Genomic DNA, 72,089 nt, shown 5'->3' with positions numbered 1-72,089 from the left:
GACTGAATATCACAATTGTCTCCGGCACAAAAGGTCTTTTATATTGTTTGCAAAATGTGCACGCGAGTTATGCGGGTATGTTAGACGTCATGCGTGAAAACATTCTTGTGTTTCTAATGAGTTTTAGGTTACTCGACATTTTAGCTGATTTAATTTTTCTATTTTGGAGTTTAAATTAAAAGCGAGAGACGCAACTACTTGCATTTTCCAGTCAGAATGTATATGCGGAATAATAATGCATGGAGTTGAATGTTTTTTTTAGGCAAGAGAGCTAAATATCTTGCGAAAGGCGTGCAGAAGGCGCAGTCTTTTGTGTTATTATTTGTACCTATGCTTTGCGTTGCAAATGTATGATTCTGCAAAAATTTATTTAATTGTGTTTCCTTGATAAAATTAGAAACGTGTAATGTAGTGGATGCTATGGAATTTTGAAATAGAGTAGCAACCAAAAATTCATTTTATTATGCCGATATTTTTTTGTTGTTTCATTTGGATGTCGTGAAATTAGTCGACAAAACCCATATCTGCTTCTGGGAAATGTTCAATATTAAATTGAAGTAGTTAAAAAACATGTACTCGTTGGTATAATTCAAAAAACCGGTTGTGAAAAAAATTTTTACGTCCTATCACTACAAGTAATCATGCAAAACGGGGTTTGCAGTATGGGGGCGGAGGTTGAGTTCGTTCTAAGCAAATTTAGGATTCAAGGTTGAAACTTCAGCCCAATTTTGTGTTCCAATTTTGTTGATGATACAATACTTGTTTGGGATATTGAGTCGACTAATATGAATTTTTTTGCATTTAAAATTTATTTTTGCTTATGGCTTCTCTGAGGACTTCAGAGTCCAATGCATGTTTTATTATTCGAACACAGTTCTTTACCATTTTTCGTTATTCTTTATCATACCATTCATTATTTGATGATTTTTTCTGATGACATAGGTGCTATCAAATAGTGAACAGATTATTAAATAATTTTTTGCGTCTGGCCTTCTTTAAGAAATTTAATAATGTCAATGGTTACTTTATTTTGTATAAGTAGTATAGTAATTTGCCTAGTGACTGTAGGAGGGGGGGTGGGGTCCGACCCCCCCCCCCCCCCCCCACAAGACTTTCAATTCGACCAAAATCCTGATTTCTTTCGAAATGAAAGTTTTTTCAAGTTTTAGCAGTCTCGTTTAGACTCTTGGTGCTATACTGACTGCTGAAACTTGAACAAACTTTCATTTCGAAAGAAATCAGGATTTTGGTCGACTTGAAGTCTTGTAGGGAGGGGGTCGGTACCCCCCACCTACAGTCACTAGGCAACTTACACTTGTTGAAATTGTTACTTTAGAGAGAAAAATCACTTCTGAGCTGGTTAGACGCACTGACTATATCCCTTTAGTGGTAATAGGAAAAATTTCGCATTACATATACTAAAGGTCCCAAACTTGGAAAAAATTTCAAAAATTTTCAAAAATTTTTCAAAGTTTTTCAAAGTCCTAAAATGGCCTGAAATGGATTTTGCGCTACGAAAGAGCACTCAAAAGTGATTTTTTGTTGATTTCACTTTTTTCACCTATGAAGTATGAAACATACAAAAATTTCAAAATTTTTTTTGAAAATTTTTCAAAATTTTTTAGAGTCCTAAAATGGTATGAAATGGATTTTGCGCTAAGAAAAAGCACTCAGAAATGATTTTTTGTTGACTTCACTATTTTTCACCTAAGCATTATAGGGGTTGAAACAAAAATTCCAAAAATTTTTTTGAAAATTTTTCAAAGTTTTTCAAGGTCCTAAAATGGTCTGAAATGGATTTTGCGCTATGAAAGAGCACTCAAAGTGATTTTTGTGGACTTCATTTTGTTCAACCAAGTGGGACCAAAAAACTCAGTTTCTGAAATAGTCTGAAATAAGTCAAAGAGCAGTCAGAAGCAGTTTTTAGTGACAATACTTTTGCAAATGTAGAGACAGTATGATGTGGAAAGCTTGTCTCTATTTTTTTATATACATGTGTAACTATGAATTTTTCAATCAAAACAAGTCCGTATATTTGCTTGCATGTGTTCAAAATTGTACTCTTTATGTATGAATGAACAATTGAATGAAAGGAAAGAATGAAAATTTTATGAATAAAATCATGCGTATTCATGTATATAATAATGAAAGTATTTATGAAAGTGTACATTTGTTTTAAAAATAAATTTAACTGTGCTTATGTATAGTAATATGTTTGTATGAGTATAAGCTGAATTGTATGTTTGTTTGTAGAAATTGTAAATGTGTGTATATGTCAAGACGTTCTTGGTTTTATGTGTGTATGTTTTTTCTATATGTATACAATGGAATGTATGTATATATGTCTGAATGTGTTTATGTATTTATGTATTTATATGCTTGCAAGTCAAACGAGAGAGAGAGAGGGAGATAAGTCCCTGTAGGGCAATTTAATTGCTTAGAAGAATGTTGTTACTTGTCTCCACGATCCAATAATATTATATCTTGCAAACAAATTTTGAACTTCAGCGTTGATAAACTCTGTCCTTTAAACATTGGCAAGCAAAATGTCACAACCGAAGACGGCAACAATTTTTTGATGTTCGGAGCATGCTTGTTTGGAAATTGAATTTTGGACACCTATCGAGCTACAATATTAAAAACTATCAAGGTTTTTTACAGAAATAAAATTAAGTTCATGCTCTTTGTCTTTTAATCCTTGGCAAGAAAATGATAAATTGTTGCAACACAGAAGACAAAAACACTTTTTTGATGTTCTGAGCATGCTTGTTTGAAAACAAATTTCTCTACACTTATTCAGTTACCCTTCTAGGAATGAGCAATGTTATTTACAGGAAAATATATATATGAGATGAATTGTTGAGAGATAAAATATAAATTGAGCTAAGTAAAAAGAATAAACTCTGTAAAAAACCGAAAAAGTTGGTGAGAAAACTATGATATGCAGGAGCAGCTGAACTTTTTAGTGAAATAAAGTAGAATGATAGGAATTCATCAAGAGCTTGAATTAGAAAAAAAAATGTAATGATGTACAACAAGAGTAGTTTGCACTGGAACTGTAAAAAGCGCTTAAATTTTTAAAATTTAATTAGTCACTTTGTCAATCGAGCAAAAACAAACAAAAACTATGGATCCGGGGGTGGTTGATAGAAACAGCTTCAGAAATGTATAGGTTTTTTTTCGTATTGGTAATAGCAATAATGGATACTGCGTGCTGGGACCGAAATATTAAACAATAGCGAAACGCATCTTCAGTAAATGCTTCCGATAAATTCAACTAATTGAACACTGCAAGTAAAGTACCAGAGCAAATCAAGCATCCAGAAATCAAAAACGTTCCTAATAGTGTCTTCTTGGATCAAAGTTACTGCGTTCAGTAACCCTGTGTTAAAACTACGGATTACTTATTGTTCTGTCCACGTTTTAAAATGAGATTACCGTAACGATATTTCATAGAGCATCGGAAAGAAGTAAATTCAAAGGAATCTAAAATTAAAAGGAGCAGAGTCTTTATAACATATAATTGGGCTAACCAGTCTGGCAAACATATTGGAATTTAACACAACACTACTGCTACCTACTACTGCTACTGCCTACTACTACCTACAACTACTATCTACAATTAGTACCTACTACTACTGCTACATACTGGTACTACATACAACTTCTACTAGATACGATTACTGACTACTATAACTACTTATTGGTTCTAAATTACACTAGTACCTACTGCAACTTCCTTTTAATACCTACAAATATGACCTATTGTTTACTAACTATCTACAACAAAGTGTTTCTGTTTTTCTAAAAAATGAAAATAATTCCTATCTCTAGAGACTCGTTGAGAATAAATAATAGAAGCTTTTATCTATCTCAAAGTATTATGCTCTGACTGACACAGACCGATAGAATTTACGCGCCAATATTTACAACAAATCATTAAGTGTTTGAAGTTTTTTCAAAGATATAAAAAACGCTGAAGCTTTGTCGTATACATTAACCCAGTAATCTTCAACTCAATGTTAATTTGTTAAATAACAATTACAAAATCCATGGTATGATATATCAGGTTGATATTTATTTAATTAAATCGATGTAAGGTTTTACTGCTTAGCGAACCAGTCTAATTTTTAGAACTTCAAATATGTTTTATTGCTATGTTCTTTTTTATGAAAAGCAAATTTTGTACACTTGTTTTCACTTATGAGGGATCAGTCATAAGCTTAAGTCTTTTTGTTCAAATGCTGATTTTTGTTAATTCAATGTTTGACGTCTGATTCCATTGGCAATTAATTGATAGATATGAAACGCAAACTTTTTAAAATTTCTAATATGAAGGATTGCATAGCGTAAACATTGACTGGTTCACAATTGCGTTGCACTATGTCTATTTAAAATATCATCTTTATAGAAACATGCTTGCTTCAAAAACTCCATAGTGTGTAACTTAATGGAAACAAACAATTTACAGGGTACCTACAGAATCCAAAAAACTGAGGTTTTACGCTATATAGTTGTTTTCGTATTTTTATTCAGAGTCACCTGTTGTTTCAGTTGTCAAGTAATACACAACTTTTACGTTTCAAAATTTGTATAGACAGAAAACTGCTGGGATGGCTTGCCAGAAGGACATGTGTTAGTTGATTATCATATTAACCTTAGCTTCGGCTCAGGATGTGTTCACAGCTAAGACTGTAATTGTGAACTTCTTATTCATTAAAAGTTTAGCGCTACATGATTTTGCAATTTTTTGTATATATATATATATATATATGAACTTCTTCCTATTTTTATTGAATTTCATTTGGTCATTGTTTATCTGATGAAAATTAAAATTAAATCAACCTCATGAAACGTTTCTCAACAAAATTAAGTGAAACAGTCTTGTTGGATTTGAGAGCCGAAACAAAAACCTTAAGTTTAGGTGTTTAGCTGAAAAATTTTGTTTGTTTTCAACGTCTGCTTACACTCAATGGGCACCAAATGGTTCCAGAGAAGTACCTTTCGTGGAATATGAAACAATATTCTTCTTTAGTAGTGTTCAAAACTCGACAACCGGAAACGGTATGGCTTTAGATAAGCAAGTATAATAAAATTGTGAAACATGGCCAATCACTTTACCTAAAAGTTGAATCATTGAGTTTGAGTTCGAGTTTGTGATCTAAAAATAGTATTCAAGGGATAATTACGTCATATTAGTTGAGTTGTGTTATAAACTTGCGAACGCAAAACAATTGAAACACGTTCTCACATTCTATTTAAACTACAGCTGTATGTGTGTCAAAAAAAGCGAAGGAGACCTTCTGATTTTACTAAGCTTTTTGATATAGTTTACTATATTATATAGACTATATTCACACGTTCTATTATGTAATCTTTACTGCACGAGTTCTACAAGCATTCCTGAAGACTATAATTAAGCATTTTTCTATAGAAGAAGAAGACAAAAAAAACGCATGATTTTCCGAAATCAGCTGTGTTGACATAATTTACCAGTAATTCTAGAAAAGAGCGGTCAGTGCAACTTCTTAAATTATTATTTTTCTCTGAAGAATGTTCCGCTAATGAACTTTAAATTTTGAAAATAACTAATATGGAGATACTCTTATGTCATGACCACATCAGGTAACAGTTAACACAAATAACTGTGATTTTTGCTACCATAAAAACCGTCAACAAAGACAGTAGAAATCAGATTAGGCCCTTTGATGCCATCGTCGAACTGACAAGAACATTCTTTTTGTCAATTTGGAAAGGGTTCCAGTGTTAAAACCCTGCTATCCATAGTATATTAAGTTCAACGTTTAAATTACTCAAAATTTCCGAAAATTAGTGTTTTATCCTCTATAACAATAAATGCTAGAATCATTATTCAAAATTTTTTTCACAAGTAATCATATAGCAAAACGTTAATCTTAAATAAAGCTTTTTGATCTGCAGTTTACGCTATGGATCGGCGGCCTCACAGGTAGTATGAAAGCATTTTTTTCGTGGCGCTCAAAAATAGAAACCCCTAACGTAACTGCAAAATTAACAAAGCTAAGAAAAGAAACGCTTTTCACGTTAACTTTGTTTTTTATTTGAAAGACTTAAAATAAAACAATGCCTAGCTGACATAAAAAAGATTTAGATTATGCAAAACAAAGTTTTATAAGACTTCCTTGTCAAACAAATGTTTATGAACAAGCTGATTTTTCATTACTACTTTAACAAATTTGTACTTTAAGAACCTCAATGGTTTGCCTGGAGGAAACTCATAAGAGTACGGACAACTTTTCACTTCTTGCATTTATTGAAAATTTCGTTCTGATACGTTAAATGCTTACTATTCTTGATACCATAGCTTTATGGCTTAGCGAAATTTTGCGTCCGCTTTAATGAATACTTAGGTTTTAAAATTTTATGAAATACTTAATTAACATACTGAAATACTTCATATTGACACATAGCTTTAAAAGCTAATGAGTGAATTCTGTGAAAACCAAATGTTCCATGACAAACACAAGTTGTTGCGCATGTATACAGAAAACACTAGTGCATACATACGTCTATGGTTCAGATTGAGCCTTTGACCAAAACATGTTTGTTATCTACTAACAGAAAACATGAGCAGAGGGTTTCTTATCGTTCCTCAAATAAAACCACGTCATAACTAAGCAAAACCAATACTATTGTACAAATAACTTGATATTAAACGTACAACTTAGAACCAGTTATTATATAACCTAGAGGCAATTATAACCATGAAAGTCAAACAATAAGACCAATAGGTGAATTTAATTGAATTTGATTTGTCCTGTTTATTCAATTGCTTTGTTTAAGTTAACGTTATTTTGCTTAAATGGAGCACACTGTGGGTCGATATGTATTCCGTAATGAACATTTGGAAGCCTATGTACTGACTCTCTTTTTTATCTCAACGTTATCTCACAGTAGAGTACATTCATAAACGCCTTCCTGATCACAGACAAGAGAATACTTAAGCAAACTAATAAAAGTACTTTTAGCCGAAAATATTATGCAAGAATTTTGCAGAGCAGACTGAACTTCTCACAATATAGGTATTTTTATTCATAAAAAATCAAGTGGTCAGGTTGAATTTTTGTTTCAACCGGTGACTTGTAAGAGAGCCGAAGTGAAAAAAACCGATTTAAAAGAGAGCCGACATTTTATTTAAATTATTAGTTGTTAATTTAAGATAAATTTTGTGGCCAATTAAATTGGCTTCTCAAATGGGACTAGTAAATTTTTTCACCAATCATAACCGATTATTTGAGAAAAGAAAATTTAGTATCTCCTATTACAGACACAGAAAGCGAATTAAAAAAATAATTATCTTGAAACCATCGCGGAACATGGCCATGCCTCAGCGGCTCTTGGGACTTGATATGAAACTATCATAACCGAATGTGAGACCAATTAACCAACTCAGGTACTTTTCTTTTTAATCAAGTAACAATTTAGCGTAATTAAAAGCAACTTTTTGATTTCGGCTCTACTTAAATCAAAACAAGTTGCCGCGTTTTCTAACTTTATAGCTCTTTATAACGTCGACTCACTTGCGCGTATCCGTTTCAACTTTTCAGAAAAATAATTTACGGTTTGGGGATCCTACTCTACGACAAATTTCTGACTTTCTGCTCCTTTGAACAGGCTGAACACTGTTTCCTGTTTCTCTGATATGAATAATGTTTAATCAACAAACTGTAGTTTAAAGGAATGGTTTTGCAAATATTAAATTTTGGATAATAAGCATACACAATGAAGTTTAATAATGTACAGCATTTCAAAATAATAGTTATAAATGGAAACAATTCAATACTGAAAACCAATGTCTAGTTCATAAGCTTTAATCAACAAGAATTTTTCAGTTCTAGTTATTATTGTCACATGAACACCTCACATTTTCATCGAATCTCATTCTTTTTGGAAAATTTCCACTGTGAAGTACACATCATCGAACTACACGAAAATGGCTCCTCTTTTGTAGAGCATTGTTAGACGGTGGCTCAATGCTAAATTTCTGGAAGTTTTCTTCAATTTTTGAGTTTTCTTCAAGAAGACTAGGGAATCGTTCTAAGATGGAAGATATCACAGTCTTTCTGTTATCATCGGATGTGGATGATGTAGTATGATCAATTTTATCGTGAATAATTGTTAGTTTGGTTTCATTTCTGCATGATTCGAGCTTTTTCCACAGATTTCCCAAATCTTCTAAAGCAGCGAAGTATTCTTCATGGCTCCATAAGAGGGGCAAACTTTCGAAATTGTAACTGCGCAAAATCCTCTTGATGTCCATGGGAAGTGATCCTATGTCAGAAGTCAAAGGATTGGGTATATGTTGAGAAGTTACTTCAGTTTCCGAGGGGGTTGAATTGTTGATAAAGTCTTCTTCTTCGGTTATATTAGGTAATGTAGTAACAAAGTCAATGAATTTTTTGGGTATGAGGCAATAATCGAAGGTAGTCCAGCTTGAAATTGAACTGTCCTTCCTTTGTTGTATAAAGGCAATATTGTTTTCATATCGAGTTCGATAGACAGTTGTGCGCTGAAATCAGCCTTCAAATTTCGTTAGGATATGATACATTATAAGTTGAAAACCGGTAGTTGAGTTTGGGTTTTGGCATACACTACCTGAATGGAATACAAGTCAAGAATGAAAACGTTAAAATGTTGTTTTGAGAAGCAAGTCATTCAGTTAAAAGTAAATTCAATTTTTTGGCTGGGATGTTAGTATTAGTTCTATTAGCCTAATTAGCCAAACAGTTTCCAATGAATACCTATAACATTTCGAGGAGGCCTCAGTTGTTAAACCTGTTAGACTAATTTTTATTCGTTTTCATTTGTAAAACTGATCGAATTTTCTCCTAAGTACCTCGGACATTGACATTTCAAGGTTTTGATCTGATTGCTAGGCATAAAGCAGAAGATTTGCACTGTGCGTGTGAGAATTTCAGTCTGCCCTGCAAAATTCTTGCATAATATTTTCGGCTAAAAGCACTTTTATTAGTTTGCTTAAGTATTCTCTTGTCTGTGATCAAGAAGGCGTATATGAATGTACTCTACTGTGAGATAACGTTGAGATAAAAGAGAGTGAGTACATAGGCTTGCAAATGTTCATTACGGAATACAATTAGACCCACAGTGTGCTCCATTTAAGCAAAATAACGCTAACTTAAACAAAGCAATTGAATAAACCGGACAAATCAAATTCAATTAAATTCACCTATTGGTCTTATTGTTTGACTTTCATGGTTACAATTGCTTCTAGGTTATATTATAACTGGTTCTAAGTTGTACGTTTAATATCAAGTTATTTGAACAATAGTATTGATTTTGCTTAGTTATGACGTGGTTTTATTTGAGGAACGATAAGAAACCCTCTGCTCATGTTTTCTGTTAGTAGATAACAAACATGTTTTGGTCAAAGGCTCAATCTGAACCATAGACGTATGTATGCACTAGTGTTTTCTGTATACATGTGCAACAACTTGTGTTTGTCATGGAACATTTGGTTTTCACAGAATTCAATCATTAGCTTTTAAAGCTATGTGTCAATATGAAATATTTCAGTATGTTATTTAAGTATTTCATAAAATTTTAAAACCTAAGTATTCCTTAACGCGGACGCAAAATTTCGCTAAGCCATAAAGCTATGGTATCAAGAATAGTAAGCATTTAACGTATCAGAACAAAATTTTCAATAAATGCAAGAAGTGAATAGTTGTCCGTACTCTTATGAGTTTCCTCCAGGCAAACCATTGAGGTTCTAAAAGTACAAATTTGTTAAAGTAGTTATGAAAAATCAGCTCGTTCATAAACATTTGTTTGACAAGGAAGTCTTATAAAACTTTGTTTGCATGATCTAAATTTTTTTTATGTCAGCTAGGCATTGTTTTATTTTAAGTCTTTCAAACAAAAAACAAAGTTAACGTGGAAAGCGTTTCTTTTCTTAGCATTGTTAATTTTGCAGTTACGTTAGGGGTTTCTTTTTTTTGAGCGCCACGAAAAAAAATGTTTTCATACTACCTGTAAGGCCGCCTATCCATAGCGTAAACTGCAGATCAAAAAGCTTTATTGAAGATTAAGGTTTTGCTATATGATTACTCGTGAAAAAAATTTTGAATAATGATTCTACCATTTATTGTTATAGAGGATACAAACTTTCATGAATATAGAAGTCATGTTAAATTACAATGTTTTTTTTTGACAATAGTGGCATTTAGCAAAACACATAGTAGTGAAATTGCACCTGGAACTTTTTTCTAAGAGAGAGTTTTACATATTTCTTACATTGCTCAGGCTCAGAGAAAATTAAAATACTGCACTAAAAAACCTGAAAATCAAATTAGCCTAATTGCTTCTATAATCAGGATTTGTTTTTTGACAGTTGTTTTTTGTCTTTGACTCAGTTGAAAGAACTCAAATCGACTCTTCATAGGATTCATAACAAACAAACGTTTGAAAACCTACAAACCCTGTCATAAACATACCATCAAAACGAGGTACACAAAGTCAAGAATACTTATTAACACATTAAAAACATTAATTTCCAAAAATTTTTGAATACTTTAAACTTTGAACTGAATGTACTATGGATGGATAGCAGGGTTTTAACACTGGAAAACTTTCCAAATTGACCAAAAGAATGTAGAAATGTACTTGTCAGTTTGATGATGCCATCATAGCGCCTAAGTTGGTTTCTACTGCCTGTGTTGACGGTTTTTATGGTTGGAAAAAATCACAGTTATTTGTGTTAACTGTTACCTAATGTGGTCATGACTTAAAATATCTCCATATTAGTTATTTTGCAATATTTAAAGTTCAATAGCCGAACATTCTTCGAAGAAGATTAATAATTAAAGAAGTTGCTCTGACCGCTCTTTTCAAGAATTACTGGTAAAATATGTCAACACTGCTGATTTCGGAAAATCATGCGTTTTTTCTGTTCTTTTCTACAGAAAAATGCAAAACTATAGTCTTCAGGAATGCTTGTAGAACTCGTGCAGTAAAGATTACATAACAGACCATGTGGATATAGTCTATATAATATAGTAAACTATATCAAAAAGCTTAGTAAAAGCAGAAGGTCTCCTTCGCTTTTTTGATACATACATAGCTGTAGTTTATATAGATTGTGAGAACGTGTTTCAATTGTTTTGCGTTCGCAACCTTATAACACAACTCAACTATTATGACGTAATTATCCCTTGAATACTAATTTTAGATCACAAACTCAAACTCAAACTCAAACTTTGACTTTTAAATGGAGCGATAGGCCAAGTTATCACATTTCATTATATTTCGTAATTCCAAGTTACACGGTCACCGATTATTGTGTTTTTTAGTACTAAAAGTACTCTTGTTTCCCAGTCAAATATCATTGAATAGTGTTTTTAGATCACAAATTCAGACACAAACTCAAAACTTCCATTTTTATGTAGAACGATTGACCAAGCATCACCATTTTATTTTACTTGCTTATCGAAATCCATACCGCCTCCGTTTGTTCGGTTTTGAATACCAAAAAAGAAGTCTTTTTTTATTTAGAAAAAGTCAGTTATCCTTGAATGCTATTTTTAGATCACAAACTCGAACTCGAACTCAATGTTTCAACTTTTAGGTAAAGTGATCGGTCATGTTTCACAATTTTATTAAACTTGCTTATCCAAAGCCGGTTGTTGAGTTTTGAACACTAATAAAGAAGAATTTTGTTTCAAACTCCGCGAACAGTACTTCTCTGGAACCATTTGGTGCCCATTGAGTGTGAGCAGACGATGAAAATAAACAAAATTTGTTCATCTAAACATCTAAATTTAAGGTTTTTGTTTGAGCTCTTAAATCCAACAAGACTGTTTCACTTAATTTTGCAGAGAAACGTTTCATGAGGTTGATTTATTTTAATTTTTCTCGAGACAAATGATGACCAAATGAAATTCAATAAAAGTAGGAAGAAGTTAATATAACAAAAATTGCAAAAACATGTAGCGCTAAACATTTAATGAATAAAAAGTTCACAATTACAGTCGTAGCTGTGAACATATCCTGAGCCGAAGCTAAGGTTAATATGAAACTCAACTAACACATGTCCTTCTGGCAAGCCATCCCAGCAGTTTTCAGTCTATAAAAATTTTGAAACGTAAAGATTCAGAAAAAGTTGTGCATGAGTTGACAACTGAAACAACAGGTGACTCTGAATAAACATACAAAAACAACTATTTAGCGTAAAACCTCAGTTTTTTGGATTATGTAGGTACCCTGTAAATTGTTTGTTTCCATTAAGGTACACACTATGGAGTTTTTGAAGCAAACATGTTTCTATAAAGATGATAATATAAATAGACATAGTGCAACGCAATTGTGAACCAGTCAATGTTTACGCTATACAATCCTTCATATTAGAAATTTTAAAAAGTTTGCGTTTCATATCTATCAATTAATTGCCGATGGAATCAGAAGTCAAACATTGATATAACAAAAATCAGAATTTTAACAAAAAAAATTCAAGCTTATGACTGATCTGTCATAAGTGAAAACAAGTGTACAAAATTTGCTTTCCATAAAAAAAGAACATAGGAATAAAACTTATTTGAAGTTCTAAAAATTAGACTGGCTCGCTAAGCAGTAAAACCCTACATTAATTTAATTAATTAAATATCAACCTGATATATCTTACCATGAATTTTTAAATTGTTAATTAACAAATTAACATTGAGTTGAAAATTACTGGGTTAATGTATACGACAAAGCTTCAGCGTTTTTTCTATCTTTGAAAAAACTTCTAACACTTAATGATTTGTTTTAAATATTGGCGTGTAAATTCTATCGGTCTGTGTCAGTCAGGGCATATTACTTTGAGATAGATAAAAGCTTCTGTTATTTATGCTCAACGAGTCTCTAGAGATAGGAATTGTTTTCATTTTTTAAAAAAACAGAAACCCTTTGTTGTAGATAATTAGTAAACGATAGGTAAAATTTGAAGGTATTAAAAGGAAGTAGTAGTAGGTACTAGTGTAACTTAGAACCAATAAGTAGTTGTAGTAGTTAGTAATAGTATCTAGTAGAAGTTGTATTTAGTACTAGTATGTAGCAGTAGTAGTAGGTACTAATTGTAGATAGTAGTTGTTGGTAGTAGTAGGCAGTAGCAGTAGTAGGTAGCAGTAGTGTTGTGTTAAATACTTAGCTCAATTTATAATTTATCTCTCAACAATTCATCTCATATATATATATATATATATATATATATATATATTTTCCCGTAAATAATCTTGCTCATTCCTAGAAGGGTAACTGAATAAGTGTAGAGAAATCTGTTTTCAAAAAACCATGATCAGAACATCAAAAAAGTGTTTTTGTTTTCTGTGCTGCAACACTTTATCATTTTCTTGTCAAGGATTAAAAGCAAAGAGCAAGAGTTTAATTTTTTTTCTGTAAAAAATCTTGATAGTTTTTAATATGGTAGCTAGATAGGTGTCCAAAATTCAATTTCCAAACAAGCATGCTCCGAACATCAAAAAATTGTTGCCGTCTTCGGTTGTGACATTTTGCTTGCCAATGTTTAAAGGACAGAGTTTATCAACGCTGAAGGTCAAAATCTGTTTGAAAGATATAATATTTTTGGATCGTGGAGACAAGTAACAACATTCTTCTAAGCAATTAAATTGCCCTCCAGGGACTTATCTCCCTCTCTCTCTCTCTCTCTCTCTCTCTCTCTCTCGTTTGACTTGCAAGCATTTAAATACATAAATACATAAACACATTCAGACATATATACATACATTCCATTGTATACATATAGAAAAAACATACACACATAAAACCAAGAACGTCTTGACATATACACACATTTACAATTTCTACAAACAAACATACAATTCAGCTTATACTCATACAAACATATTACTATACATAAGCACAGTTAAATTTATTTTTAAAACAAATGTACACTTTCATAAATACTTTCATTATTATATACATGAATACGCATGATTTTATTCATAAAATTTTCATTCTTTCCTTTCATTCAATTGTTCATTCATACATAAAGAGTACAATTTTGAACACATGCAAGCAAATATACGGACTTGTTTTGATTGAAAAATTCATAGTTACACATGTATATAAAAAAATAGAGACAAGCTTTCCACATCATACTGTCACTACATTTGCAAAAGTATTGTCACTAAAAACTGCTTCTGACTGCTCTTTGACTTATTTCAGACTATTTCAGAAACTGAGTTTTTTGGTCCCTTTTGGTTGAACAAAATGAAGTCCACAAAAATCACTTTGAGTGCTCTTTCATAGCGCAAAATCCATTTCAGACCATTTTAGGACCTTGAAAAACTTTGAAAAAATTTCGAAAAAATTTTTGGAATTTTTGTTTCAACCCCTATACTGCTTAGGTGAAAAAAGTGAAGTCAACAAAAAATCACTTTCGAGTGCTCTTTCATAGCGCAAAATCCATTTCAGACCATTTTAGGACCTTGAAAAACTTTGAAAAAATTTCGAAAAAATTTTTGAAATTTTTGTATGTTTCGACCCCATACTTCATAGGTAAAAAAAGTGAAATCAACAAAAAATCACTTTTGAGTGCTCTTTCATAGCGCAAAATCCATTTCAGACCATTTTAGGACTTTGAAAAACTTCGAAAAATTTTCGGAAAAATTTTTGAAAATTTTTGAAATTTTTTCCAAGTTTGGGACCTTTAGTATATTTAATGCGAAATTTTTCCTATTACCACTAAAGTGATATAGTCAGGGCGTCTAACCAGCTCAGAAGTGGTTTTTCTCTCTACAGTAACAATTTGATCAAGTGTCCCAGTGACTGTAGTTGGGGGGGGGGTGGGGGGTCCGGACCCCCTCCCTACAAGATTTCAAGTCGACCAAAATCCTGATTTCTTTCGAAATGAAAGTTTGTTCAAGTTTCAGCATTTCAGCAGTCAGTATAGCACCAAGAGCCTACACGAGACTGCTGTAACTTGAACAAACTTTCATTTCGAAAGAAATCAGGATTTTGATCGACTTGAAAGTCTTGTAGGGGGGGGGGGGGGTGGGTTCGGACCCTCCCCCCTACAGTCACTAGGCAAATTACTATACTACTTGTATATACCTGTAAATCTTTCAAATTTTATGGTTTTTAGGTCGGAATTTGCGATGAAACATTGAACGGACAATGTGAACTACTGAGCGACAAATTGTAAATAATAGTTCCGCAAATGTTGTTGCTACGAAATTTTTTTTTTGTTATTGCATTGACAGTGTTACTTTCCATGTGAAGAGATGTTTGAGAAACAACAACACCCCGTGTATTAAATAGGTTGCGACCTTTGACTACCCACAGTTCAGCCAGAAAAACGACAAATTCTGGGTTCCCGATAAACAAGTCATTGCTTTCAAGGGTTTTTTGTATCATTCCACATGTTTCTACTGGTCTAATTGAAAATGTTTTTTTCTTGATAGTTGAAGATATCCAATGTCCTATTGTCAAGTACTTGCATTGCGAAAGGTGCTTTGATTTTTTTTACAATAACTTCAAGTGGAGGATGGGCGCTTGTAAATAGCAACTAATGGTGCGCTTCAAGTTCCATAGTAAATGTTCTATTAAGAGATTGTCTTGAAATGTTTGTTTCTTCAAGATTTTTCAAATTAATTTCAGTATCTTGCTTGTCTGCAATGAACATGTGCGTTCTTGTCTCCAAATCATTGTGCCTTCTTGATTACCAATATCGCAATCTTCTGAGAGCTCTTTCTTTTTTCTCATTGTGATTTTGCGAGGTCGACTGTAAGTTTCCTCAACGAGACGCCAAGGGTAAGCTGTTGTCAAATGATCCACCATGAGACGCGGGTTAAGAAATCTACTGAAGCTGAGATATAATATTGAAACGGTTCGTCAATTAGCTTCATTCCAAGATTTCTCGTCGCACATTATTCCAACTTCTATTTGATTTTGATATGACTTCTTCCAATTTATCTCGAGTTGAGCATTTCTTGCTTTTCTGTCACGTTATTGGCCACAAACAGCATGGATTACAGTGTTCTTTTTTGGCAAGGGGGTCAGTTTCAGTTTTTTCTGCCATTTTAACTAATTAAAAAGAGTGTAAAATATTGGTTTTCCACTTAAAAAACCTGGATCAAAAGATGAGTTCTTTTCTGGATTACTGCTGGCTGCACCGTGTTGTACACTACTGCTATGGTGTAGTGATTTTGATCTAAAGACACGGATTTTTCCATGCTGGTTGGCTTTGCAATTTTTAGACTGATAATCTGATGAAAGAAAACGTGAACAAAGACTTACTAAAAACTTGCGATTTACGAGCAAGTCTTAACACTACTGGCGCTGGACAATTATGTCAAAATGCTAAGCCAAAAAAAACGGAAAATGTGTTGAGGTTTAGAAAAGAGTGGCAGACGGTTCAGATTAAACTAAGCATTGGTAATGTCGTATAGACATACCATTTAAAGCAATTCAAATTCATTCAACTCCTTATCTTAGATTGGGATTAGGCACTATAATGACTAACGCATATCTCCTGGGGACAAAACATGACGCAGTCAGCTAAAGACTCCAAAAAATAACGTTCTGAGGAAACCAACAATCAATCCACGACTAAACGAGGAGAAATGGAAAATGCAATAGAAATTGGCTGTTCTGTTGAAAAACGACAGCTTCACGGACCCCGAAAACACTTAAATACCCAAAACAACCGATCTATGAAGAAAAGATTGAGGGAAACAGTCAGAAAGGGAGAGCAGATCACGCAACGCTCGAATTAAAACAAACTGAAAAAACCGATGCAAAAAAATTATGAAATTCCACTCTTATGCCAAGATAAACCACCCTAAAGTGTACAAATGAACTGCTTCCTTACTATACCTTAACGTTAGCACAAAGAGCAAAACATTGTCCACAGCAAACATCTTCATGTTTAAAGTGAAAATTTTTCAACCCAACGGCTGTGGAGAGCTTTGGGAGAAACTTTTTTTAGAAGCAGTAAAAATTGTACGGTCGATATGTCTTGTACAAAACGAAAAGTTTGTCGGGAGAGTCTCTACGGCATTTTGAAAAAACAATAGTAAACCTGCAACAAACACTTCTTGGCAAAGAAGAAGACACATTCAGCTGAGGTTTTTTTCAACAAAAACGATACAATTTGACACGCCAAAAGAACTTCTGAGTGAAACAGAGAGTTCGATTTAAGCGCTGGAAAGTGCCATAAACTTGAAAGTGCGCGCAAATAATTACCAGCGAATCAATCAAAACCTAACCAATCAGCAAACCGCTAATATTTGAGAAATTGATACAATTTGCAGAAAAACTGAAAACAGCACAACTAAGTAAAAATAAACAAACCAACGCTAACTCAATTGATGAGACCTAAGATGACGCACACGTCAGTGTCAATGCTTTTAGGAGCTACAATAAGTTTTTGGTTTTAACTGCAAAAACTCGGAAAAACTATTCTACTATAGCAAGCAAAAAGGCAACAGGTGTTGAACCAGTTAATGTCAAAATTGGAAGTGGTACTACAGAATGCAAAAACAGAGTCGCATATTGCAAAATCAATTTCAAATAAAACAACACCACTCAGTGACAGAAAAAGAGACGAATCCCAACAAAGCTTCAACCAAACATTATTGAGGAAAATGATGATCTACAAAAAGATGGCCTCCTAGAAGTTATCAAAGTGTTGGTACTAAATTCTTTCGCCCAATATTATACAAATATAACCGTCAAAAAAGATCATTCAATAAAACTAGCTTTAGATTTCATGGTAATCTTTAAAACTATTCATAAGAATGAGTACCAAATGCTAAATTATGAAACACTAGAAGATTTGACAGAAACATAGAATAAAGAAGCTGCTCATTTTTCGACAACTGACATTTAAAATATGCCTAAAGTCAACTCAAACAACAACCTGAAACATCTAAACATTGTGTTTTTAACATCATTTTTGAAGAATCACTCGTAACTTATCGTTCAATGGGTTGAATGGTCTAACTAATACGTCACTTGAATTCCAAAGCCATTGATTGATCTCTGATCGGTTTAGAAAGCATCTGTTCTATGAATGATATAAAAATAGTGATAACTCGAACAAAAAAAAGACCATTCGATTTATATAAAACTCTGTCTAAAACGCTTTGGTGAAAACATTCTAGGAATCAATTTTCCCCAGTGCAGTTTCTGAGAGACAAAAATTGAATTGTCTTGTCACAAATTTCCTCATACTGGGATTTCGCCAACAAAACAAAACCAGCCGCAACGTTATTCAAACCACCACTAAAGAAGATAAGATTGTTTTTAGACTCTGTCGGGCAAGTTTTTTCTAAACCTAGCCCAAGTTTCTCATCTGTTGCGACCTTTTTAAAAAATCAACCAAGTTCATGTGGACTAACATTCATGGAAAAACTTTTCAATGAATTACAAAACAAAATCGCAAACAGTACTAAAATGATCGTTATTGCAAACGCAGTACATCTTATAAAGAACACCCACTGCGAAATCCCATCTACAACTTCATGTGCATGCGAGGATTTCGCGTCGCAAAACCTAGAGGCTCAAAAACTTATTTGATGCATGTAGAGAAGTTAAACAATTAAACACTTTTAACGCGAATACCAACATGAAATCTAGTAATGATTCAATAATAAATCAATTTGGTACAAAAATGGAGCTTACCACAATTTGGCACATTAAATACGTCGAAATGAGCTGATATTTGCCCAAAATTAGGATGATAATCAGTCGACTCATGAACTACAAAGCCTCAATATTTGTTCCGACCCACTTTATTGGGGGAGGAACTATATACTCAAATGGGTTTTTTTTGTTCAGTCAAATTTGGCCGATCGATATAATCATCGAAGAGAGTTGTGAGTGGTATCATTGAAAAGCCCCTCCAGAGTAGAATATAGAATTAAAAAGATTTTTTCAATTTTTGCTTTTTATAGGGAGTTATCGAGGTTTAAAGTTTTGTGAATATGTGACGTAATTCAGCTGTTTTTATTTTTCGGTAATTTTGACCTAATTTTCGTCAATTTTGCTGAATGTTGTTCAAATTTTTTACTGTAGTGTTATTGATTTTATCCCTAAAGAGAGAGAAGGGTTGCTGAATTTTTCGATCCGAATTTTTTGGCTAGAATTTTTGCTAAATTTGTCAAAATTCGACTTTTTTTCGTGAACAAATTTGCTTTTTTAACCCATTCATTTTGAATTTGCTGGGAGTAGATACCTTAAAACTGCTTCCGTATTCTTTTTAATCTAACAAACGAGCTAGTTCTATACCCGCTGGCTTTTGGCTTTGAGAGTCTTCTGGAATTATTATTTCGCCAGTTTTTTGCAAATTAAAACTCGATAATTACACAAAATGCAATTATATTTTTGACAACCTGAAAAATTTTGTTGAAAAATTGATCTGCTTCGCAACCATTTGAACAAAAGAGTCTTTTGTTAGATTGCGCAATAACATCTGGGCTAATCTTTATCTCGTCCTGGATCCTAACGAGAAAAGTTTTTCTAGATTTTAATGAGGCGCGACTTTTTCTAAAAATATTTCCGCAATGAAGAGGTTTTTATGTAAAGTTTTTTTAACTTACAAGAAATTCAGATCAGGGCGTAATGAATGACAGATATCATTTTAAAAAAACAAGGGGCAACGGGATTATATTACGGCTTCAGTATAAGCTCATGGTTTTAGTGGTTCTGACCAATTGTTTTCGTAAAAAAATTTTTAATTTTTTTCTTTAATTTTGCTTTCATTTGTTATATTTTTGTAGTCCAACAGCTTATTGGCCCCTTCAAAGATCCAATTATTTTTAGGTGTTATAAATGAATCTAGACAAATCATTCAGTTGTTATCTAATGTCTTTTTTAACTTTGAATATAATTGTTTTAAGAAAATATCGGTTAATTTTTGAAATTTGCCACTATTTTTTATCTTAATTCTCTTATCTTCGGTTGCAGTCTCAGTAAAAAAAGCAGAAAACGATCTCTTGTTGGTCTTAAATTGATGTTTGTAATGGTTTTATGTTCAATTATTGGTCTCTTTTTTTATACAACGCTTTTTCAAGTTTTTTTTTTTAGCATAAATGCATATTTTTTGAGTTCATTTTGTTGCCTTGTCAAATTATCCTAAGATTGGCAAGTCCAACTGAGGAAAATTGGAGAAAACGCACATCGTTGGGAACAGAGCGTATATGGATAGGGTAATTGTTTTAGTTATAAAGTTTGTGTTTTTTGGGCTGAGACACAGTTATCACTCAAAATTTCAATTGATTTTTTTTTGTTTTTGCCTATGTTTGTCTTTTTTTGTTGTCTTACGCCATATACCTGATAACAATAGGTCTCAATTACTTTCCAAGGACGTATAATTTAAACTATTTAAACATTTCAGTTTATAGCTGTTTGTTTTAATGACATTAAAAATGAATTAAGAAAAACATTTTTTTGAGCTGTACACTTTTTACTTTCATTTTCGTAACCATGTAACTCAATCTCACTTATTAAAACCCGCAATTACTTTTGTTGATGCATACAATTTTTTGCGCTTGGTTATACGTTGTGACCTATGGCTTCGACCATTGATTTCACAAAATTTTTTCGAGATTTCTAAACTATTAAATTTTTGGCTTTCTTTTTGTTCTCATCTTCTCGTAGTCCTTTTATAAGGAAACTCATTGATGTTAAAATGAAACAAAAGTGACAGCTTACTGTTCTTGCAGCTATGATCTTATAATTACAGTGCTTCAAATAGTGTGATCTCGTAAAATTGTTTGAAGTTTTGGCTTCTTTATATATTTGATATTTTGTAGGGTCGTGACTTAGTCTCATTATTTACAGGCCAATTTGCATCCGGAGTATCACAATCTAATTCAACGCTGTCTGTTGAAATTTTATGTCTGTTATGATTTTTGAAAATAATTGTTTTCAAAATTATTTTTGGGTTTTTGAGCTTCATCATTTTTTTAAAACGTTTTTCGGTTGATTTGTAGCTCAGTCTCTGTAAACACAGGTCACAAACACGTTTCCAGTGAACAGTATTTTGATATCTATGTTGGTTTTAGCTTCAAACGTTTCTTTTTCGTCTTTATTACTACTGTTACTACGAGCTTTTTTAAAATATTTGAGATTTTTTTTACATTTGTATATTTTATAGGATTTTGGTTTTCTTTCTAATTTATAACATTAATCGTAGATTCCATTGGCTTTGTAATTTCGCGCAATTAAACATTGGATAATTACATGTTTTAATTCCTTCCTATGGAGATATAAACGAATATTTTAGTAAATTCAGTTGATATCTAATAACCCTAATAATGTTAAAATAATTGTTTTCAAAATGGAAACGTATTTTTGAACATCGCACCTCGTTGCTCTTTTTTGTCGACCTGTTAACCAGTCGCATTGGGGACAGGTCCCATATTTTTGTAATGAAGCGTAGATTAATTTTCTTCGTTTAGGTTTCATCTGATGCGAGTTTGATTTTGTTATGATTTTATTTGTTATAGCCACCGATTTTTTGTCCTAAATAATGTTTGTTGTTTGAATTTTGTTATTGTCATTTCTAGTTGTCCTATTAACAACAACATTCATCGGCCCTCTAGGGTGGCATTATTATATTCCATTGGTTGTTTATTTAATGATATGTATGTTGTTGAAGGTTTTCTAACTCTTCATCATTTGGTAGCCAATTAACTCAAGAATGTGGATGAGCGGGGTCGGAACCTTAGGTGCGTACGCACATTACCGAGCCGCCTTGTTTTGATCAGATTTCAAACTCAGTGAACAGCATATATAAGTCTCGAAAAATACCGTTAAGTACATCCATACCCTCTGAATACAGAGTGACATTTGAGGCAGATAGCGGTTCCAATAATCTTCACGTTCAGACATCTCCCACAGAAAGAAACCGGAACTGCTCATTCTCATCAGGGACCAATTCCTAAGCGAACACCTCCCTCAATGAATCAGAAGAAAGGTGATTGACAGAAATTATGGGAAAGGTCGTCAGTAAGTCACTATTGGCAATACTTGTTGCAAAAAAAATTCAAGGAGGTCCTCGACTGTATAAAATGGAAGGACAAACAAAGGCTGAAAAAGAAAAGCCAATACAAAAACTCATTCCTTTGGTACTTGTGTGTAAAGACCAGATGCATTTGCATCGATGAGCGAATTGCAATTTCTAATCGGGAAAGGATGTCGTACTAGAAGACATCCATTCTAGTAATTTGGAAATATGGACTATGCTTTTTCTTCGGTGCAGAACTGTCGGTGGCGATATATCTACTGCGATATCTTGACAAAAAGCCAAAGAGTGCAGAGCATATACTGAAATTGGTAAGATGTGCAGCGCAGCTAGTAGGGCAAAGCAGCAAGAACGCAACGCAAAATATAATGAAGCCCAACCGATTAGGTCCACGAAAGCCCCCCGCACAATCTCCAGATCAGAAGGAAGTGTGAGTAATTAAAAAAACTTGGTCAAAACAGAAGACAAAAGAAGAATTGGGACGGGCTATACAATGTACTCAAACCAGGATCGTCGCCTTTAGAAACAAGCTCCACAACAAGCCTAATCAAGAACCAAAACAACTATTTTTGTGAAATGCGGATCTAATAAAGAGCGCAACAAAGACTTGGAAGATTTTATCAGTAGACGCACCCCACAATTAACAGAAAAGTTCTGAAACAGAACAATGCCATGCACAAAAGAGAATTGTTTGAAAAACCTCAGGGAGAGAAAAAAAAGAACGGGAAAAAATGGATCACTATCTCCAAGTCTCTCTCAGATCGTGTCTTCAGGCAAACAGTGACGTGGCAAGGGCAATAAAAATAAGGAGAACTTATCCTTTGTTCTTTTGGAATTTCTCTTGCCTCCAGTACTCCCTACGCAGGTAACGAACGCACGGCAAACTCTAGCTGATATGCAAAGTAGTTCTTCCGCGCCTCAAACGAAAGAACCAGCTACGCAAAGCAAACGAAAGAACCAGCTAGCCATACGCAAAGCAAACTTATCTGAGGAGGAAACTAACAATTCTGACTCCTGAACAAACTCTTCTGCAAACAGATAAAGTACAAAAAAGCTGAAGAAAGCAAAATTTATGAATTTTGTGAAAACGCTGATCGAGGACATCTAGTCAACTTCTAGTTTTAATGACCCTGTTTCTGACACGATTTCTACATCCAACAAACAATTCTTCCCTTTGTGATTCAAAGAACAGCAAAAGTGCACTGCAAACTTCACTTGTAATCTTAGATTACCCAGGTTAAGACCTCGACTCATGAAAGGACCATGCTCGACCGAAAGGTGGTATGAAAAGACCATGCTCGACTCAAGTAGCCCAAAAAAAATATAGCTGGACCTAATCGTTCAACTAGACAACAGCCTCATGCAACGCTAGTTTGGTGTTGCTGGTAGATGTTGCACATCTATAAAAAGAAGTATAGAAAAGTTAACTATTATTCATCCCGCAAAAATGCAATCTTGAAATCATGCTCGACCTCTTAAAAGACAATGTTCGACCTTATTTTGTTATGAAACGACTTTATCTGGATCCATTGAAAGACTTCACGTCAACTTTAACTAGGAGCTGGACCCTGTGTTTATAGTCAATATTGGACCCCCTACTAAAATTATAAAGTCTGTCGTACAGATTTCGTTTCTGTATTCGATGTGAAATAGCGGTGCCAAAACACAAGATGTATGGTTCTTATTTATATGCTATTTTGCGGTGAGAATTCGCTATTAAATTTGCAATATGAGAATTCGTTTTTCTGAGTGCTAAATACGCTTACAATTGGCGGCACGAGTGTAGCTATAATTTATAGGTTTGTATTTCGCTTAGCAAACTACAACTATAAATTGCTTGAATAAAATGGAGTGTTTGGCGGATCGATTTTGAGAGTAAAGAGAGGCAACTAAACTTGAATTACGAATTGAGCAGAATGAGGAAATCAAAATTAACTAAATTTGATCAACAATTTAATCACAACAAAATATCTCCAACGCGGCAATTCAAATCACAAGACTACATGAACAGTCAGGATTTTCAGACAAATTTTGTAAGCAAATTAAATAAACGTGAAATATGAAGATTTGATCTTCAAACAAGAAATTGACAATGAAAATTTGAACTAAATTAAACCAAATGAACTAATTTAAAATAACTTAAAATTAAACAGATTTTGTGTACCCAAATCAATAGCCCCTTTTTTAATGCAATGTCATACAATATCAAATTTCCCCCTCGGCGAAAACAAACAACGAAGTGGTTTATCAGAAAAGTAATAACATAATTACTGATTACTATAAATAATACTTCAAAGTTTTTGCAAGTTTAATCTGAATCACTTTCATGTAATCTTTCAGCTTCGCCGATTGTCATGGACGTTTCTGGTCCCTCGTAGTTCGGTGAAATATAATACTGGGTTGGAAACGTCTGTACAGCGGAAAATTGTCCTACTGTATAATCGGTTTCCCATCTTGGCTCTGAGCTGCTACTTTCTGGATTGATGATACAATTGACTTATTTTTTTATTTGAGTTTGTTTAGTTAGCTGCCTTCTTTTGTTTCGTGAAGGTGCTGTAGATGAAGAAATAGTTGGAGGGCATGTTTGGATAGACGCTAATGATTCTTCTGATTCCGTGATTGACGGAGAAGATCTTTTTCGTTTTTGATGGCTGTATTGATGCAGATGCTTTGGTAGCTGCTTTCCTTTTTGGTCTTGAGGGTGGCTCCGCAATTACTATTGATGTCTCTGGGAGCTCCATTGGCGGCGCGAAATCACTTAGAATTTCTGAGGGTGGCTGTGGCGGTGCTGGTTCTACTGATCTTTTGGGTTTGGTCGCGTAACGTTAGAATGAATTGATGATACAGCACTGGTATCATCGGCGATCTTTCGATGTTTCATCCTCTTATTTCCCTCTAACTTCTTCTTTGCCTCTTTCGCATGTTGGTTTATCAACTCTTCCGTTATTTTTCCGGAGGGTAATTTTGGTCTCCTATTTGCGTAAATTTGGAGATCCGTTTGGCGCTCTGCTTTAGTCCCAAATTTCGCCAAGTCAGAGTTGCGGATTGTGACTTCTCTTTTACCTGGCTCTTTGATAATAGAATTATTTGAATCCGTCTTGACTACAGAAGGACCAGGTGCCAAGACCTCGTAAAGTCCATCAAGACTCTTCTTAGACCCTTTTGTTCTTGGTTTTTTCTTAGCTAATTTGACTGATAAGGATGTTTCTGTCCGTGGCACTGGTAGACCAACATCAGGATGCGTTATCAGTCTAGATTCCTTCTCTGGGTCGGCATTCTTTCTCCGGGTTGCATCTTTGCTTAGTTTGTCCCTGTTGTTTTCCATTTCAGTGTCGCTTCTGGCGTCTACATCCCAATTTTCTTCAGGAATTAGCTCCTCCCAACGGACTGTCTCCAATTCTAAATATTTATTCAAAATACGTTTATACGTGAGGCTATTAGGGTCAGGTTCCGTTGAAATATTACTTAACGGAGTATTAGCTTTTCTGCCAAAATGTGCTTCAAATGGTGATATATTTATTGTCTTTTGTCGACATATACGTAGCTGGTAAATTATTGAAATTATCGATGCTTTTAAATTAAAATGCTTTTGCGCCGTTGTTTTAATACAAGCTAAACGATTCTTGATTGTTTGAATTAGCAATTCAACGAGTCCAATTGCTCTGTGATCGTGTATTGGAGCTTCAATTAGTTGTATATTTTTTTGACTACAAAATGATTTAATTTGGTTACCAGTTTTGCATCGCGCTTGGTCTAATCTAATTGAACGTGGTATTCCGTATAGCAAAGCATTTTCTTGAAGAAATTGTAAAATCTTGTCTGCGTTAGCTGTATCAAATACCTCTGCTGTCGGAAATTTGGAAAATCGGTCTATACATGCAAGAAAGTAAATTTCTTGATTATTTTCATTATAAATGGGTCCGCCAAAGTCAACTTGAATTTCTTCATTTGGTACTTTGCATAATTTTAATGGTGCCCATTCTTTAGCAGGAATAATAGACTTTAAATTTTCACCGGTTCTGACACAGGGATTGCATTTTGCTGTTTTTGATATTATGTCCCGATGCATGTATGGCCACCATGTATGTGTCGCCATGTCTGTCATTCGCCAGCTGCCTGGGTGTGTAGCGTGAATTGCCTCCACGTAGGCTTCTTTAATCCAATGTGGTATGGCTATCCTGTCATCGATACACACGCATCCATTCTTGACGTGCATATCCTTCCATAAAGTACGAATGTACGTTGAAATCTGCTTACATCTATCCTCATTTTCCGTCAGAATGCAGCCTTTTAACTCTTTAAGAATTGCGTCCTCGGTCGTCAGGCTGGACATTAGAGTGCTGGAGAAAATTTTTGATAGCGCAAACTTGAAGGCATCTGTGTACAGATCATCTGTAGAAGGCGACGGGACCGTTGTGGTGTCAGTGTTGGGTGTTGAGGGTGTTGCTTGTACTGCGGGAGCCGTTGATGGACCTGCTTCGTCCCGAATCTGACCTTTGAGGGTGTAGACGGCTTTACTTGCACCAGGGTTTCGTCATCGGAGTTGGACAATTTGAGTACGTTTTGAAATTTGTTTGCGATTCTTTGAAAATTGTTCAAATTATTGGGCAACTGATTTGCAGAACGATTCATGGCAAAAAGCGACTGTGGAATGTTGGTTGTCTCGATTTGGGAATTAGAATTTGAGTTATTTGGTGCTAATTTGCTAATTCTGTCATTATGTTCCGTAATCGCAGAATATTCTAGATTTCGCGGTGCGAATTCACTGCCTAATTTGTTAATGGAATCTGAAGTGTTTGAGGCTTGTTTTAGAAGTGGATTTCGCGCTGCAAAATCGATATAATTCTCAGCATATAATAAGAAGTGTTTCGCGCTGCGCTTAATCACATCCAATTTAGCAACTATGAATTGTTCGTCATATGCAGATATATTAACAGTTTTTTGTTGTCGGTCGCGAGATATATAATCAACAAGTCCCATTTTTGAACCGGGTAGATGATCGATCGTGAAATCAAAAGGTAGTAGTCTATCTATCCAACGCGTTAGACGACTAATGAAAGATTTATTAGCTCTATTTTCTCTCATAATCGAAAGTAGAGCCCTGTGATCAGTTATTACGGTGAATGGTTTGCCGTATAAATAATATTTGAAATGTTCGATAGACCAAACAACATCCAACAACTCGAGTTCGCTGATGCTATATCTATCTTCTACAGAATTTCAAAATCGCAATGCAAATGCCACGGTGTGCCAACCGTTGGCGGTTCGTTGTTCTAATGCACAACCCAAACCTTTACGTGAAGCGTCGCATTTTTTACGTGTTTCTAAGGCCGGATTAAAAATGCTTTTTTTCAGTTGTTTCAGCAATCTTTGCTTTTATCAATTTGAATTGTTCTTCTTGTTCATCGGTCCAAATAAATTTCGTACTTTTCTTAAGTAGTGTTCTGAGTGGAAAACATAATTGTGACAGATTAGGAATAAATTTGCCCAGATGATGAACGGATCCCATAAAAGAACGGAATTTTTTGAGGTTTGTAGGTGAAGATAATTTTTTGATTACATCTGTTTTATTCGAAAACGGTGTTATGCCTGTTTGATTGATGCTACGTCCAAGTCATTCAATTTTTATCTTTTGCAAAATGACATTTTGCGAGATTGATGCGGAGATTTTCTTGATCTAATTTTATCAGACATTCTCGAACAAGGTCGAGATGTTGTTCAATTCCACCTCTACTCACTATCAGTATATCGTCCAAAAAACAAAGTATTAATAAGGCCGGCGGTTGTACAATCAATTGCTTTCTGAAATTCGGCTGGCATATTCGTTAGACCGTAAAATCCCGTTTTAAACCGATAAGTGCCGGTCATATCTCCGCTTACGAGATTGAAGTTGCAATGGCGGGCCGCATCGCTGTGTAAATTTAATTGACTATACGCGTATTGCAAATCGAGTGTCGTGAAATAAGCTGTCTCTTGCGGCGCTGTTGACAGAGTTTGTGAAATCGTTTGAATTAGCGAATCGATATTTGGCATCTGATACTTGTTTTTGTGGATAGCTTTATTCAAAATTTTGGAAACTTATGCTATTTTCATTGATTGATCCTTTTTGACTGTAATAACTATCGGAGATGTGAAAAACTGATCAGAGCAGTTTGTTAATTTTTCAATATGTCCTTCATTCAACATTTTTTCCAGTTCGATTTTTACTTTTGGTTGGAGATGAATTCGCACTTTCCTCCCTTTTTGATGCGTGACTCGATATTTTCTGTGAAATTTTGAACTGAACGTATGATTTTTTGATTTTCCTATTCGTGAGATTAGAGCAGGAAATTCCTTTGCAAGCGATTTTTTTATCGCACAAGGTGTTTCTATGTTGTTGATTTCTATATTTGGGCAGGGTTTTTGTGAGATTGTTACGCCCAATTGGTCAAAAAGATCTTGTCCTGGAATAGGTCTAAATCCGTCTGCTACTACCGTGATTTTTGCTTTTTGAATTTTCCAATCATTACATTGAACTGGCGTTTTTAGAGTTTCTAGAGTTTCCACTATGTTGTTCGAAAAAGACTTTAATTCGAGTGGTTTTTTCTCGGACCATTGTGATTGCGCACAATTAAGCATTATTTCTCTAGCGAGGGACATATTGATAATAGTACAACCACTACCAGAATCAAGTTGCAAATGACAATCTGTATTTCCAATTGTTGTTGTCCTATTTGGCAGTGCAATAGACGATGTGTCAACATTTTCAACTGTTGCTACATAATTGTCGTCCGAAGAATCGTTATCAGAATGGAATTGTTCATTATAGTTTATTAAACTAACAATTTGATTTTCAGAATGTGTGTTTTGTTCCGATGTTTCCGCATTTTCTACATTGTTGATACGATTACCTTGACGAGAGTTTCTTATATTATTTAACTTTTTCCGACATACTTTGGCGAAATGGTTGAGCAAACCACAATGATTGCATTGCTTACCCAGAGCAGGGCAAACCTGGCGATGAGTTGTTGTCCAAGCCTGACCACATCCTCGACACTGACCAACCGTTGCTCGATTGACTGCTACTTTCCCCGGCTGATTTCCGCGTGCATTCTCGCATCGAAATCTATTGAAAGGTTGTTTTGCATTTACCGTACTACCAGCTGCGCTGTTGTTGTTTGAGGAAATACTTTGTTGATTCTGATGTCTCATTTCCATGTTTACAGCTATACTAAGTGCTCTTTCCGGGTCAACTGTGTCGCGAAGGAGTTCGCGTTGGATGTAGTTGTCCAACATGTTTGTGAAGATATCTCTGATGATGACTTCTTCTCGATTTTCGAAGTCGCAATTTTCAGCCAATTCTTTCAAAATACTGTAGAACTGCTCAACTGTTTCGCCTTTCTTCTGCTTTCTTGAGAAGAACACATATCGATCAAATGTGATGTTTCTAGGGCGAATGAAAGCTATCTCCATCATTTCCCAGAGATTGAGGTTAGTGAGATCGTAGATGTTATCATGTGGGAATTTTTGTGTTAGGCGGCGTCTTCCCTCTGTTCCGATGCTAAGATTCAAAAGTGAAACACATTTTTGGTCACAGAGATGCCATGGCCGTTCTCCGCATAAGACACCCGCTTCCGTTTTTTTGAAACTTCAAGTCCCATTGGAGTTTCAATTGACTATTTCTTATTTGTCGATCTCTCTCTGTTTCTTCTGTCGCATCTTCAATTGCCATCTCGTACTTCGGTTCAGCTGAAAGTCGTACCATTGTTGGTTTCGGTTGGAGAATTGTATCGAGTGTGATGTTTTCATGGGCAAAAATGGCAATTTTTACTTGAGTACGCCACTTTTCACATCTTATAGGAGCGTCCGAAGTTGGTCGTTCCCAAATTGGCTCTATCGACAACGGTGTTTTTCGAGATTCACGAGTTGACTGCGCCATGTCGTACAGATTTCGTTTCTGTATTCGATGTGAAATAGCGGTGCCAAAACACAAGATGTATGGTTCTTATTTATATGCTATTTCGCGGAGCGAATTCGCTATTAAATTTGCAATATGAGAATTCGTTTTTCTGAGTGCTAAATACGCTTTACAATTGGCGGCAAGAGTGTAACTATAATTTATAGTTTTGTATTTCGCTTAGCGAATTACAACTATAAATTGTTTGAATAAAATGGAGTGTTTGGCGGAGCGATTTTGAGGGTAAAGAGAGGCAACTAAACTTGAATTACGAATTGAGCAGAATGAGGAAATCAAAATTAACTAAATTTGATCAACAATTTGATCACAACAAAATATCTGCAACGCGGCAACTCAAAATTTGTAAACAAATTAAATAAACAAATTAAAATACGAAGATTTGATCTTCAAACAAGAAATTGACAATGAAAATTTGAACTAAATTAAATCAAAGAACTAATTTAAAATAACTTAAAATTAAACAGATTTGGTGTACCCAAATCAATAGCCCCTTTTTTAATGGAATGTCATACTATATCACAAAGTCTTTGCATAAGTCGAGGTCTAAACCTGGGTAAGATTTTGTTCTACAAAATCTAACATATATCCTCTGTGGATACAACAGTTAACACTCAAGTCGTGAAAGCGCTTAATTAATAGTTATTTGATTTGCTGATGACAGGTGTTAAAAACTATTATCGCACGAAGCAGAAGCCAAAACCCTTTCTGATATTATGAAAACTATGTTTGTTTAAGTGTCGTGTTTTGGACATGCTAATGCTTTTCTCCTCAAAAATATCATCAACCTCAGACAAAATTTGAATTCTTTTCAAGTCGAAGTCACATCTTAAGTAGCTTTTCCTACATCGTTAATGACAATGAGTGCAGAAGAAAAACTATTACAAATAAGTTTATTGAACAAAGTAGCTCTAAATGATGTAAAGCAATCATTAATAAAACAATTGAATATTCATGTGACGATTTTTACTTTTTCTAATGGCCTTAAACAGATCAAACTTTCTTTCTGATACAATCTTGTCTTGGCCATATCTTTCATGTAACACTATTCTTTTTATATAAAGTTATGCGTATTTTACTAAACGTATGTTTTCATGTTTTGATTTTTGTAAACTGATTCTCATTCATACTTTTACAACGCATACAAATAGTTATTAACTTTTAAAAGGTGGCTTGAGTTACTTGACAAAATCTCCATTAGATAAGAAAGAATTCGAGATAAACTTTTCGGAGCTGTCATCACCCCCTTCTTTTATATCTAGTGGCATGTATACGTTTCCATGCATAGTTCCATCACCTCTTATCAGACTAAACAAACCATTAGAACAACTGCATTAGTCCCCCTCCCCACATTACAACAAAAACGAAAATTTTATTTACCTGATAAAGAAACAGTTCCAAAAATTTAACCCTGAACAAATTTTAGCCTATATATTAGCCTTTTTATTTTGTTTTTTTTTAATTTTAATTTTAATTTTTAATTTTTTTCCGTTTATATCTTACTACGCATTTTAAAACTTGCGTTTTACATAAAAAATATATTTTACTAGAATTTTACTCTCGAGTTTTTTTTCTATAGTCTTGACTATAGACAAAACGAGCTATTGTTGAATTTATCACCTTAAATTTTATTCTGATTCTATCCTCGATCAGTGCTTTTATCAATCACGAATGCGACTTTCAAATTATTTCTTCATATCACAGCTCACAAAAAAAACAATTCAGACGCCGAATTGGGTCTGAAGCAATGAATGATAATTTTTGAGTTAAAAAATTTTAGGCTACATGAATACTCAAAATCATGGACAAGGGTTACGTCAATCACCAATACGAAAACAAATCTCGTGTTTTTTCGTCATATTTGCTTAAGATTATCTTATAGTTTCTTTATCGTGAATAACAATGACACTATACGAGGATTTGTGACAAAGTATTGTCGCTGTTATCCACGAAAGGCCGCAACAGCCCCACATTTTGCAAATTACTCTCATTCTACGTAATTCAAGCCTCCTTTTTTAACTCATTGCTGTTAAACATATCTTCACGCAGATATGCAACGGAAAATATATAGATTATTGGGAACATTCCTCATAACTTTTTTTTCTATATATTTAATATTTCTCCCTAACCATGGAAAACCAGCTTTTACTTAGCGTTTAAAAAGGTAAACAAAAAAATTATTTAACTTTAAATTGGCACTCTCAACAAAAATGTTGATTCGTTTACATAATTAGGCGTTACGTGCAAATCAATGATTATTTGAATTAAAATTTTTTCTACGCCAGAAATGAAAACTTTACTTAAGGTTTTAAAAAGTACACATGTTTCCCGAACCAACTGTGGTATATATCCGCTTATATGTTGTAAGAATTGTACTCAAACTTGCAGCACAACTTAAAAAAAATTTAATACCCTTCCTGATTTTTTCCCAGAGTTAATTCAAGCAGATACTTCGCTTGCAAAATTTATTGTGCTATTCTTTTTCCATATGTCAAAACTCGATTTCCTAAGATTTTGGTAAAACGCATCATTCTTTTTTGCAAGTAAACTTGGTGTAAAAATCTGTAAGTTTAACAAATTCGTGAATTTGGTGAACTGTTATTCTTTCTGCTAAAAATGCGCATTTATAATTCCGGCAACAAAGTTAGTGTAAAAATTTGTAATAGAGCACAGGGAACCTTGGGGTTTTGAAACCAGAATGCAATAAATGTTAGTTGCATTCAAGTCAGATATTTATGAACAAAGTACAAATAGTTTGCTCAAATTTTTGATAGTTTATGTGCAAATTATTGGCTCCAATTTGAATCTGAAAAACTGGTTTAAAAAATCTTTTTTTCCCTCTACAAACCAATTCATTTTTGTTTATCAAAAGTATAGAACGAGGTAAATCCGCGTTCAAAGCTCAAAGGAATAAACAAATTTGTCTTCTTTTAGAAAATAGATCAACACAGTTGTCTTTTTGTAATCATTGCTGTGCAATTCATTAGAAAACTTTCATTCAAAATCTTTAAAGTAGATTACTTGAAAATTCTTAAACAAAAAATTCAGCAAAATCTAACTTTGTATATATCGAATTCTTTTCAAATGGTTGCAAATTCCAGTCCAATTATTATAAGTTACAAAAAATGGCAGAAATTTGATATTTTCAAAATCCGTACGATAGAGTTTGGACTAATATAGTTCCGTTTTCAACCGGAAAATTTTTATAACCACTTTTTCAACAGGAGAAAACTTGGTTTTATAGTAAATCAAGAACTATTTTTGAAAACCAGAAATATATATTATGAAAACACTTTAACTTCTATAGATTATTCTTTTATATTTATAGACGGTATCTATGGACAAATATCTCCAGATGAATTTAGCAGTGAGGAGCAAACCAGTGTTTTAAAAATTTGCATCAACTTTCCAAGAAAAACATAACTTGATCAACTTTTTACAAGCCTACATTCAAACTAAATACTGTTTTTTAATCATCAGTGCCTATAAAGTGGCGGTATGAAACATCCGCTTTAAACAGATTCAAAAACAACTAATGAGCTGAAAATTTCTGCTACAAATGGAAAGAAAAGATTTACAATGGAAAATAATGGAAGTTTTTTTAATATTCTTGAAGAGTAGTATGCAGAGTAAATATAAGTGTTGGCCATTTAGTTCTAACGCTACATTTTAGATAATGGCTGCATCGAGCGAGTACTTTTACAAATATTTCAAGTGAAATAAAATATAGCTTTAATTCTATTTTATTATTTAAAGACTTGTTTTCTGGAGTTGATACTGCGAAGGTTCATAAGTTATTGACAGGTCTTAATAGCTTCATTTGATGGTATAAGTGAAACCATTGCTTGATTTCAGTTGATGGCTAATGCTTTTTATGATTTTCAAAAAAATTCAAATTCCTTTGAAAAAGTGTAAACTTATTTTTAACTTAATAACTTGTCCCATGTCTTTTCAAGTGAAGTAGAAATCAATTCTTTTAGTTCATTTTTTTCTGATGATTTTTCTACTTAAGATATTTATCGGATAGCTAAGATATTTTGCATGATATTTTCTACTTTTGCTATTTTTCTCAGTTTGTTTTTTCAAAAAATAGACAGACATTGAGTTTTGGTCGTAAGTAAGGCTTGCTGTTATTTTTATGACTTGAGTTATCATGTCAATTTTTTTCCTTAATGTCAGGTATCATCGGCCGTCTAATGGTTTCTTTGTTTCATCGGTATGATTGTTAGAGCTAAAGTAATTTTTAAAATGAATAAATAAATATTTTCCTACAGTAAGTGATTTTTCTATCTGTGAAGATTTCTATCTCTTCCTCATTTGGCGGAAAACTAATTAAAAAACGTTGTTGATTGGGATCGCAACTTTATCTGCAAACGGACATTACCGAGCATCCTCGTTCCGTATTAAATTATGCAATATGAGGATTTTTGTAAATCACATTTGTCCGTTTTCAGGCGTTACGTAGAAAACAAGGATTATTTGAGTTATAGTTTTTTTTCTACGCCAAAAATGAAAACTTTGCTTAACATTGTAAAAAGTGCACAAGTTACCCGAAGCAACTAAGGTTTATATCAGCTTATATGTTGTAATAATTGTACTCAAAATTGCAGAACAACTTTAAAAAAATATAATAACCTTCCTGATTTGTTCCCAAAGTTAATTCAAGCAAATACTTCGATTGCAAAATTTTTTGTGCTATTTTTTTCCATGTCAAAACTCGATTTCCTAAGATTTTGGTAGAACGCATCATCCTTCTTTGCAAGTAAAATTGGTGTAAAAGACTGTAAGTTTAACAAATTCGTGAATTTGATGAACTGTTATTCTTTCTGCTAAAAATGCGCATTCATAATTCCGGCAACAAATTTAGTGTAAAAATTTGTAATAGAGCACAGGGAACCTTGGGGTTTTGAAACCAGAATGCAATAAATGTTAGTTGCATTCAAGTCAGATATTTATGAACAAAGTAAAAATAGTTTGCTCAAATTTTTGATACTTTATGTGCAAATTATTGGCTCCAATTTGAATCTGAAAAACTGGTTTAAAAAAATTTTTTTCCCTCTGCAAACCAATTAATTTTTGTTTATCAAAAGTATAGAACGAGGTAAATCCGCGTTCAAAGCTCAAAGGAATAAACAAATTTGTCTTCTTTTAGAAAAAAGATCAACTCAGTTTTCTTTTTGTAATCATTGCTGTGCAATTCATTAGAAAACTTTCATGCAAAATCTGTAAAGTGGATTACTTGAAAATTCTTAAACAAAAAATTCAGCAAAATCTAACTTCGTATATATCGAATTTTTTTCAAATGGTTGCAAGTTCTAGTCCAAATATTATAAGTTACAAAAAATGGCAGAAATTTGATATTTTCAAAATCCGTACCATAGAGTTTGGACTAATATAGTTCCGTTTTCAACAGGAGAAAATTTGGTTTTATAGTAAATCAAGAACTATTTTTGAAAACCAGAAATATATTTTATGAAAACACTTTAACTTCTATAGATTATTCTTTTATATCTATAGACGGTATTTAAGGACCAATATCTCCAGATGAATTTAGCAGTGAGGAGCAAACCAGTGTTTTAAAAATTTGCATCAACTTTCCAAGAAAAACATAACTTGATCAACTTTTTACATGCCTACATTCAAACTAAATACTGTTTTTTAATCATCAGTGCCTATAAAGTGGCGGTGTGAAACATCCACTTTAAACAGATTCAAAAACAACTAATGAGCTGAAAATTTCTGCTACAAATGGAAAGAAAAGATTTACAACGGAAAATAATGGAAGTTTTTTTTTTAATATTCTTGAAGAGTAGTATGCAGAGTAAATATAAGTATTGGCCATTTAGTTCTAACGCTACACTTTAGAAAATAGCTGCATCGAGCGAGTACTTTTACAAATATTTCAAGTGAAATAAAATATAGCTTTAATTCTATTTTATTATTTAAAGACTTGTTTTCTGGAGTTGATACTGCGAAGGTTCATAAGTTATTGACAGGTCTTAATAGCTTCATTTGATGGTATAAGTGAAACCATAGCTTGATTTCAGTTGATGGCTAATTCTTTTTATGATTTTCAAAAAAATTCAAATTCCTTTGAAAAAGTGTAAATTTATTTTTAACTTAATAATTTGTCCCATGTCTTTTCAAGTGAAGTTGAAATCAATTCTTTTAGTTAATTTTTTTCTGATAATTTTTCTACTTAAGATAATTATCGGATAGCTAAGATATTTTGCATGATACTTTCTACTTTTGCTATTTTTAACAGTTTGTTTTTTCAAAAAATAGATAGACATTGAGTTTTGGTCGTAAGTAAGGCTTACTGTTATTTTTATGGCTTGAGTTATCATGTCATTTTTTTCCTTAATGTCAGGTATCATCAGCCGTCTAATGGTTTCTTTGTTTCGTCGGTATGATTGTTAGAGCTAAAGTGTTTTTTAAAATGAATAAATAAATATTTTCCAACAGTAAGTGATTTTTCTATCTGCGAAGATTTCCATCTCTTCCTCATTTGGCGGAAAACTAACTAAAAAACGTTGTTAATTGGGATCGCAACTTTATCTGCAAACGGACATTACCGAGCCTCCTTGTTCCGTATTAAACTATGCAATATGAGGGTTTTTTGTAAACCACATTTGTCCGTTTTCAGGCGTTACGTAGAAAACAATGATTATTTGAGTTATAATTTTTTTCTACGCCAGAAATGAAAACTTTGCTTAACATTGTAAAAAGCAACTAAGGTTTATATCAGCTTATATGTTGTAATAATTGTACTCAAAATTGCAGAACAACTTTAAAAAAATATAATAACCTTCCTGATTTGTTCCCAAAGTTAATTCAAGCAAATACTTCGATTGCAAAATTTTTTGTGCTATTCTTTTTCCATGTCAAAACTCGATTTCCTAAGATTTTGGTAGAACGCATCATTCTTCTTTGCAAGTAAAATTGGTGTAAAAGACTGTAAGTTTAACAAATTCGTGAATTTGATGAACTGTTATTCTTTCTGCTAAAAATGCGCATTCATAATTCCGGCAACAAATTTAGTGTAAAAATTTGTAATAGAGCACAGGGAACCTTGGGGTTTTGAAACCAGAATGCAATAAATGTTTGTTGCATTTTTGATACTTTATGTGCAAATTATTGGCTCCAATTTGAATCTGAAAAACTGGTTTAAAAAATTTTTTTCCCCTCTGCAAACCAATTAATTTTTGTTTATCAAAAGTATAGAACGAGGTAAATCCGCGTTCAAAGCTCAAAGAAATAAACAAATTTGTCTTCTTTTAGAAAAAAGATCAACTCAGTTTTCTTTTTGTAATCACTGCTGTGCAATTCATTAGAAAACTTTCATGCAAAATCTGTAAAGTGGATTACTTGAAAATTCTTAAACAAAAAATTCAGCAAAATCTAACTTCGTATATATCGAATTTTTTTCAAATGATTGCAACTTCTAGTCCAAATATTATAAGTTACAAAAAATGGCAGAAATTTGATATTTTCAAAATCCGTACCATAGAGTTTGGTTTAATATAGTTCCGTTTTCAACCGGAAAATTTTTATAACCACTTTTTCAACAGGAGAAAACTTGGTTTTATAGTAAATCAAGAACTATTTTTGAAAACCAGAAATATATTTTATGAAAACACTTTAACTTCTATAGATTATTCTTTTATATCTATAGACGGTATTTATGGACAAATATCTCCAGATGAATTTAGCAGTGAGGAGCAAACCAGTGTTTTAAAAGTTTGCATCAACTTTCCAAAAAAACATAACTTGATCAACTTTTTACATGTCTACATTCAAACTAGATACTGTTTTTTAATCATCAGTGCCTATAAAGTGGCGGTATGAAACATCCACTTTAAACAGATTCAAAAACAAATAATGAGCTGAAAATTTCTGCTACAAATGGAAAGAAAAGATTTACAATGGAAAATAATGGAAGTTTTTTTTAATATTCTTGAAGAGTAGTATGCAGAGTAAATATAAGTGTTGGCCATTTAGTTCTAACGCTACACTTTAGAAAATAGCTGCATCGAGCGAGTACTTTTACAAATATTTCAAGTGAAACAAAATATAGCTTTAATTCTATTTTATTATTTAAAGACTTGTTTTCTGGAGTTGATACTGCGAAGGTTCATAAGTTATTGGCAGGTCTTAATAGCTTCATTTGATGGTATAAGTGAAACCATTGCTTGATTTCAGTTGATGGCTAATGCTTTTTATGATTTTCAAAAAAATTCAAATTCCTTTGAAAAAGTGTAAACTTATTTTTAACTTAATAACTTGTCCCATGTCTTTTCAAGTGAAGTAGAAATCAATTCTTTTAGTTCATTTTTTCTGATGATTTTTCTACTTAAGATATTTATCGGATAGCTAAGATATTTTGCATGATATTTTCTACTTTTGCTATTTTTCTCAGTTTGTTTTTTCAAAAAATAGATAGACATTGAGTTTTGGTCGTAAGTAAGGCTTGCTGTTATTTTTATGACTTGAGTTATCATGTCAATTTTTTTCCTTAATGTCAGGTATCATCGGCCGTCTAATGATTTCTTTGTTTCATCGGTATGATTGTTAGAGCTAAAGTAATTTTTAAAATGAATAAATAAATATTTTCCAACAGTAAGTGATTTTTCTATCTGTGAAGATTTCTATCTCTTCCTCATTTGGCGGAAAACTAATTAAAAAACGTTGTTGATTGGGATCGCAACTTTATCTGCAAACGGACATTACCGAGCATCCTCGTTCCGTATTAAATTATGCAATATGAGGATTTTTGTAAATCACATTTGTCCGTTTTCAGGCGTTACGTAGAAAACAAGGATTATTTGAGTTATAATTTTTTTCTACGCCAAAAATGAAAACTTTGCTTAACATTGTAAAAAGTGCACAAGTTACCCGAAGCAACTAAGGTTTATATCAGCTTATATGTTGTAATAATTGTACTCAAAATTGCAGAACAACTTTAAAAAAATATAATAACCTTCCTGATTTGTTCCCAAAGTTAATTCAAGCAAATACTTCGATTGCAAAATTTTTTGTGCTATTCTTTTTCCATGTCAAAACTCGATTTCCTAAGATTTTGGTAGAACGCATCATTCTTCTTTGCAAGTAAAATTGGTGTAAAAGACTGTAAGTTTAACAAATTCGTGAATTTGATGAACTGTTATTCTTTCTGCTAAAAATGCGCATTCATAATTCCGGCAACAAATTTAGTGTAAAAATTTGTAATAGAGCACAGGGAACCTTGGGGTTTTGAAACCAGAATGCAATAAATGTTAGTTGCATTCAAGTCAGATATTTATGAACAAAGTACAAATAGTTTGCTCAAATTTTTGATACTTTATGTGCAAATTATTGGCTCCAATTTGAATCTGAAAAACTGGTTTGAAAATCTTTTTTCCCTCTACAAACCAATTCATTTTTGTTTATCAAAAGTATAGAACGAGGTAAATCCGCGTTCAAAGCTCAAAGGAATAAACAAATTTGTCTTCTTTTAGAAAATAGATCAACTCATTTGTCTTTTTGTAATCATTGCTGTGCAATTCATTAGAAAACTTTCATGCAAAATCTGTAAAGTGGAATACTTGAAAATTCTTAAACAAAAACTTCAGCAAAATCGAACTTCGTATATATCGAATTCTTTTCAAATGGTTGCAAGTTCTAGTCCAATTATTATAAGTTACAAAAAATGGCAGAAATTTGATATTTTCAAAATCCGTACGATAGAGTTTGGACTAATATAGTTCCGTTTTCAACCGGAAAATTTTTATAACCACCTTTTCAACAGGAGAAAACTTGGTTTTATAGTAAATCAAGAACTATTTTTGAAAACCAGAAGTATATATTATGAAAACACTTTAACTTCTATAGATTATTCTTTTATATCTATAGACGGTATCTATGGACAAATATCTCCAGATGAAATTAGCAGTGAAGAGCAAACCGGTATTTTGACAACTTGCATTTTCCAAATAAAAACTTGATCAAATTTTTACAGGTCTACCTTCAAACTAGGTACTGCCTTTAATGAACAGTGCCATTAAAGTGGCGGTATGAAACATCTATTTTAAACAGATTCAAAGACAACTAATGAGCTGAAAATTTCTGCTACAAATGAAAGGAAAGATTTACAATGGAAAATAATGGAAATTTTTTTTAATATTCTTGAAGAGTAGTATGCAGAGTAAATATAAGTGTTCGCCATTTAGTTCTAACGCTACACTTTGGAAAATAGCTGCTTTGAGCGAGTACTTTTACAAACATTTCAAGTGAATTAAAATATAGCTTTAATTTCTATTTTATTATTTAAAGACTTGTTTTCTGGAGTTGATACTGCGAGTTTTCATAAGTTACTGACGGGTCTCAATTGCTTCAATTGAGTGCATAAGTGAAACCATTGCCTGATTTCAGTTGATGGCTAATGCTTTTTATGGCTTTGAAAAAATTCAAATTCCTTTGAAAAATTGTAAATTTATTTTTAACTTAATAACTTGTCCCATGTCGTTTCAAGTGAAGTACAAATCAATTCTTTTAATTTATTTTTTTTCTGATAATTTTTCTACCTTAAGATATCTATCGGATAGCTAAGCTACTTTGCATGATACTTTCTACTTTTGCTATTATTCTCAGTTTGTTTTTTGAAAAAATAGATAGACATTGAGTTTTGGTCGTAAGTAAGGCTTGCTGTTATTTTCAGATTCTGTTGTTTATCATGTCACTTAATTTTTTTAACGGCAGGTATCATCGGCCGTCTAATGATTTTTTTGTTTCATTGGTATAGTGGTTAGAGCTAAAGTGATTTTTAAAATGAATAAACTAAATATTTTCCAACAGTTAGTGATTTTTCTATCTGTGAAGTTTTCTATCTCTTCCTCATTTGGTGGAAAACTAAGTCAAAAACGTGGTTGATTGGGATCGCAACTCTATCTACAAACGCACATTACCGAGCCTCCTTGTTCCGTATTATATTATGCAATATGAGGGCTTTTTGTAAACCACATTTGTCAAAGAAACGAGTTTTGGACATTTCATGAGGAAAATCTTGTTAAATATTTTTAACGCAAACTTTTGTTACCGGCAGTTTGGCATCATGATTTGCAATAAAGTTTTTTCCATAGGTATAGTAAATCCGGTGTAAAGAATTAGTCTAAAAAAATGGTAACACTTTTGGCAAGATGCTGTGTCTGTGCTTTAAAAGAAATCTCCTGCAGTTTTCGTTTCCTATTAACCATATAACCACCATAAATGGTTTTCTTAAAAACCATAAACCGGCCATTAATGGCTTTCTTGAATACCATGAACCCTCCATAAATGGTTTTCTTAGATACCATACACATTCCATTTATGGCCGTCTTGGATACTATAGAGTTACCATTAATGGTGATCTTAGATACCATAGAGTTTTCATTAATGGCTCTCTTGGATACCATAGAGCTGCCATTAATGGCTATCTTAGATATCATACACCCGACCATTTATGGTATCTTGGATACCATGGTAAGATCATACACGAAAATTTGGCCCTCCGTGGATGGAACCATAAATGGTCTTAAGTATGGTATCTAAGATGGGCCGACCCGGGACTTAGCACTGTGTCAGCATGTCATATAACTCACAATTGCAGTAACCCCGCCCATCTTGGGTCTCGCTCCCCGTGTCGAAACTAAACCCAAAATTCCGGCACATTGATGCAAGAATGGGGGCAACTGTGATAATGAGAGGACTTTTTCTAAAATACCCTCCAATATCACCATCCCCAGGTTGAGGTCCCAGACGAAAAGTCGATATGTCCAGGCCCAAATGAACGCACGACGGGGGGTCTTGCGTTCAAATTTACATGGTCTGGAAACAAGGAAAAACGCATGAGTAGTGATGTGTCTTTCTGGGCAAACTACGGGGGGGGACATAAGTGTCTTCCCGTGAACACTCCGGGGGGGGGGGACACAAGTGTCTTCCTGGGCAAATTACAGGGTGGGACACTTTGAAATTCTTTCTCCTTATTTCCCCTGCCATGCATGAAACTAATCTTAGGAAACCATTTTCCCTCCACTTGCGTGACTGGTTTGCCGCTTTGGACTTGAAGCCATTTTAACTACCACCGCTTTTGCTTTGAAAGTTAATTCGTCATATGTCTGCGCCAGGGTACTTTAATCTTGTTTTGGTCTGGGCAAACTCCGGGGGGACATAAGTGTCTTCCCGTGAACACTACAGGGGGGGGGGACACAAGTGTCTTCCCGGTCAAACTACAGGGGGGACACAAGTGTCTTCCGGTCAAACTACAGGGGGGACACTTAGATTTCTTCTTTGTTTTTCTCTGAGTCTTATGGAGGGGAGGGGGGACACCTGCATTTTAAAAAAAATCAGTTTAAGGAAACCAACCAGGAAGAATTCTAAAAACCTTGAGGGAAAAGGAGCTGTCATGTAGACACAAACAAAAAAAAGTAATTGTCATACCCTGCAAAAGTCACCTAATTTTCATTTGTCTATAATGCTTGCTCAAAAACAGCATGACAACAACAATCGCGACGGTAGATTTAAAAACCATTCAAGAAATCTATAATTTAATAAAAACAGACTATCCAGAGCATAATGAAAGATTTCTTTACTTTTTGGCAACCTGCTTGCACTTGGACCCTGATGTTAACCTCGAAATTGCACTAAAACTGAGGCCTTATGGTGGGATCATTGGAATAGATAACTCTTCATTGGATACTTATTTGAAATCATTTAAAGTGCTTCGCTTACATGCAATTCTTCATGATGCCTCTGGATTTATTGCAGAGTATAGCCAAAAGGGTCCAGGATACTCTTACGTTTTGCCTTGTCCAATCACAAACGCTTACGTTGGTCACCTGACAGGTTTATTCTTCTGCATGTTCGTGAAAACTTTTAAACGTAACTTATTCAGTTTGCTGGAATGTTGAGTCCGGAGATTGTTGTTATAGATTTTGAAGGTTTTCGACACAAAAAGAGTGGATTCATTATAAAAGAATTATCTATTTGTTCAAACAACTACTCAGACACGGTTATTTTTCTTCCTCCAATTTCCTTCAACTCGCTGTCCTCGAGTGAGAGGAAATCGCATCAGTGGGTATCGAAGCATTTGCATGGTATTTCGTGGGACAGCGGCAGCTACCCTTACTGGTTTCTATCACAAATTTTTATAGCAATCGAGATCCGTTTTCCTACTGCTAAATTCTACGCAAAGGGGAAGGAGAAGACGGAGACACTGCAAAAACTCCTTCAAAAAGACGTCACAAATTTAGAAACATTGCTATGTCCAAAAATTGAAGAAATCTTCACTCCAGTAGAGCACTTGACTTGTTCATCTATACTACCATTCAAACAAGAGAAAAAGCATTGCGCAAAGAGAAAGGCACAGGTGTACTTTTATTGGATAACACTACCAACTAATGAGTCGTCGTGTGGAGAAAGCAACTCCTTCAGTTCTTCAAGTGAATTTATCTCCAAATTTGACAGTATGCAGTTGCATTGCGAGTGATAACCAGTTGACAGTGACTTTTCTGAAAGAAGAAAAAATTGATTCTCGTGGACAAACTATACTGAGGAAGCAGCAAATACTTTGTAATACTGCTGAAATTGAAACACTAAAGAAATATCTTTCACTGCTGGAGTACTTTCAAATGTATCATGTCTTTACAAGAGAAAATGAAAAAACTGAAACTAACCCCTTTACCTACGCACAAGTATCCAGTGCCAGTACCAGTACCCCTGGACGATGAGAGTCTCCCCGATGAAATCAAAGAGGTAGTCAGAGAAGGAAAGGTGTGGTCAATTGTCTACTATGGCAATGACTACGGATGCCAAGTGAACTATAAAGTAAAATATAAGAAGGAAGACAAAAACTCTGAATTTATTACATACGAATTTTTTATGGTTGATGAACTAACTAAATAATAAACTAACAGAATTTTTGAATTAAATTCTTTTTTGAAAATCATTTGCTTTCAAAATGAGTCAATCAGGAGATCAATTAGATTGCGCTGGCAGTGGAGCAGGAATCACTGACTTGGTTTTTGATGATCAAAACCAAGAGAGACGGTCTTGGAGGTCTTGCAATTTTAGATTACCGCGCTCTGAGGTAGTTTATTTTACACAAGTTTCGATAATAGTTTTTCTTATTGTAGTTTCGCTGACCGAATTAGTTTTCTTCCACCTCGATTGTGAAGAATCAACATTTTGGTTTTCATTGCTATCGTGCACAGTTAGATACGCACTTCCAAATCCTAAGTTATGAATAAAATAATCTCAACGAGTGATCGTCTCTTCATGGCAGTCTGTGGTCCTTCAGGTTGTGGAAAGACCAAAATTATTTTTCAAATGCTTCTTAAGAATACGTTTTTCCCTAATTTCAAGTCAATATACTATTTCTATCAACATGATCAACCAAAATTTCAAACGATGGAGCGTAACTTGAACATTTATTTTACCAAATTCTCGGGATTTGAATTCATTTCACAGTTGGAAAACTGTTTGCTCGTCTTTGACGATTCTTGCGAGAAAATTTTCAATGACAGGGAGTTTTCAAAACTTGCAACAGCTGGACGCAACAAAAAAATTAGTGTTATCTATGTTAAGCATTATTTGTTTCAACAGAGTAAATGGTCTCGAACAATTGATCTCAACACAACACACATCATTTTGTTCAAATCTCCCAGAGATATACAGCAGATAAGTTATATTGGAAAACAACTCAATAACAGAAACTTTTTAAAAGACAGCTATGATCTTGCAACAAAACAACCATTCGGACACTTATTGATTGAGTTAGACCCAAAAAGAACCGACTCACTACGTTATTGTTCAAATATTGTACCACCGGGGCCAACAATTTTCTATCTGCCATCTTCCAAAGCTGTAATTACCCACCTCACAAATGAGAGAGAAAGAGATATGTATGCTGAGGCGAATGCTCGAAATGCCGGAAAGCATGCCAAAAAAATTCATCAAAAAATCATCAAATAAATTTATAAAATTTCTCTGTGAATGCTTTCTCAATGTTATAAATGGAAACGTGCCCACAGATAAAAGTTTACTTGAAAACTACGAAACATCATTCCAACATTTTCTTTCCAAAGAGACAAGTTTGAGGAAAAAGCGTCAGCTATTGGTAAAAAATTTACATCTACTTCGAAGCATAAGTCTCTCTTGTTACCTTTACTTGAAGAAGTAGTAATGCATGCGGAAGAGTTTGTCTTGATACCGAAAAGAATGTTTTTGTCAAAACAACCGACTAGGACAGAAATTTTGGATAATCCCATTTATAAACAGAAAGCTGCTCAATTGTCACTCCTCCAAAGAAACAACCCAACCGATTTTGAAAGCAAAGAGGCGACTGAACAGGAAAATAATAAAACTAATATCGTGAAAAAGCGCAAAAGAAGAAGAACAAGTAGTGTTGATTTAAAAAGTGAATTGGATGATGGAAATGAAAGTGTACAGTCTTTCTTTAGTGATGATGGCGAAATTGAGCCCTCATTGAAAAAAAGACAATCAGACTTTGACTCTATAATGTCAGAAGTAGAATTAATGGAAGAAAACAAAATCCAAAGAGCGGAAATCATCCTAAACAAGATATTAAGTTCAGAAACAGTTTCCATTGAGGACCCGAGTGGTTTCCTTTATATTGAGGACAAACCTATGAGAGTTAAAGTGTCAACTTTTTTGTACAATTTGCAACAGCCGACAAAGAAAATTGACCTAGCCGTGTACACAAATATTTTGCACGAACTCAAGATACCCCCGCACTCAGTATCCAACACTCATGCTAAAAAATCCTCAAAGAAGTTTACAGCGATGAGGAGAAAGAAGAGGAAACCGAACAAATTCAAGGAGAATCAGAAAAACAACAAAGAAGCGAACAGAGCAGTGGAAGTCAAAGTAAAGCCTCCGGATCAAAAACTGCAGAACCAAAAAATCAAACAAACAAAAAGACAAAGCAGGAGACGATAGGAAAAAAATGGTCTAACTATTAAAGATGTGAAACTACTGGATAGACTCTATTCTAAAGGTCCAGCATCATTCGGAAGTTCAAAGCGATTAAAAGATTTCAGTAAACTGCCAATGACAAAAGTCAAAATGTATTTGGAAACAAAACCATCCTTCACAAAATATCGTGCACAGCGGTTGAATTTTCCGCGACTAAAGGTAATCGTCAACGATCTGAATGGAATCTGGTCTTTAGATTTAGCTCATGTTGATAAACTTGCAAAATACAATCGTGATGTTAAATATTTGCTCGTAGCAGTTGACTGCCTCTCGAGGTATCTACGTGTTGAACCGTTGAAAACAAAAAAATGCAACAGAAACCGCAAAGGTCTTCCGAAACATGATCAAACACAAGCAACCACAAAAAGTTTGGGGGGATGATGGTACTGAGTTTTTGGGAGCTTTCAAAACACTCTGCAACAAACGAGGAATTCATTTGTATAGTACTTTCAGCGAAAAGAAGTCTGCGTTTGCAGAAAGAAACATCAGGTCACTTAAAAATATTATTTACCGATATTTGGAGGAAAAATGGACGTATTCTTATATTAACAATTTGGATCAATTCGTAAAAACTATCAACTCCCGTGTTAATCGTGTCACCAAACTTGCTCCTAACAAAGTTACCAAAAACGATGTACCAAGACTTGTTTCATTAACTGTGGAGACACGTCGCAGTCAAAAACCAAAACTTTAAGTGGGTGATTTTGTTCGAATCGTTAAAAAGGAAAAAACTTTCCGAAAAGAATACAAGCAATCTTTCACTGACGAAGTTTTTGAAATTGCCGGTATTCCGACGCTTAATCCACCTACATATTCTCTTATTGATTCTAATAAAGAAATTATCCAGGGCAAGTTTTACCAGCCAGAATTACAACTAGTACGAGAATCTCCAAATCAAAATGAGTAGTAACCGTTTTGAGGATGAGTTCACAGTACACGCTATATCATCTGCTTCGATGGACATTTTCCAAGAAAACACTTTAGCAAATTTCAGAAATTTTTTCAATGATGAAATTAATCTCACAGGAGACTGGAGAGTGGCTCTGAGTGAAATCATTTTTCCAACAAAAATTGAACACATAGTTAATGGAGATTTGGTTCCGTTCAGTCTCAGGGGATATGAGGAATCACAAAATCGCGCAACTGGATCCAACGTCATTTCACGACCCTACAATGGAGAAAAATTAGCGTTTATGGCTGGCACTTATGATACAGTTGCTCAACTTTTAGCAACTATCAAGAGAACAGTTGGACTGCCTAACTTCTCTTTCCGAGAAATCAAAAGCAGTGGGAAATACGAAATGATTTTTGGTAAATACGAGGGAATTACCTTTCCAAGTGAAGAAATACCCAGTATAATTGGCTTTAAAGGTACTCCAGATGGTTACGGAATTCATATTGGATGCAAAATGATTCCCACAACAGCGAACCGATTAATGAAAAATGATGATACGAAAGCCTATTATGGTGATTTTCCAGCAGACCTTTGCGCTGAAAAGCATTTAATTTTTATTTACACAAACATTATTGAGTATCAGTATGTGGGTGATGCGAAAGCACCATTGTTAAGAATCATTGATTCAAAACAGCGTTTGAAAAACGGGTAGCGTTTGTGAGTTGGAGCCCACTCACCGGATAGTTTTCACAAATTTAGACTACAAAAAACTACTTTCGAACACCATTCAATCAATATCAATTGAGCTACAAACTGAAACGGGACAGTTAGTTCCCTTTTCGGGGACTCGTAAAGTTATTTTAACACTACAATTTAAGAAATTTGGTGATTAAATGGATTCCTACTACGCAAACCAAGCATCATCCTTGCCTCACTTTTCCGGTCACTATAGACAAAGAGGTAGTGGTTTTGGAGCATTAGCTAGCGGTATTGGACGTGTTGCACTGCCACTTGCTCGGAAGTTTGTTCTGCCAGCAGCTAAACGCATCGGAAAAAAAACTGTTAGTACAAGGCGTCCCTGAGTTGATGGATGTTATCGGTAAAAAGAAATCACCAAAGCAAGCTCTAAAGAACACCATATCAAACACAGTGAAAAAACAAACAGGTGGATCTTTAGCCCTCCGAATGCGACGAAAGAGAAGAATTAGAAGGAATTCAAAACGCTTACGCGCTGGACCAAGGAAAACAACCAAACGCAAAACCACCATTTCACGAAAAAGAGTACCCAAAAGAAGTCGGTCGGACTTCTTCGCCAAAGTAAAAGATGATCGGTAATATGTTACCAGCCGAAGCAACGCATAGTTCGTTGGATTTATTCGAGAAACCAGCTCTCCTCGTTACATTTGATGGAAGTTTTTGTCAGAAATTGGGACCGGTTTACAGCCCTAATGGACCAATGCTAGAGTTTGAAGTTGCAGGAGACCGCAACAATTTCATTGATCTCCAAAAAATTTTTCTTGAAATCAAGTGCAAGATTGTACAGTCTTCTGATGCTGATTTGAAATATGACAACACTGCTGCTGCAGATGTGACTAAAACAGACGCGCCATACTTTTGCAACAATGTCCTACATTCACTTTTTTCTGATTGTACAGTATCTGCTAACGGTTTGAAAATTTCAAGTGCCAATGGTAACTATGCCCACAAAAGTTTCATCGAAACCAAGTTTTCTCACAATAAAGATGCCAAAAGCACGTGGTTGGCATGTCAAGGCTATTCTTATGAAGCAAACCCCGGGGGAATTGCAGCATCCGAAATCACCAGACGAAAAACTTTAGTCAGAGCATCTGCTGAGTGTACATTTTACGGAAAGGTGGCGGTTGACTTCTTTGCCTGTGATCGACATCTTCTCAGTGGTGTAACACTCCGAATCTCTTTTCGGCGATCAATTGACTATTTTTCTTTAATTTCAGATGACGCTGCAAAATCCTACAAAATAAAAATTACAGAAGCTAACTTATATGTACGGAAAATGACGCTGAACGATGATGTTGTGTCAGCAATAGAAAAGACCCTGCTGTCCAGTCCAGCATCCTATCCTCACCTAGAAACGATTACTAAAACTTTTCTGGCTTCTGCCGGTTTGCAGAGCTGGAAGCAAGAAGATGTTTTTGGCAAAGAACCCATTAGAAGACTCGCCATTTGCTTAAACACGAACGAAGCTTTCCTCGGAAGCAAGCTGCTTAACCCATTTCACTATAGAAAATTCAATTTGCAACAGATTTGCATTTACCCTAATGGTCTTCCCGTTGCTGATAGTCCTATTTCAACTGATGATTCAAAACGTGTTTACTTTAAAACTATGTCAGATCTAGCCTATATCGACAATGGACATGGAATCAGTCTAGAAGACTACCCAAATCATTTTATTATGGTTTTCGATCTGACGAGTACTCAGCAGGAGTCTCACGATTTTATTCACCCTGATTTACAAATTGTTCTGTATCAATTGACCTAAAGTTTTCTGCTGCCTTAGCTCATAATGTAGAAATATTCATTATTGGGGAAAAAGCAAGTACCATTTATATTGATTCGGCGCGGAAAGTTTCAAAGAATCATATTTTAACAAATTAATGGACGAAGATAACTTGAACTCTCTAATTCAGAGATGTTCGGAACTCAAATACAAAATTTGTGGAGTTTATGCGGCTGATAATTTTCCAACCAACTTAACCGACAACAGCTTCATTATAATCAATATTTCAACGTCTGCATCAATTGGAACCCATTGGATACTTCTCTGCCAAAAAGATAAAAAAATTATTTTTGCAGATCCCTTAGGCCAAACTCTATCGTCATACAAACACTTGCAGAGCAGAATAGTCTCAAACTTTAATGTTAATACCGTATATGAATTACTGAGAAACCAACCTATACAGAAACAAAACTCAATTTTGTGTGGCTTATTTTGTATTTATATTGTTCATATTATTTTCAGTGGACAAAAACTTGTAAAAATGAGTGATATTGATTTGCTTCGTTTTGCGCTTCATATGGTTCTAACATTACTAACCTATATTGAAAATAAATTTTTTTTTCAAAATTTAATTTTTTCTTCATAAAGGAAACGAACACACAGCACATCAGAATCAATTTTCAACTTTCCAAATCCACTAATAAAAATATCCATTACTTGACAAAATGCACCAACATGCGGTCCAGAGAGAATCGATTGAAATCTTTTCAGAGTTTCAGTTGTTAGTTGATCAGTTTGAATTGGTTGATTTTTTTGCTTCGATGCATTAAATTCCAAACTTTTGTGTCCAGCTAAGTTTCGGTATAAGCAGTCAGGTTGTTGAAATTTGTTTGTGACGTTTTTCGTAAAAATTGGCAAACGCTTTTGAATGGAAGCATTAGTGTCTGCTTTTGAGAATCCGTTGAAATTGCTTTTGTTGTACTCCACTGCCAGCAAGAGTTTTTGAAAAACATCTCCCTTTGCCTCCAGTGTATCCGAAGACGAGAACAGATACTTGAAAGTTGTAAAAAGACACGGAACTGAACACGGTTTTGTTTGTTTGAGAAAGTCTGCTGAGAACTCCGACACGTCGATAAGAACATGGTAATGATTAGTAGGGTTGTAATCACAGTGGACACTCTCAAAATGCATGCAAAAGGCAAAGTTCTTGAGAGAAGAAAAATTAGGTTTTTCTTCCGATATGAAATATTTAAAGTTTTTCTGAAACTGCTTGAAGAAACCCGGAGAACGCTCATACATCGCTTCCACCATTTTCTAATATATTATAATTAGTCTGAATTGTCGTGCTCGTCGTCTTTTTTAGTTTTACGTCTTTTCGCTGCTGGAGCTTTGTTAGCTTGATCGTTTTCAGTAGCTGTACATACAGCAGCAGACTGTATTTTTGCTGACCTTTTTGACAAAAGCTCAAACTCATCTAAAGTTAGAGTAATTCGTTGTTGAAGTTCATATTCCTTGTCAACTTTTTTAAATAGCTTGAGAAATACATAGGCACCCGTATTTTCATAAGACTTCACTGTTGCGCGTATCAATCTTTTCTCTGTTCTAGAGATTTCAAAATACACGTCTCCAAACTCTGCGTCCTTATCAGCAGTAAATGGCATTTTCAAGAATTTTGTACTTAAACTGTGTCAAACTACCTGTTTTGAAAGAATTTTCGGAAATGGTTTTTATTTACAAGTACCTTTAACACACAAAACACAAACAACACTTTAAATGCTTACTACTGATAAGAGCGCTCTTGGTTAACATTTAAGCTTCTGATTTGAATTTGAATGTAAGTCTAGGTTATAAAACTTGGCAATTTTGTCAAAATGTAAGACAAAACTCGTGACCCTCACTTAAACTGTTTTATTGCGTTGGTAATAAAGTTTATATTTGGATAATATTACTCAACATAGAGCAGGAACTAGGACAATTTAATGGAAAACAAATGTGACCTCTGGGTGTGTCCATAGATAAGAAAGAACTCACAATTACACAGCAAGCGTTTGATAGAATGCTTTAGGCCTTTGATATAACACATTCTATACTAAACAAAACTGGTTGTAAACGTCTTGCTATTGCATACATTATAAACGTTAGTATACATATCAACATAATAAAACTGAAAACTATTGTGTTTAAGTCTGTGTAGATAAGACTTTCTTATACACTTTGCATTTAGTTACAAAAACATAAAACTATAACACAGACAAGTTAATGTAGAGTAAACATTCACAATTGCAGTTACAACCCTTGACCTGGGTATGTTAAGTATTCAACAAATTTCACACACAAGTGTTGCTAATGTTGGTATTTGCCGGATTTTATATATTCGTTTTGATATCAAGACTATAGTTGTTCAGTTCTGCTCCATTTTAAAGAGAACAAACTGTAAAAGTGCTTTAGAAATAATGTCTTACCACATTCTTTGCGAGTCTGAAGATTCTTGGGAGCGCAGTATTGTGTTTCACACTCAATACGAAAACTACATAGTTTTTATACAGCAGAAGAAAAATAGCGAAAAAGGCTGTTGGAGATCAATTGAACATTGCATCATACCAAAAATGTTCTTGAATTTTGTTGCAACACTACCAGATAAATACGTATCTACAGAGGAAAATGGCACGAAAATTGTGCTAACAGCTGGAGGATACAGTGTTCCTCGGAAAAGGCCCCTATTTTCCCCTATGACATTGAGACACTTTCTCCAGACACAAAGAGACTTTTGTACCGATACAATTGTGACTGTGTGCCTATTTTTGAGAATCAACTCGGCCAATTCAAGGCAATTGAAGAACTGGCTCAACTTTGGGGAATTCAACCTTCGCCAACTTCACCAGCTACTTCACCAATTGGATCACCGGCAACGAACGACCCAAGCCCCATTGTTACGCCGGAAACAACAGATACAAAACTAAAAACAGTCATCGCTTCAATCATGGACAAAATGTCTTGGAATATGGGGTCAACCGAGCAGTTCGAACCGAATTTCGATAGTTCTCTTCTTTCAGAGACAACTTTTGTGACACCAACGCAGAGTGCAGAGAATGCTACAGTATCCTTCGAAACGTACAGAACCTCAACCAACACGACACCCTTGAATTCAGAGACTCCCAAAGTATGCAATGCTCCACAGAAAAAACGTGCCAATCGAACACCACTTATAGATATATTTGAGGACTAACCTGAACTCGGAAAACTGAAACTTTTTGAAACTGTCACCATTTCTATGAACCTCTAAATAAATTGTGTGCTTTAATAATATTTTTTTTGGTGTGAAAATGTAAAAAAATATCAATTTGCATTTCTAATTTTAATTGAACATCATAATATCTCTTTTTTGTTTAGAGAATAAAACGGGAAAGAGAAGGCAGAATCAAAAGTATTCCGTCAAATTGTTAGTTAGTGAACGTTGGAAGAAAATCTCATATGTTAAAACATAAAAACACAGCAAGCAAGCAAAGTTCTGTTTAAAACACATATTGAAGAATGAAAGATTTTGAAACAGTAAAAAGTCAATTTTCATATAAAGGAATTCTGTAAAAGGGCAAAAAATCTCACTATTTAAGTAGTTATAATAAACTTTTTATTTTATCCACCGTATAGTAAAAAAAAAGGTTTCTAAATATTAAAAAAGTCAATATTCATATGTAGGAATTCTGTAAAAGTGCAAAATTCTCACTACATATGTAGTTACAAAAAAACTTTTATTTTACTAACCATAGGGTAAAAAAAAGGTTTTTAAATGGTAAAAAGTCAGTTTTCATATGTAGGAATTCTGTAAAAGTGCAAAAATCTCGCTACTTAAGTAGTTACAAAAAACTTTTATTTTACTAACCACAGGGTAAAAAAGGTTTTTAAATGGTAAAAAGTCAATTTTCATATGTAGGAATTCTGTAAAAGTGCAAAAATCTCACTACTTAAGTTGTTATAAAAAACTTTTATTTTACTAACCATAGGGTAACAAAAGGTTTTTAAATGGTAAAAAGTCAATTTTCATATGTAGAAATTCTGTAAAAGTGCAAAAATCTCACTACTTAAGTTGTTACAAAAAACTTTTATTTTACTAACCATAGGGTAAAAAAAGGTTTTTAGATGGTAAAAAGTCAATTTTCATATGTAGGAATTCTGTAAAAGTGCAAAAATCTCACTACTTAAGTTGTTACAGAGTACTTTTATTTTACTAACCATAGGGTAAAAAAAGGTTTTTAAATGGTAAAAAGTCAATTTTCATATGTAGGAATTCTGTAAAAGTGCAAAAATCTCACTACTTAAGTTGTTACAAAAAACTCTTATTTTACTAACCATAGGGTAAAAAAAGGTTTTTAAATGGTAAAAAGTCAATTTTCATATGTAGGAATTCTGTAAAAGTGCAAAAATCTCACTACTTAAGTAGTTACAAAAAACTTTTATTTTACTAACCATAGGGTAAAAAAAGGTTTTTAAATGGTAAAAAGTCAATTTTCATATGTAGGAATTCTGTAAAAGTGCAAAAATCTCACTACATAAGTTGTTACAAAAAACTTTTATTTTACTAACCATAGGGTAAAAAAAGGTTTTTAAATGGTAAAAAGTCAATTTTCATATGTAGGAATTCTGTAAAAATGCAAAATTCTCATAACATAAGTTGTTACAAAAAACTTTTATTTTACTAACCATAGGGTAAAAAAAGGTTTTTAAATGGTAAAAAGTCAATTTTCATATGTAGGAATTCTGTAAAAGTGCAAAAATCTCTCTACTTAAGTAGTTACAAAAAACTTTTATTTTATTCATCATATAGTAGGAAAAGGTTTTTAAGCACTAAAGAAGTTCATTTTCTGTAAATAGAATGCATTTAGTTATTCCACAACCACATTTATGGTTTTCACCAAATGACATTTGGTAAATGTGTTATCAGTACTAGTGGTAAATATCAAATCCTTAATTTCAATAGCTTTCGACCTATCTTTGTCTTATATATAGCTACAATTTACTTTTGCACAATGATAAGATAGAGTGTCTTTCATGGAATTACTTTATGTTCACATGAAACACGCTGATAATAGCAGTTTAGAACAATTTTAGTCAATGGTATAAGAATACTGCCAAGTATTCCAGAAACCTAAAAGTGAAAACTGATAATAAGGTTGAAAATAGAACGGAATTTCGATACAACCCTCGAAGAGTAGAGAAAGTCTAAAACAACTTTTGTAGAAGAGTATTTTGAACACTTGAACTGTTTCCCGACAGAAAAGAGTATATTGTAAGTATACTGCGTTAGCTATGTTTCAGTTGTGGTAGATAACAGATATAACTAAAATTACACAATAAACTTTTACCTTGCATGGAAATAATGGAAATGAGTAGTTCTGAAACATGAACACACCGCTTTTTGGTCAAAAGTTAACATGGGTTAAAGTTGACTTACACTCCTACCAAGATTTGCGTTCCAAACCTGGCAAATGGTGTCAAAGTGCAAGCACACCCTTATAAGGGAATTTTTCTTGTGTAGAACACAACTTTCAACCAACTAACACTCCCTCTAATTGTACCAGTTAACTGTTGTTACAATTTGACTTCATTTGCTCAGTCGTTTTCTCAGTAAAGCAGTCAGTTGAATTTTCGAAAGAAAAAAATTGAAAAACTCAAAAATTACCCAACCGTGTGAAATTTGCGCAAAGGAACTGGCCGACAAAAGAAGCCTTCGAAGACACAAACAGCGCGTTCATGGAGTTCAACCGGAATTCCCAGCCTTGGAGTGTAGCACTTGTGGTTTTGAGACTCACAACATTCTGATAATGAACCAACACACCCGACGGGAGCACGGTGGAGAAGTCCAAAATCAATGTGCCTACTGCACTCTGGTTTTCAACAACCAGAGTAACTTTCATCAACATCTGAAGAATGCTCACGGATTGCCTGTTTGGAACAGAGGCCAAAGCAATAATCAAGCAGTACCAGTACAGTCGGCAATTCGAGGTGCTCTGGAGATCTACGAGATTGAAGGTAATGATCACACTAACGTTTTGTCTTTCATGAACTCTTCGAGGTATCACATCAATGAACTTATACGTCAAAAGACCCTCGAAGGTCCTCAGAAAGTTCAACTTTCTCTAAGCATTACACTCACTAAGGGGATTAATGAAGAAGAAAAACACGTAGCAATTTACGCTATCGCTGAAATGCAAATTGTGTACACGGATGCTCTCTCCGAAGAGCAGTTCTTTGAGTCCGTGCAGCATATTGTCAACGTGGTCTCAATGTATGCCACAAGTGGAAGTGGTTGGATTATTGAAAAGGTAGAAAAACTCGAAATTCGATTTGCAAAATTCAACCCTATTCGGGGATCAACCTATATAGCACTTCCAACTGAACTTAGCGCTCTAAAATGTCTGCTCAATATCCGAAACTTTAACGATCCAAACTGTTTCTTGTATTGTTTCACGGCTGCCTACCATTTGCAGGGGAAAGGTTGCCCCCTCACGCAACCTGGGGATCGGTACAGCAAAAAAACAAACCCCGCAGCATACGCTCGCTCAAACCCTTTAACTCATCAAGCAGTAGGAGATTTCCCGATGCCGATGCCAATTGACAAAATAAGCGCGTTTGAAAGATGTAATGAAGTAAAAGTGAACGTTTTTCGATACGAAAAGAAAAGTTTGTATCCATTCCGAATTTCAAAGCACAACTCTGATTTTGTCGTTGATCTCCTACTGATAACTGATGGTGAACGTTATCACTACGTGCTGATAACGGACCTGGTAAACTTAGTTCGAAAAGTGCAAGGGCGACAGATTGATGCACGCGCAAAAATCTGTCGCAACTCTTTTCATGTTTGCTCGAACAACGAAACGCTTCAAAAACACGAAAAACTTTGCTATCACTTCGAAACTTGTCAAGTTCTGCTACCTGAGCCGGACAGCAATAGTCTCGCTTTCAAAAAATTTCAAGCAAAAACAACTCTTCCACTGGTTGTCTATTTTGACCTAGAGTCAATCATTATTCCGGTATCATCAGTTGAACAAAACCCACAGACTTCAGGGACTCGTGTGTTGGACAAACACATTCCGAGCGGTTACTGTTATGTAGCCATTTCACATGGAAGTCCAAATTTGGAGTTTTTCCATCTGTACAGAGGTGAAGATTGCATGCAAGTCTTTGTGAAGCAAATGGAGACACTGGCAAAAGATATCTACGAGAAAAAGCAAAAACACAGGTACTTCACAGGAGCAGTTGGACAAGCAAAAGAGCTTGCGACTCACTGTTGAATATGCGAAACTAGTTTTTCTGCGGACAACGAAAAAGTCTTGGATCACTGCCATTTCTCAAATCGGTTTCTTGGCTGGGCTCACTCAAAGTGTAACCTACAGCGCAGAACACAGAGCTTCGTTCCCATAATCGCACACAACTTGTCAGGATATGACTTGCATCATGTTGTAAAGAGTCTACATCACTGCAACCCTAACAATAAATTTTCAATAATACCTCAAACTGATGAGAATTATATCAGTTTTAGCTTTAAAGTTTGGATCAAAGATATTGTAAACAAAAATCAGAACGTCATACCCATATACGAAGAACTTCGCTTTATCGATTCTCTTCGCTTCATGCAATCGTCTTTAGATAAACTAGTTCAGCCTTTGCCTGAAGACAGTTTCGATATACTCGATAACCATTTTGAATACTGTGACCAAAATGATGTGAAACTACTGCACGGTAAAGGATTCTACCCCTACTCCTACATGGACACCTTCAGAACATTCAAGCTAAAAAAATTGCCGCCTAAAAAGTGCTGGGTCGACAAACTCAAATCAGGAAAAGTGACAATAACCGAAGCTGACTACGAAAAAGCAAAGCTGATCTTCGAAAAATTTGATTGTAGAAACATGGGTGAATATCACGATCTGTACTTGACAGTCGACACCCTACAGCTCGCCTGCTGGTTTGAGCGGCTACGAGCACTCTGTCTGGACTCGTACAGCTTGGACTGTGCTCAATATCTATCAGCACCACACTTAGCGGGCGATGCTTTTCTGAAGATATGTCAATCCGACCTGGAACTTCTCACAGATAGCAACCATCTTGATATAGCAGAAGAATTGTTGCGAGGGGGTATGTCCTCGGTATACACAAAAAGACTGTTCACGCCAAACAACAAATATCTGGAACGTTTTGATGACACGCAAAAATCAACATATGGTCTCACCATAGATGCTAATAACCTCTATGGTGGGATCATGAAGGATTTCTGCTTGCCACTCAATTCCTTCCAGACGGACACAGAAGTGACGATTGAACAAATTTTGCAAACTCCAGACGACGCTGAATTTGGATATATCGTCTGCGTCGACTTGGACTACCCCGACTCAATTCACGATGCTCACCAAGATTTTCCAATGGCACCCACCCGAGAACCTGTAGACAGCATGTGGTTGAGTAGTTACCAGTTGGACCTTTTGGAAGAATATCATCTCCCAAAAGTTTCAAAGTGCAACAAACTGCTTCAAACACTCTATGATAAGAAGGATTATACACTACACTATGTAACGTTGAAGATTTATGAACGAAATGGCCTTAAAGTTTCAAAACTGCACAAGGTGCTCAAGTTCAGACAATCAAAGTGGATGGCAAAATATATCGAACTGAACACAAAATTGCGGCAAGCAGCAACCAGCAAAATTGCTGAAAACTTCTTCAAACTCATGAACAACTCTGCTTTTGGAAAGTGTTGTGAAAGCATGCGAAATCGAGTTAACGCTTTCCTGGTCCAAGATGAACGAGCTCTCCTCAACCACACAGATAAGTTTAACATGAAATCCTTTAAAATTTTTGATGAAAACATGGCAGTCGTGACTACAAGAAAAACGAAAACAAACTGGGTGAAACCTACAATAGTTGGTGCTTCAATTCTGGATCTTTCAAAAGCATTCATGTTTCGATTTCACTACGAGAATATGAAACAGTGGTTCAAGTGTGAACTTTTATACTCTGACACGGACTCACTTACCTATGCTGTTGATTGTGATGACTTGTATGAGGAGCTAGCACGAGCAGAAGTCAACACAGAATTCAATTTATCCAACTACCATTCTGATAACGCATTGTACAACACAGAAAATCACATGGTAACTCTCAAATTCAAAGACGAACTGGCAGGGGTGGTAATGGAAGAGTTCTGTGGCTTGAAACCCAAAATGTATTCAATACAAACGAAGGGTATGTGTAACATTATATTTTATTAAAACAAATTCCAGTTTTGAAACTAACCAAATTCATGGAAGCGTCTTTTTAATATAACAGGAACATTGAAACCTAGATTAGGAAAGCACATAGATTAAAATAGAAAATGGATTGATTGTAATGTTCTTTCAGACTGTCAGAAGAAAAGTGCAAAGGGAATAACACATGAGGGGCAAAAGCAACTAAAGCACGAGGTCTTCAAGAGAGTATTGAACAGCGGGGAAATTGTCCGCGTCAAAAATGTGACCATCAAATCAGAGAAACATGAGTTGATGACACTGGAACAAAACAGAGTTGCGCTTTCGGCCTACTGTGACAAGCGGTTTTACCTTGACCCAATAAACTCCCTACCATTTGGACATAAAAATATTAGAGAATTTGCATTTCACAATGTTATATTAAATGATTGGGATTGGGAGTCAGAAAACGAAAGCGACTTGGATTCAATTTCACAACCAACCCCGGAAAATGTGATATCTGAAAACAATAGTTTTTCTCCCCCGATCCAGGATTCAATCAGCCCGATTATTCAGAAAGTGAGCTTGATCAAGATATTGTTGACTGGAATGAACCCTACGCAATTTCCCCGCCAGCCCTTGACAATTCTTTTCTAGAATTGGAAGCAGTTGAAAGCGAATCAAGCAATAATAGTGATATGTCTGATTTATCTTCAAGTAATAGTCTTATAATAGAACCAACACCAAAACGCAGACGTCTAGTATTATACAATTCAAGGATTGAAGATAACTGATAACTTACATTTAGTTGTAGTTGAAGTGCATGGATAAATTATAAAAGCATTCATATAAACTAAATACAAATTAATGTAAAAATTGAAACTTTATTATAAAAAGAAGACAAATAAAAGGTTTCTTTCTCTAACGCCGTTTTATCGGGATTCCACGACGACTAAGAATAATTTCCATGGGGGAATGACTTTTAACATGGTTAGTCAAACCATTTTGCTGGGTAAAAACTTTGAAACAAATTTTACACCTTAAAACAGGGTTTTGGATAATTAGAGGGGGCGCAATAACTGCTGAATTTTCACACTGGTGGTATCGTGTGTCAATTAAACGCCAAATTTTCTGATTGCAGTTTTCACATTGATATCTAAAATTGTTGGGGTGTATTTCTTCAAAATGAGTAAAAAGATCTTTAGAATTTAAAAATTTGGAGCGACACAGAAAGCAGTCCAACAAGCAACGTTTTCGCCTTGGTGGCATTTGGAATTCGTATTCTGGTATTGGGTGTGTAGGTTCTGTATAACTGTGGGTAAAATGTTGAAATGGGCCCAGACCAAAACAAGATTAAAGTACCTTGGCGCAGACATATGAAGAATTAACTTTCAAAGCAAAAGCGGTGGTAGTTAAAATGGCTTCAAGCCCAAAGCGGCAAACCAGTCACGCAAGTGGAGGGAAATGGTTTCCTAAGATTAATTTCATGCATGGCAGGGGAAATAAGGAGAAAGAATTTCAAAGTGTCCCACCCTGTAGTTTGCCCAGGAAGACACTTGTGTCCCCCCCGTAGTGTTCACGGGAAGACACTTATGTCCCCCCTCCCCCCGTAGTTTGCCCAGAAAGACACATCACTACTCGCATGAAAGTGAAAGTTCGGACATGAACGCACGAAAATTTGGTGAACGCACAAAAGTCTGTTAAACGCACGAAAGTCTGGACATGAACGCTCGAATAATCTGGTGAACGCACGAAAGTCTGGACATAGGCACTTACCGTCTGGGACGGTCTGGACATGCCGACTTTCCGTCTGGGATCTCAACCTGGGCCATTATTCCCTTCACCTTTCCATCGCTTTCACCCCCCTATTAACTTTTTATCCTACTTCGCAGCCCGATTCTGCCCCGACTCTTACAACTCCTTGACCCCAATTTCCCCAAAAATAAAAGAATCTTGAGTGGAATTCTTAAAATTTTTCCCTAATTGTACATCTTAACTTTTTAAGGTAAAAAATCGACAAGGGTCTGGGTAAAATTTCAGTGGACGCAGCGGCTACCTGTGATTGCAATTATTCAATCATAATGGCATTAAAATACAAAAAAAAACAATAGTTGTTCTGCAAACAAATATTGTAAGAATCATTATAGCTCTTTTGGTCGCATTTCCTCTTTCTGTCAGTAATTTCAAACACTAGTGGCTGCAACAACCGCCCAAATATCTCCTCTGAAATAAAACTCAACAAGGGCCGCGGTACTGTAAATAAGGGTTGCAATTTTGTAAAGATTGGGTAGATGTGATGCTGAATCGCCTTTTTAAAAGATACGTTGTTTAATTTTTTCACTAAAAACGAATTTTTGAAAATAAGCTTAGAGCACGACGGTTCAGAACTGAATCACGTTCTCAGCCTTGAATTATAATGATCCAGTACTTATTTACAATGATGCAGTACTTTTTTAAAATGATCAGAGCTGTTTTACAATGATCCAGTTCTTTTTAAAAATGGAAAAATAATCCTGAAAATTTTACTGTAATATAATAAAGCTGGTTTTCTACAGTAAATTGGGTCTATGGTCCGGGCTCAAAAGAGTTTGAAACGAGTTCTGCTCAACCTAGATGTGTCCCTATTTTCCCTAATTATTCATCTCCGCTGGACCCCAATTGGTTTAAAAGTTTATCGAAACTGGAGCTATTTGGAAGTGAAGACATCAACGGCACATATACCAAACTTTCCATTGATGCTGTTTATCGATTGAGAAGAGATAGAACTAGTAGGCGCTGTGGGAACTATCGTTTGGTGTGAGTATCAATTTTTTTTACAATTTCAAAAGTACTCATTTAATATCTTTTTAATCGTACTTCTCAACATTTTTATCATTTCAATTCTTGACGTAAACTCATTTTCGATTACTTTTTCGTCATTTTTTTATCATTATAAATTTGGACATGAACAGGTTTTCATCTGATTGCTCATCATTTTTCCTCTTTAAATCTGGACATAAACTCATTTTTGCCTCACCAAATCAGCGGGGAAATGTGTTATTTCAATCAAGACAATGAGAATTAAGAAGAATGCAGCCAGTCGATTTTTCCACTTGCCGAAGCAAAACCTTTAAAAATGGGCGCGAGTGAGGTCTAATTTAAGTAGCTTTTCAGACTCAATGCTTAATTTTTCTTAATATTTCCATGTAATAGACCTGACTGTGTTGCGTAATCAAGTTGATTATTTAATTATTTTTTACCACACTTTTAACAGGAAGGGATAATGGATGCTCAGGGTAGTTTTTTTTTGCTCTGCCAGTAAGAGCTCAAGACAGTTGAATGGAAAAAAGTCAATATTAGACTGTTTTAGTTGAGCATTTTCTTAAATTGTTTTTGTTTCGAGTAGTTGTCTGCTAGTTTGGCCAATTTACTTCCATTGACGCTCTAATTAGCTTCTATGGTAGGCAATCTTTGCTAAGAGGGTGTCAGGGCAACTTACCCAATTCCATTTTACCCAATTCTATTTTACCCAATTCCATTTTACCAAATACAATTATGCCCAACCTGCCATTTTACCGAAAGCCATTTTGCCCAAAGCCAACTTTAATTTACACCATTGTTAAAGTTACGACTATTAAGCCGACTATACAATTAATGGTTCGTGGGACTTGATAAAAAAGTATCAGAACCAAACATCGGATAATTGAAGGAAAAGATCAAAGAACATTTGGTAAGTTGGTTTTGGGTAAAATGTCATTCGGTAAAATGGCAGGTTGTGTAAAATGGCATTGGGTAAAATGGAATTGTGTAAAATGGCATTAGGTAAAATGGAATTGGGTAAAATGGAATTGGGTAAATTATCAAGTAACCTTTTAGCGCCTCTTTTTATTTGTTTCTAATGTGATATTGCAGTGTATTTTATTTCTTTTCTATGTCTCATTCTTTTGATGAGTATTAATCAACTCTCGCTGAGATAACAACGGTTACATAACTTACTGAAGAAATAACACATTAGCGACCAATTAACCATATGAAATCTGCTACAACTTCATCACACTCTTTTATTGGCGCAAGTTATAAAAAGACAGTGGTTTAAAACAGTATGATAAACTTGTAGTCTAATGACGAAGCAGATTTCGTAATATAAATTTGGCGTTTACGTGTTATTTTATCGATGAGTTATGCAACTGCTGTATCACACCGAGAGTTGGTTTAAAAAATTGGTCGAAAAAAATTACCTTGCAACATATTGTGAACTGTCGTTTGTTTAACAGATAAAGATTTGTTTTGCAAGATCGATCCTTCAAGATAACGCATTTTACGTGAATTATCAAGAAATGTTCAAAATAATTTTTCAATTTACAGTTTGACAGAATTTGGCAATTTATATCTGAAAATTTATGCAAATAAGTTTACTGTTTCAATGACAGCTTTCCGATAACATAGAATGAATGCATTGCTGCCTATCTTCTATTCCCTATTTTGCCTCTCACTGTTCAAAAACGAGAAGTTTTCACATAGAAATTTTGAATTTTACACGATCTTTCAAATCTAGAATTCAAAAATCTAAAATTATTGATAACCAAAAAATGAGCAGGCGAACATACAGAGATAAAGATCTTAATCCTGGACCTGATTGCTTTGCTTCCGTTAGTCTACGAGAACACTATGATTTGATTCACATTAGTAAGAAGGAAATATTAAAGTCAGATTTTCAAAGATTTTATGCTAGTTAATGAGGTTTTTAAAGCTGATTTTTTTGCCCACCTATTTAATGTTTTTAAACTGTGTTTATATTTTGCCCCAAAAGTCAACAGTTTTTAACCAGTAACTCTCAACCTTGCCTAATTATGCCAACTCTGAACACTCTTTTCCGCAATACATTTTAATTTTTTTTCTTGGGTACACTTTAACGAAAACATAGTTCGTAGAATTGAATGGAAATATTTCGTGTTAGTAATTTTGGGTTTAAAGGACTAATAGCTGATTAGCTTTCACTCATATCTCAAAAAAAATTAAATATTTCAACGAAATTTGTAAAAAAAAAAACTTTTATTTAGGCTATATAAAATCATGTGAACGGAAAACAGAAACAAAATATTTATTCCAACTTGAATGCAAATGTGAATTTTAGTATGAAATAAGAGCGGGCTTTGTTTTTTTTATTCAATAGAAATTCACCCAATTCTGGAGGCCACCAGTTGATCCCGCCGAATGACCCCAAGAATTTCGTCTTCTTCCCGAAATTGGATCTTCTGTACTGCAGCATTGCAAAATGTGGAAACACTGCTTGGTCATGGACTCTGCAGAACCTGGAAAACAATCAAGTACCCAATGTAAACCCAAAAATGGGCGGTGGAACGCGTAAGTATGGATACGACTACACTAATTGAGTTGTCCGACCAGGGCCGAGATTGTGAGCTTTTTCCAGCGTTAAAAATTGGTGATATAGTTGAAAAATAGGGGGCAAAAATTGAAAATGATGACATATATCAAGTTTCATTTTAAGTTCACACTACGCTTTGTTCAAACCAGGATCAGGTACGCCCAAACAACAATATTTCTTGTTCAGATTTTGCGACTTTATCTATTCAATTGAAGGTAAATAAATCATTTTTTAAAGAAAATTTTTCTCCTAGGAGTGATGGAAACCGTCAAACAAATTGGAGAAAATTGTGAGGCTAGTAAGTAATGTAAAATAGAATCATAGGATACACAAAAATATAAAAGTGTTTCTTAATCAATATAAAATAATTATTTGTTAAAACAGTTAAAACTAATCAGTTAAGAAATATTTTGTTTTTTAAAAACATATAATTATTTTTGACGAGATATCAGATTAATAGGAGATACGGCACTAAGTGAACCAATGAGAGGAAAGTTATTACGGACGAATTGTTACGAAATTATAACAGCCTTACAAGTTAAACCCTTCGACTTGGAAGTTTTCACAAGTTTTCACAAAGTTTTCTTTCTATTCTTAAAAGTTAACTAATTGACTTGCGAGTTTTTAAAAATTAACAATAATCCGTCCTTGATGGGATGACATTTAAGATAATCATCCAAATTTAAGATAATTATGCATTTCATTCTACCGCGGATCAATTTCAGAAATATCAGCAATTTAGCAAATATTCTATAAAAAAAGAAACAAGAAATTTTTTGTTTCTTTTTTTTTCAAAAGTAGCATTTGTTGTGTTCTCCTATGCTTTATATTTTAAACACTCATGATACAGATTGCAAATCGTTTTACAAAATACCCTATTGTACAAAAAACTCTTCTATCTGAATGCTTCAATAAAACAAGATAATATTTAACATAGTATTTTCAAATAGGTTCAGTTGCGTTTGAAACGTCTTTAGATTCCAGAGCATTTTTATTAAGCAGTTTTTATAAATTTTGTGCAAACTTCTAATGAAATCTGTGCCCCTTTTTTCAAAATTTCTAAAACTTCATTCTTTGAATTTATAGAAAAAATTCGTCTGTTTTTGTAGACGCTGCTTTAACGCCGCCCAAAAGTTTTCGATTGAGTTTATGTCCGGACTTGCCATTCTTTTTCAAGAAAAGGTTGCAGAAAATTATTTTCTAATGTATAGAAGAATCATCCCTTTGAATTATAAAGTGTTGTAAAAGCACATTTTTTCTCATAAAAGGTCAAAAATTCCACTTGAACCAATTTTTTTTTGCATGTTCGGGTGCTCAATGGAGTTTCTTTCCATCTGATTTCATTGATAATCTGAAGATAATTCTTTGCTTTTCCTGATCAGAATTATTTTGGCCTACATGGGAGTTTGTTCCAATTTTGTAAACAAAAAGAAAATCTTCGTGAGCGCGCTTTCATTACACTATTCTGATTGCAACCTCTTGATTTGCCTCTTCCATAGCTTTTCACAATTCGTTGAAAAATATTTCTGGAAATTATTTATAAGAAAGAGAAAAGCTAAATGTTCGCTGCGATTTGTTTCAAAGAAGCTTTTGAACTCTTTTTAAAATAAATATTTTCTGGGCAATCTCTGGTATTGACAAATTTTGCAGTGTTTTGTTTGATTTTTTGCGTAGAAATTTAACTGCTAATATCCTTTAGGCAACGAGTGTACTTCAAACTTCGCTTGTGATCTTGAAATTGGTATGATTTTTTTCAAAAAATTCTGTACATAAAGTATGCAAAATTTTGTTGTAACACAGCTGTCTCATTGTTTCACGACTAAGCTGCTTGTGACTGGTCCACGTGCAATCAGAACAGAAATTGACTGATTTATTTTAACTGTTGCTGGCTGCTGATTTTTCTTGGAAAAAAACTAATAAGAAGAAAAACAATTCCTCCTAAATAGAAAAAGAGAACAACCCGGACTCTCTAGTGATATCGAGGAACAGTACCGATTCATTGCATAATTTCAGTACTGGAACCAAGTATCATTTGAGTTTCCCTTTGAAACAACATGTACATAGTAAACCCATAGTAAACTTACCGTATGTTCCTACAAAATTTATCAAAATCACAAGACTGAGAAATCTATGATTCAGCGCTGATTTAAAATTTTGCTAAGATCAGGAAACTTCAGAATTAATAATTTGTCATTTCAGGATTCAATCCCTTAATTCTACAGAACAAACCGAAAGACTACGTTAAGTCAGCTTTTACAAATGCATCTTCCAGTGCACGATTGGTTGTGGTTCGTCACCCCATCAGCCGTCTCTTGTCATCTTTCAAGTATGTCTACATGCGGAAAAAAATAGTCGAGTTAGGAAAGTTTATGAAAAATGTAACCAAGTTACACGAAGAAAAGGGGGTTCCAATTATGGAAGCCTATATTCAGCACCTTCTTAGAATTAATAATGAACATTTCGACACTTACGAGGACAGTTGTTTGCCTTGTTCATACGATTACACAGCAATTGTGAAAACTGATGATCTCACAGAAATGAACAAATTCTTCACAGAGTTCAAACATTTTGATTCTCGTGTTAGAGAATTGTTCTCGGCGTCCCGTTCGACCATCGCGAATATGTCACCAGCAGAAGACAACAACGGAACAAAATCTTGGAGAGATTTTTTCACCGGTTTGACACCCGAAACTTGGATAAAATTACTTCAACATTACCGCAAAGATTTTGTTTATTTCGATTACTATATATATTACTGCGATACTTAACACTATTTTTATTTCTCTGGCTATCCTTTACCTAATGTTTTTTCATCTGTACCCCCCCCCTCGGATTTTTTTTCGGTAATCTTGGGAGCATGGTAAATGATATCATACACGTCATACACTATTTTTATACGATACTAGATTTGCAGATGATAACTAGATTTTGTTTCTCTATGACTGAGATATCATTTATGATCATTTCTGATTTTTGGACAAAATCCGAGATTTCAAAAAAAACAACCAGGAGACTGTTATGATTACCAGCAAAACATGTATGTACGTATGTAATGCCGTAGAGGGAATGCTTTTTGTAAAATTCAGTTTGTAATATTTTTGATCTGTGTATTATTTTTCTCCAGTTTAAAGTTGTAAAATTTCTGCAAAAAATAGACAAAAGTTTAACAAGAGTTTTAGAATGTTGGATTCTTGTTGAGAAACTTGAGAAAGCAATGCCAAATTATCAACTTGCGATGAATTGAATTTATGAGAAATGGATGATCTCATTTATTTGACAATTTTGTGTTCCAATTCTTACCCGTTTCTTGATTGAAACACACACGTGCAAGTTTTAAAATGGCACAGCGCCAGTTTCTACGATGCCAGAATTTCATATAGAGTGTCAGTTTTTAATCTTGCAAGGTCGTGTTTCAAGCAAGGTTACATGACTAATTCTAAAACCACTAAAGCAGTTAGCTTGCATCTCGAACAGCTTCGCTATTCTCAAAGTCGCGTGACTTCATCAAAGTCGCGTATCCTGCACTTGAAACACAAACCTGCAAATTTGATATCTGGCACTGAATACAGAAAATCTGGCATTGTAGAGATCTGGCATATAAAAAGTTGTACGTTCATTTTTCAACAATCTCTCCTCTTTTTCTGAAATTATCTAATAGAAGTACTTGAACTCGTGTTCAGGCTTGACTAGAAAAATCAGCTACATTTCGCAAATATTCAAGTCCCTTAGAGTCTCGAAATAGTTATCATCGTGCTGCGTTGATACCAAGCAAGTCTATGTTAGACTGCTCTTTTGATGTATAAAGTTAATAATGGGTCGAAACAAAAATGAAGATCACGTGAAATTGCTAAAAATTAATATAGACAAAGAATAATTTACAGACGTACATGGTAAAATTTGCTCACTAACTCAACTTTCCAATACAATGTCGACAAACTTGACAACACAAAAGCAACAATCAGAGCCAAATTGACATCTATAATTTCAATTTATTTTAGTCAATTGTTCTGACCCACATTGGCGGGAGAGATATTATATGCTCAACTGGTTTTTTTGTTGAGTAAATTTTCGCCGATCGATATATTCATCGTAGAGAACAGTGAGTGATATCATAAAGCCAGTTCAGTGTAGAATATAAAAAGAAAATGATGATTTTGAATTCCGGTTTTCCAGTATTATCACGGAGTTATCCAGGTCCAAAGTTTTGTTACCATTTGACTAATTTCGGTTGTTTTCGTTTACATCTTTGGTATTTCTGCTCAATTTTTGTCGGTTTTGCTAAAAAAAATATGTTTGAATTGAAATCAAGGGTTTTATTCTTTATAGCTGCGTAACTGTAAACAGAGCGTAGCCATATTGTGGTGTTCGTAGACTTTTACAATCCAGAATACTTGGGTTGGATTGTATTGGTGTGCTCTTATGTTTAAGATCTGTGAACAGATTTTTTGGTTTTTCACATCAGTGAAAAATCAAATTGGATTGATGATTTTAATCACTCTAGAGAGGAAAACTGAGCAAAAAACTGAGCAGGTTTGAAACGTGATTTTCTAGGAAGTATTTTAAAACTGAAGTCCGAAAAAGATATTTGAACAAATTTTTGGTTTTTGAAAGCAAATTTTTGTTCACTGCTGCAATTTGACTTCTGTTTGCAATCATTCTTCTATTCAATGCTATTCATACGATGCATATTCTTTCCAATTGCGCCTATTTGCAATTGCTTGAAGATGGTTACATGCGTTTAAGGCTTTTGCTGACTATGACATTATTTTTTGTCATAAAATCATAGCTAATTTTCGATTTTTGGCGCTATTTTTTTTGAATTATCTGTAGTCTCTTCACTGGGTATCATTGAAGAGACTTGGTCTCATTTGTTTTTCATGAGTCATAAGTGCTTATAAGAAATATGGATAGCATGAGTTAGTGTTAAGTTTTCCTCAGAAGGGAAAAGCACTCGATAAGTGTAATCTTTGCTTCAAGATTGTAAAGTATCCTCAAACCGTCACTCATTTCAAAATTTGGATGCTAGTTAGCCAGTTTGAGCCTTTTTTATGCCAATCTGATTTAGTGATATTTGTTTTCAGGTAACGTTCGGTGTATCTATTTCTTTATTGCGAGTTTCCAACTTAAATCGAGAGTCTGGTTCGCTGGCTAATTTTTGGCTGATTTCTTGGCTGGTCGTTTTGGCTGATTTTTAATGTATGAGCAGAACATCTGTAAGTTCTGAAATCCCAAGAGTATTGAAAACAGCAAGCGACACAGCCTATTCGGTGTCGTGTTCCAATGGTTCCCTGGTTTTCAGTGCACGCTTCCGGTTCGGTTCCAAACACAATTGGCGTGCGAGGACAGTGTCAAGGGTATGGAATTGAAAAAATATGGCATTTAGACGTCTACTGCGTAGTGTTTTTGCGTCTAAGAAAAGCTTAGAAACTGTCCTAGTAAAAAACGGAAAGCAGATTTGGAAGCAGATTTTTGCATTTTGGAATTCGGCTTGGAAATATTCATCACTGTCAAGCTATTCATCACGGTTTAGGACTCATTCATAAACAAAGCGACCATTCACCACGTCGTCGTTAACAGTTGTTCTCTCAATTTTAAAAGCACTGGATTGTCAAGTTGTGGATTTACAAACTGTGAGGGTACAAGCTCTATGGTCGTATACATTCAACAAATCTAATGCTGCATTCATTAGATGTCGAAATGCTTCCCGGGGTGAGGTGGTGGAAGTATGAAGCGGGTTATCCAGGCAAAAATTGGCCTTGATCAGACAATCCAGACAAAATTTGACCATGATTTGAATTTGTGCGAATTAGTGCGAGTTAATGCGACGTAATTCGAAAAAGTGCGTTCATGTTTCGACTCTGCGTGACCAGTCGAAAATTCGCGACTATGATCCAAAAGTGCGACTACTTGAAACTGTGCGACTATGATCAGACAAAAATTGAGTACGAAACTGCCCGGTTGAGATATCCTTGCTAAAATATTCGACAAACTAACATTGAAGTTCTCCTTGTCTACAGTATTGAAATTGTTACTTAAATCTTCCTGCTCAAAAAGTTATTAGGACCTACGTTTAAAAAATTTTAAATAATAATTGTTGCAAATTGATTTTATTCTTGATGCAGTTTTATTTCATTTGTAGTATTGCTACTTGCAAACTGTGTTACTTAAGCTGCATTTCGATCTATCAAGTTTTTGGAGTCTTCAATTTTTGGAATTTAATATGTCTTCATTTTCTAAAACTTAAGAAACTCTTGAGTGGCTTCTTTTTTTGGCAAATCAAAACACTTTGTATCAAACACCTTATGATGATTCGGTCCATTTTTTTAGTTTTATGCGTTTAAAAATATTAAATGAAATTTTCAATGTCATAAGTATCTGTGGCTTATCAATTCTATTAACCAATTCAGATTTTCTTTAAACAATTGAGTACTGCTTCGGCAAACTTGTTAGGCGTTCCTAAAAAAGGACTATGAGAGAGATTTAACCAGACTATGGTTCGGCAACTTTTTCTAAACTTTTATGCGACTATGAGACCAATTAACCAGACTATGATTCGCGATGTTTCGAACTTTAAAGCCCATTTTTCGAAAAAATGCCGCTATGAGAGAGAATTATTCATTCTATGATTCGCACTGTTTCGATCATTTTGGCCCATTTTTCGAAACAATGCGACGATGAGAGGGAAGTAATCAGACTATGATTAGCGATGTTGCGAACTTTAAAGCCCATTTTTCGAAATTATGCGACTATGAGAGGGAATTAATCATACTATGATTCGGTTTTTCTCGATTTTATGAACCGAAATAGGGCGATTTAGGAAGATTTTGTGGGACTATGATTCGGTTGTGTCCGATTATGATTCGAATTAAGGCGTGCATATCAGACTTTATGCGACAATGATTCGTTGATGCCAGACCATGAGTTGAAATAGTGGGACCAAAACGTTTGGTCCAGACCGTGTATTTATCGTCTGGGAGGGGGTACCCCCCAGACAAAAAATTTTTGAATCATATTTAGACCACCTCACCCCGGGTTAGCAGGATCAATTAAATCAGATAACAGTTTTGTAGGATCTCTGAGCTGCCTATTGCTGTGACGTAGTCCGGTACCAATTTCGAGTTACATTCGAGTTGCGCAAGAGGTTGATCAAAAGGAGTATTGCTACACCATATCTTGCACTGTAACAGCATCACCTTTTGTGATGGGTCTTGGCACTGCAGACAAATACCGACTAAGGATAAGTCAGTTGGGACTACAAATGAATTGGGAGCATCACAGTTTATACCAGGACATTTTTTAATGTTTTCAAGAGCTAATTTTTGATATAGGCAATTGATTACGTTTTTTGGTAACTCTTTGTCTGCGGTCTCATAAGCAGACCCCAAATTCCATTTTCAAAATTCCAAATTTGGCTAATTAAATGTTGAATGTGACAATCAGAAACCGCAAAACATTTTCAATGGGCTTTTTGATATATTTCGAAATAATTGTGAGCAAGATTTCTTCAACAAAACGAAAAGCAAATTCTAGCTGCATGATTCAATCTAACGAAGTGTTTTTTGAAAACACAGACAATTTGTGCGTAGGGAGCGGTTGCAATTGCTGAGCGGAGGTACTTGGTGTGCTACAGCTAAATAAGCATGAGGCAGTAGGTCCGTACAATGTTTGGTTTAGGAAACTCTGAAAAAAGCTCTTTATTAATTAATTTTTAGCAAAAACTAAGAAGTTAACCTTCAATGCCCAAAAAAAAACGATGTGACTCGAATCACATCTTTTTCTTCTGGGCATTGAAGGTTAACTTCTTAGTTTTTGCTAAAAATTAATTAATAAAGAGCTTTTTTCAGAGTTTCCTAAACCAAACATTGTACGGACCTACTGCCTCATACCTATTTAGCTGTAGCACACCAAGTACCTCCGCTCAGCAATTGCAACGCAAGTACCTCCGCGTTAAACTTTTTGTTAAATGTTTTTATTTGTCCTTCTTGTCAACAATTTAAGCACTTGAGATACTAAGATTCATGCGACACAAAACTTTGTTTCAGAATATTAACTGTCATTTAACAGATGATGTAGGGTTAGTACTGCAAAATTAGTATTGTATGTATGTTGAACAGGCTCAAATTTCAATTATTTGGATCACTTTTTG

General features: G+C 34.4%; 1 protein-coding gene across 1 annotated transcript; it reads left to right on the top strand.

Moving 5' to 3' along the window:
• Positions 1-31,129: 31,129 nt before the first annotated feature.
• LOC142350269 (uncharacterized) lies at positions 31,130-67,199 on the top strand. Its single transcript, XM_075402046.1, has 4 exons — positions 31,130-31,149; positions 61,134-61,374; positions 63,731-63,921; positions 66,143-67,199. The coding sequence occupies exons 3-4, from the start codon at positions 63,906-63,908 to the stop codon at positions 66,709-66,711; spliced, it is 585 nt and encodes a 194-aa protein (XP_075258161.1). The 5' UTR covers positions 31,130-31,149; positions 61,134-61,374; positions 63,731-63,905; the 3' UTR covers positions 66,712-67,199.
• Positions 67,200-72,089: the final 4,890 nt, after the last annotated feature.

Source organism: Convolutriloba macropyga, chromosome 12 (assembly GCF_964194025.1).
Source record: "Convolutriloba macropyga chromosome 12, txConMacr16.3, whole genome shotgun sequence".
Taxonomy (NCBI): Eukaryota; Metazoa; Xenacoelomorpha; order Acoela; family Convolutidae; genus Convolutriloba; species Convolutriloba macropyga.
Note: the sequence above shows the minus strand (reverse complement) of the source record. Positions and strands in the feature narration are given on the sequence as shown.